Source organism: Garra rufa, chromosome 17, assembly GCF_049309525.1.
Source record: "Garra rufa chromosome 17, GarRuf1.0, whole genome shotgun sequence".
Taxonomy (NCBI): Eukaryota; Metazoa; Chordata; class Actinopteri; order Cypriniformes; family Cyprinidae; genus Garra; species Garra rufa.
The window spans coordinates 11,943,917-12,016,005 of NC_133377.1; the positions used below are offsets into that span (position 1 = coordinate 11,943,917).

Here is a 72,089-nt window from a genome sequence, read left to right on the forward strand (position 1 = left end):
TATTGATCAGGGCTTTTCATAAGTCATGGTGCAAGCACTAAACTCAGAGTCAACCTACTCAGAGTAGATTAAACTAACTTAGTTCAGCTGTTCTGAAACCAAAAACTCAGAGTTTCCCATCTCAGGGTAAGTCAATTCAGAGTTCAAGTTGAAACTCAGAGTTGGTTGAACCTCCTTATTGAAACAGGCCCCAGTAGGCATAACAACAACAACAATAATACTAATAATAATAATAAAGAAAAATCTGTTATAAATCATCATTGAATCCAACCCAAATCTCATAAAATGTATGAATTTTGTTGTTGTTGTTGGATTTCAACGCCTATTAAAATCATTATGTGTGGCTGTTTCAAATTAGTTGTAACATGTGCTATTAATTGCATGGAATTTTAATACGCTTGCCAATATAGCGCTTTTTGTCACTTTGCATACATATTATTGAGTAACGACAGATGAGGGAGCGCCCAGTGTTGTGTTGTTGAATTTCCGTGTGTTCACCACACGAGGGCGCTTCATGAGTTCTGAGCTCGGGTTACTTCATCTCTGGGTTTCAGCCACAGCCCAGTTCTAGCATAGTAGGCCTTGTAATCCTATTAGATTTTCCAATGTTCCCTGCTTTTGTGATTTTTACATTTGTGAGAACAACCTTTATACTGTTTGAACACAGTTTGTCTCTGGAGTAAGAATTTTAATTTATTTTGAAATAGAATAATGAAACATGGCTTAACTGTACTTCTACTTTAATCACAATAGCAACAATCTGGTTAAAAGGTCATAGGTTAAATTGTTACAGTGAAATATTATAGTAAATCTGTTTGCTTATATTTCATAATATATAAATGTATTTATTTTATTACTGGCCCTGCTAATGTCTAAAAGCATGTTTGTCCTTATCATTATTTGTGACCCTGGACCACAAAACCAGTCTTAAGTAGCACGGGTATATTTGTAGCAATAGTCAAAAACACATTGTTGGGTCAAAATGATACATTTTTCTTTTATGCCAAAAATCATTAGAATATTAAGTAAAGATCAGGTTCCATCAAGATATTTTGTAAATTTCTTACCATGAATATATTAAAACATATTTTTTGATTAGTAATATATGCATCGCTAAGAACTTCATTTGGACAACTTTAAAGGTGATTTTCTTAATATTTAGTTTTTTTTGTTTTGTTTTTTGCAACCTCAAATTCCAGATTTTCAAATAGCTGTATCTCGGACAAATATTGTTCTATCCTGATAAACGTATTTATTCAGATAATGTATAAATCTCAATTTAAAAAAAAAAAAGACCTTTATGACTGGTTTTGTGGTCCAGGGTCACATATGTGATTGATATAACATTTTTTTAATTGTCACTTATTCACTTTCTGCCTTTTTCATACTGGACAAACCTACATCAAAAGATTATATACACCTTGCAGAATCAGCAAAAAGTTAACCTGAATAAGATTTTTCACATAAAACATGTTTAAATATAGTCCACAAGAGAAAATAATAGTGGAATTTATAAATATGACCCTGTTCAAAAGTTTACATACACTTGATTCTTTATACTGTGTTGTTACCTTACTGTCCGCTGTTCTTCAGAAACGTCCTTCAGGTCCAACAAATTCTTTGGTTTTTCAGCATTTACAGAACTTTGAAATGCTCTCTGATGCTTCAGAACGGAAGAAAATATGCATTAGCCAGGGGTGTAAACTTTTGAACAGAATGAGGATGTGTACATTTTTCTTATTTTGCCTAAATATATATATTTTTTCATTTAGTACTGCCCTTTAGAAGCTACAGAAGATGCGTGCATGTTTCCAAAAAGGTAAAATAAATTCCAAAGATGAAGTTAAATTCCAAAAGTTTTCACCCCCATCTTCTAATGCATGTTTTTCTCCTTCTGGAGCATCAGTGAGCTTTTGAACCTTCTGTAATAGTTGCATAAGCGTCCCTCAGTTGTCCTCGGTGTGGAAAGGTAGACCTCAAAATCATCGTCATTGTTGGAAGTTCAAATACACAAAAAAAAAAACTGAGAATTTGTGTGACCTAAAGGATTTTTCTGAAGAAAAGCAGGCAGTTTAACTGTTCAGGACACACAAAGGACACACAAAGGATGATATCCCAAAAAAACTTTTCACTTTATTATTATTATTATTATTATTATTATTATTATTAATTTATTTTCTCTTGTGGACTAAACATCTTCTATGTGAAATATCTTAAGCAGGTCAGTACTAAATAAAAAATAACATGCATTTTGTATGATCCCTATTACATATATGCATATACTTACGAAAATACGACTTTACATTTATTTGGCACTAATCAACTTTTTTTAATTTTGTTTAAGCTCATAGGATTTACAAGATTTACAAACGTCCTCCTAAAATTAACAATGTCGTTAAAAAGAGTAGAGCAGTGGCAATTGCAAAAATTCGAGTTACTCTGACGAGAGGATAACAAGTGTCCTGGATATCTGAAGAAAAGAATAAAAAAAATATATATAGTGAGAAAATAACCAAAATCATTTCGTCTAAAAAATGGACAAAACATCCAAATTTAAGAATTTAGGAAAACCAACTGATAATGAAATATTCGATTTGCTATCTTGATGAGGATATATTATGAAAAAGTTGTTTACCATAATAATGCAGAGTTTTGTTGATCATCCATCCACCGAGATTCACAACGCAGGTGCACGCTCCTCCTGTCCTCCACTCCTCAGCCGATACTGTTATATAATTATGAGTTTTCACAGACTTTTCATCACCTTCTAACCAAACAAACAAAGTTTGTCCATTTTTCTTTCTGCTCCCTATGAGCCAGTGCACATAGACATGTGATGGAGCATATCCAAATGTACACTGAAGAGTGACTGTAGAGTCATGGTTATTGCTGCTGGCAAATGCCATGATATCAACAGACGGCATCACAGTGCTGTCAGCTGCAAGAAAAAAGACAAACACAATTTTAATTAATGCTAATACTAATTATAAAATAAAACATGAGCTTTCTTATCAACAAAAACCTTGAGAATCATCATGTTAGTAGTTTCAGAAACTGTTTATGATGCAGTACCTTGTACAATGATAGCTGTGCCATTCCCGAGGTACATATGCTCACGGTCTGTAGCGATGCAGTAATACGTCCCAGAATCCTGTTCCGTTGCATTGTAAATAGAAGTCTGACACACTGTGTTTTCCTCCTGATCTTTAATCTGTCCAGGGATTTTTGAGTCCTGCAGAATGTCTATCATTCCACTCACGGGATGCACTCTCACCCAGGCCATGGTGTGACAGAATGAGTGCACTTCTTTCAGCTGGCAGTGCATGGTCACTTTTTCACCCGATCTCACCTTCACTGACACAGGAAACTGATAAACTGTACCCGCCATTGCTGCAAAAAGGTCAATAATTAAACAGTCTCCTATATCTTACTTTGTTAGTCTTAGCAATTACACTGTAGCCTACTCTTAAAAATAAAGGTGCTTCACAATGCCCTAGAAGACCTTTTTTTGTCTAAATGGTTCCGTAAAGAACCTCCGTTTCACAAAAGGTTCTTTGTGGTGAAGGAAAGTTCTTCAGATTATAAAAAGGTAAGAAAGGGATGGTTCTTTAAAGAACCTTTGACAAAATGATTCTTTGTGGAACCAAAAATGATTCTATGGCGTCGCTGTGAAGAACCTATTAAAGCACCTTTATTTTTAAGTGTGTAGCTTTAGGTACAAACTTTGAATACGCATAAACAAAGTAAAATACTGGTAGCTTACCTTTTGGCAAAATTAACCAGAGCAAGACAAGAAAAAGGAGGTCGTACATGGTGTCTGAAGACTTTACAGGTCAAAGATACTGAGAGAAATGTGCTGACTTTGACTAATCACACACCTTTTCCTGCCTGTTCTTGGTCGTTTCTTCTGCTTTTTATTAAATCTGCTAGGCTCAATTACATTCTAAGCTTAGAAACGTCTCATTTTGTGTTTAGCTTTATTCCTGACATATTATATAACTCATAACCCCTTACAAAATTGCAGATTGAACCACAATCCCATTACTACAGTTATTGTTATTAAGGCAGCACAATATAACTTAAATTAAAATGTAAAATTTACAGTAAAAACAAAAAACAAAAACATCAGCAGTGGTTGCCAACTTTTATCATAAAAAATGGTACAGCAACATTTTAAGTTTTACAGAATTAATTTAATTTTACAGTTATCATTAATTGAAATAATGTTAATTACTATGTTTTACCTTCATAATATACCTGACATACTGTATAGAAGGTGCATGGCATTCATGCAAATACAGTACAAAACACCATCAAGGTAACAGAAATTACGCTAAAATAATGCAATAAACATTATTTAACAAAATAAGATGACCTAAAACCCTAATGTTAACAGTTACTAACTGTATATAATAATAATATAATTATACAGGATTTACAGTCAAGCCCGATATTATCCATACCCCTGGCAAATTCTGACTTGAAGTTACTTTTATTCAACCAGCAAGTTTTTTTTTGACTGGAAATGACACAGGCTTCTCCCAAAAGATAATAAGACGATGTACAAGAGGCATCATTGTGGAAAAAAAAATATTTCTCAGCTTTTTTTTTTTTTTTTTTTTACATTTGAACAAAAAGTGGCATGTCCAAAATGATTCCTACCCTTTGCAAACTGTCACAGTCTGTGGGAAAATCCAAAGTTCTATACCATTCCAAATAGTCCAAGCTGTTCTAAAGCATCCTAATTACCCTGATTCATTGGGAACAGCTGTTTTAATCAACTCAACCGGTGAAAAACAGAAGCTCTCTGCTGTTGGTTTGTGGACAGTCATGGCTAAGACAAAGGAGCTCACTGAGGACCTGCAGCTGTGCATTGTGGCTGCTCACAAGTCAGGAAAGGGCTATAAGACCATATCTAAATGTTTTGAAGTTCCAGTGGCTACGGTGCAAAGTATTATTAAAAAATACAAGACGTTCCGCACTGTGAAAAATCTCAGAGGACGTGGTCGGAAACCAAAAGTGACACCTGTGCTGGCCAGGAGGATCACCACCAAGGCCATCCTGATGAATCTGGGCTCTGCTGGTGGCAACATCTAAAGGCAGACAGTCCAACAGACATTGAACACCGCTGGGTTCCACGGACGCAGACCAAGGAGGACACAACTTTTCCAGATAAGGCACACAAAAGCCCGCTTGGCCTTTGCAAATGCGCATCTGGACAAAGAAGAAGACTTCAGGTATTCTGTTTTATGGTCAGATGAAACAAAAATTGAATTATTTGGCTACAATGATGTAGCCTTCATTTGGCGTAAAAAAAAAAGGAGAAACCTGAAAGAGTTGGAGCTCATCGCTAAAGATGAATGGGCAAAAATACCAGTGGAGACATGCAAAAAGCTGGTCAGCAATTACAGGAAGTGTTTGATTGCTGTAATAGCCAATAAAGGCTTTTCTATTGATTATTGAGAAGGGTATGTATAATTTTGGACATGTCACTTTTTGTTCAAATGTAAATAAAAGATGAGTAATAATTTTTTCCACAATGATGCCTCTTGTACATCGTCTTATTATCTTCTGGGAGATGTCTGTGTCATTTCTAATCAAAATAAAACTTGCTGGTTGAATAAAAGTAACTTTAAGTCAGAATTTGCCAGGAGGATGAATAATTTCAGGCTTGACTGTATACAGTCAAAACAAAATGTATTCAAACACCAGATATAATTTCTTATATTTTTTACTAGTGGGTGCAGGTCATTTTAGTTCATTCAATAATAGCAAAATGAAGTAAACTATGACATATTATACCCAAAATTTTCCATACAGTGGACTACCAGTAAAATTGATATAAATTTGGGACCAAAATTTTGATTTGACACTTGATTTGACCATGTTTTTTCAAATTCCTTTCTATCAAATGTATCAGACATTATCAAGATGAATTTGTTCTGACACAGTTTAACTTTTAAGTTCTTGTCATATTTTATTACTATTTTCTAAACTATAGCGAATAAACTGTGATAATGTGAGAAATGTTAAAGGCATCTGAATACATTTTGGTTTGACTGTATATATGACAAATCAAATTTGTGTATATAATTTTATTTTATTTACAGGAGTGCTGATATACTGTCGAATTTGTATCACTACACTTTTCTGTTTTTGCATGTTCAGACAGTTTGTGTATTAGCAGTGGATTTTTTTTTTCTGTGACTCTTTCTGAACGTTATATTGTTAAGCCAGGAGGTGTAAACTAAAGGATGTCCTAAGTGTGAGTCACTGAATCATCCATTCAACCAATTAATTTCCATCAATTTAAACGTTGATTCATTCACAAAAGAAACAGGTGGAAGACTTTCTGAGTGAGTCATTGAATCATTCACTCATCTGATTAGTTCAAAACAGATTCATTTGCTGTGTGTTGCTCACACAACAACTGCACTGGCTTTTAATAACGGTTTTTGTTGGTGGAGCAAAAACAGACAGATAAACGGGCATTACTGTTTATAAAATGTGCATTACTCTTAATTAATTAGTCTATTTAACTACTGCATAAAAACAAAATCACACATGGCCATGTTAGTCTGAATATCAGCACTGCTGTGAATTTGTGGCTTTGTGCTTTCAATCTGGAACGATAGCACTTTTGATCATGTGATATTGCTAAAATAAAAAATGTAATAAGTATAACTGTTGTATTTATTACATTTCACATAAATGGGGTACCATGGCTTTTCAAGGTGGACTTAAACTTGAAAGAAATCTCTTTTGCACTCTTGATGTATAACACCAAAACTGTTATCTATTTAACACAATAAGATAACGATTGCTAAACACATTAATATGATCTAAGACTCAGTAATGTGGCACATGGTTGTGTCCTAGTTTATATGAGCAAAATCAGCAAATCTGCTCTTCCATCTAAGACTTTGGGGTTGGAATTATGCATCTTTGAGGTTTCACCGCGGTGCTTTTGAGACTGAAGTTTTTCTGCTGACAAAGTGTGGACATTAAACGATATGAGGTGAAGTCCACATCACTGTTTTGCTTGCGTGATGCATGCAACCACACGATAAAGAGGACACAGAGAAACAACAATGCTGAGAAAAAGAAAAAAAATCACTTCCAGGCCCTGCCACACATAACAAAAGCCACATACACTCTTAAAAATAAAGGTGCTTCACGATGCCATAGAAGAATCTTTTTTGTCTAAATGGTTCCATTAAGAATATTAAACATCTGAAGAACCTTTCTGTTTCACAAAAGGTTCTTTGTGCTGAAAGAATGTTCTTCAGATTATAAAAAAGTAAGAAAGAGATGATTCTTTAAAGAACATTTAACTGAATGGTTCTTTGTAAAACCAAAAATGGTTCTTCTATGGCATCGCTTGAAGAACCTTTTAAATCACCTTCATTTTTAAGAGTTTAAGGCACAATATCTCTTAATTGACGGTTCTTTGTTTCTTACAATTATTACACTGACACTTTTATGTAATACCATAATATATGAAAATTAAATGTATTTATTATTTTATTTTCTCTTTTTTAAGATTATTGGTGCAAATGTAAGATTTTAAAGCTTAAGAAAAAAATGTGTGTTAAACAGTACCTTAATTTTATTCAGTGATAAGTAGAAAAATTATGGAAAAAGACTAAAAGAAACACTACAATATATTTGTTAAAAAAAATACACTGAGGAATAAACAAAGTTCAACACAGATTGGGTGAAAGTCAAAATTTTTGCTTTCAGATTACTTTGAAATTTGAAAATTTTACAAAACAATGAGCATACAATTTTTGTAACTATATAAAAAAAGAACAAAAACATCAATTGTTCATGCTTACTGCAATCAGATGTCAAAATAATCAGCAACCCAAATACTAAAATAATTTTGACAAATAAAGATGTGTCAGAGCAAATTAATACAGTTTATATAAACTGAAAACTCCCTTGAAACTATATGCTTTAAAAAGGTTTTCGTCTCAGCCTATAAATAATCACTGTTATCAGAAGCAGGAGACCACAAATTAAGCCAACAGACAGATACATGTATTTTACAGCATAACACACACCCGGTGCATCTGTGGAGACAGAAAATATGAGAAAGTACAGTTAGAAAAATAAAACATAGACTATTTAATACAAAGATGCTCATTAAAAAACAATACATAAAGAAAAAATACAGTAAAAGGTTGGGGTCAGTAGGATTTTATAATGTTTTTGAAAGGAATCTCTTATGCTCATCAAAGCAAGCCTCATTTATTTGATCAAAACTATAGAAAAAACAGTAATATTGTGAAATATGTTTAGACTTTAAATTTTGAAATATAATTTATTCCTGAGGCAAAGCTGAATTTTCAGCATCATTACTTCAATTCTCAGTGTCACATGATCATTCAGAAATTATTCTAATATGCTATGTTAGATGTATTGTTATACTGTACCAAGTGGCTGAAGGGTCTTGGTATAAAGCTGTCCTCCAAACTCTACTACACACACACACTGCACCATCCTTTCCCACTCCTTAGCAGTAATCAGGATTTGATTTCTGGCAATCTGGATGTCACCATCATTCCCATGTGACAAAACTGGCTGTCCTTTCTCTTTTCTCCCATCCACAGTCCAGAACATCTGTACTCGAGAAGCCTCAACCCCATTCACAACACACTGAATAGGAACCAAAAGACCGTTCGTGATCAGTGGTGTAAGAATATCAATAACAGGAAGCACAGTGCGTTCTGGAAAGAGAATAGGGGAAATATTTGGTTACAATGGAAAGAAATACTAAACATCATAAAGCCTTTTAACTGTTTGTGGCAGTCATTATGCTGCTGTTCAATGGGTTTACTCTAAATTAGCAGTGAGGCAGATACACTCTTAAAACTAAATGTTGTTTATTAGCATTGATGATTTTGTGAACAAACTTTCCATTCCACAAAAGGTTCTTTAGATTATTAAAATGTTCTTCACACTACAGGCCCATGCACTCCACACAGATAATGCCAACTAACAAGCTGGCTGTTGGATGGAGAATTTTATGAAAAACAACCCACAATCTCTCGTGTTCATACTGCCCAAACAGACAGAGAAAGAAAGAGAGAGAAAAAAAGAGTTAAAGGTTCATTGGGGAACCAAAGATGGTTCTTCAACTGCATTGCTATGAAAACACACTTTTCAAACTTTATTTGTTAAAGTGTATAAAGGGAGCTGTAGATAATTCAGCATCTAAAAAGACACTTTTCACACCAAGGATGATAACGATAAAGATATAGTTCTAAAAATCATCCTCAGTATTAAAGGGGGCATAACACACACACTTTCACCCAATCTCGTGTTAATTTTAAGTACTGCAACCTTTATATATATCCAAAAAGTCTTTAGTTTTATCACATTTACAAAAGAAAGATACAGCTTTACGATTCTCTCCGAAAACAGCCAACTCCTGGAGGCATCCAGCGTCGAAATGGACCTTGTTTATAAAACGTTCGTCAACAAACACACTTGTAAAACTCTATTTTTGGCCCGGAAAAACAAACTGCATCTGCTGTTCATGTAATGCTGGGTCCTTCGGGAAGCTGAGCAAGGTTAATTTTGTCTTACAACCAAAACCACACTTCTTTGGAGACATTCTTCGCGAATAAGTCCCGTGCAGCAGTGCAGCCGAAATGAAGCACGTTGATGGGCGCACTCTTGCACTCACTCTGGTTGATGTTAGTGCGGGCACGCTTTTCTGGGAGAAATGCCCATGCATGGAGTTCCACCCTTCAGGATGTCATGAAAAACCAATAAAACTTTTCGAAACTTTTAAGAAACCCGGAAGTGTGTATTTGGCACATTATACTTCCAAATCATTTTTTTTTTTTTTTTTTTTTAACTTTGGCCATGTTTAGCATGGAAATACAACTCTTTAACAGTGTAAATAACTTGACATGCATGAAACAGCATTGGACCCCCCCCCCCTTTTTTTGAAGAATAGCAGAGACCACACCACAGCTATAACGATAAAGACACAGAGAAGCCATATCATTGGAATTACTTCCAGAACCATTTTTTTCCCAGCTGATGAACGATAAAAAACAATCAGAATTGATCCTGCTATAATGAGAATTTAAATCAGCAGAGAGTGTGGGCTTAGAATAACAGACAATATTAGGTGCGTTTCCATTACAGATTTGCGCAAAAGTTTTGCAATGTTTTGTACAGTAAAAGTCATTGCACATTGAGTCAGAAATTTTAGTATGCCTTTTTTTTCCATATTTGTCATCCTTGCCTATCAAATTGCTACAGATGCGAAAACACAGAAAATTGAACCTGATCCATTTTTTTTTTAAATAACGGATGAAAGTTTCGGAGGCAGTGTGTAATAAAGCAATAAGCCCCAAGAAGCCATGCTTTACAGGGAAGCAGTGTGCCTAAAAGTAAGCCTGGCTCACACTATAGGAGTTTTTGCCCAATTTAGCCCTCCCGAGAATTGGAGCAAAAATCTTGTCGAGCACCTCGATTGGTCCCGATGTAATAAGTACATTGCATAATGTATTCATACCCTTAACTCAATACATAGTTGAAGCACCTTTACAGCCTCGAGTCTTTTTGGGTATGATGTGACAAGCTTTGCACATCTGCATTTGTCAATTATCTGCCATTCTTTGCCTCACCTTTTCAGCTCTCAAGCTCTGTCAGCTTGGATGGGGGCTGGCAGACATTTTCTAGAGTCCTAGTTGTTCCAATCATCTTCCATTATGGATAATGCTTCTGTGAACCTTCAATGCAGCAGATTTTTTTTCTGAAATCTTTCCTAGATTATTGCCTTAACACAAGTCTGTCACTGAGCTCTACAGGCAGTTATCTTGACCTCAGGACCTCAGTTTTTGCTCTGATATGCATTTTCAGCTGCTAGACCTTTTTTGAGAGGTGTGTGCCTTTCTAAATCATACTCATTCAAATGAATTTGCTACAGTTTAACTCCACTCGAAATGTAGTAACATCTAGAAGCAAAATGAATGCTCCTGAGCTAAATTTCGAGTGTCCCAGAAAAGGGTATGAATACTTATGCAATGGGATCTTTTCAGTTTTTTATTTCTAATAAATTTGCAAAGTTGTTACAAACCTGTTTTGTGCTTTGTCATTATGGTGTATAAGATGTAGATTGATGTGGGGGAAAAAAGTAATTTAAAGCAGTTTAACATAATGCTGCAACAAAACAAAATGTGAAAAAAATGAAGGGGTATGAATACTTTTGCAAGGCACTGTATATGATTACATTAGTACTTTCACGACAGCCAATGCACGACCGCAAAACAGTTGCTGTACGGTCTGTTGGATAGTGGAGATGGAGGAAACTGCCTTGACTTTTTGTATAGTAACACTAGACAAAAAAAAAAAAAAGCACTGTGATGAAATCGTCTCAATTTTGAACACACCTGAGCTAGCATGTGTAAACATTAATTGCTGAAACATCAATGAAAATCTGCTTTATGTGTGCGCTGCAACCAGATTTCATAATCGGTGAGGATTTTAAAAACGACGGCAAACGCATTTGTCTTGTTTTGTCTGATCAGTGTGTTATCCCTTTCGACATCTGTTGGTGCCAGCATTTGAATAGGCGTTTGATAGTCTTGGAACATCTGAGAAGTGACGTACTGTACTCGAACAGCTGTTGGCATTGGTCTGCGTCTGTCTGTGCAGTGTGAATTGGTCTAAATTAAATAATAGCAATAAAAATGGGCAAATATTTTTCAGCTCAGGTCATAAACCCAGGGTACCAGTTACTAATTTATTTTTATTGTGGAAATGAAAAGAAATATGCAATACATGTGGCTATTTTTTGTAAAGAAAACACTTCTGAAAGTTATTTGTGGTGTTTTGCACTTCCATTTTGGGCAGTGCATTGTCTAATTCTTCAAAAAGTCCTAAATTGACCTTCCGGGGTGCCTGCAATGACATTTTTGTTGTGCAACTTCTATTTACGTATAATAATACATTAATTCATAATAAAGAGATTATAATTTTTTAATAAATCATATCTTACCTTTCACAATAACTCTGGATCCATTACCAATGTGAGCAAAGCGGCTGTGCACTGCTGCGCAGTAGTACGTACTGGAGTCAAGCACCGTTGAATTGGCGATAACACCAGTACAAATACTGCTCGACTTCTTGGACGAGTGATGAGGATCGATCTGAAGTCTGTCGGTGAGGGTGATCGTCGCATTCTCAGGAATGACTCTCAGCCAAGCCACTGTTGAACACGGGGAGTACAGCTCTGCTATGTTGCACTTTAAAACAACATCCTCTCCAGCCATCACTTCAGCCACTGTTGGCCACTGTGTCACAATGAACGGCTTTGTCGCTAGATGAAAAGATTGTAATGTTTGTTACTGTGTTAACTCTTTTCTGTTGTGGCCCTTACAACTCAATTTCGAACGACATAAAGAAGCATTTCATTTTTGTTATTACAAAATTTTAGTCCATCAATGTGTCTATGCCATCCATTAAGCATGTTAAATGTTTGCTAAAGTGAAAAAACCTACAAACTTACACTTACAAACACAAATATACAAACAAATAAATATATCTCACATATTAATGCACATTAGTACCTTTAAATACACATTTCTCAAGCAATTTAGTGGAACATAAAAACTGTTTAAATAACATATGGCTTTATTACAAAATGAATAAAAACTGTTTACCTGTTCCCACAGTGTGAGACAGCCAGATCATCATCAGCCAGACGCTCATCTTTAAAGTCTGATGATCACAACAGAATCTAGCCTTCATTTGACTAGCTCAGCAAAAACCTGGTCTTCCTTTCAGTCACCTGACAGGGTCTTTTTTTCGCAGTAGTTAGTGACTACAGAAAACACAGGATACTCCAAACTAAATCTATGGTCCTGTAATGTGCTTGTTTTAACATGTGTTGGAGTTTAATGCCTGAACAGTGTTAAATATGAATCTTCTCAATATTTCCTGTGACACATGCCTTTCTTCTGGTTTTTCTTCAATATCAATCACAGTTCTTCTTGCACCACTCAATCAATTAAAATTCTGAGGCTAGATTTGCTCTAGAGAAACTTTTTATAAATTTGAACTTTCATATTTTATATATGTTAAAATAAAAATAAATTAAATAAATACATTTGTACGTTCTGGTAAATAACAAAAATAGCCTTTATCAACAACATTCTTTGAGGCAACTCAGCAGTTACACACTCTCAAAAAGGATGTGTTAATTTTTTACACATTGTTTGTGTTATGTCTATTTTAGCACATTTTGTGTTACTTTGTGTTAAATGTGTGTTAAAAACGAAAAAGAAAAAAGAAAATATCCAACACAGTGTGTCCAACACAATATGTGTTAAATATCAGCCAATCACATTGCTGCTTGCCTCACTTCATGAGCCGTTATTCTACTGGGACAAGCTAATTTCCTCGTGCTGCAAGTTTTCATCGTCAGGACATAACTTCGATGTGTGAAGGTAAGAAATGTTTGTATTTGCCATTATGCGTTTTTAAAATGTCTTTTGTGATCGTTTGGAGACGGTCGAGGGGCATTTGGCACATATACGTGGTAAAATTGCCTCACGAATGCCGATGCGAGCTGCGCCTGCGTCTGCGGCACATCACGACGGTGGGAGCTTATTTTAACAAGCTTTATAGTTTCTTTTGTCGGATTAATTGTGAACAGAATCGCTTTTAATTCATCATTGACACGTTGTAGTGCTAATGAGAAAATGCATTCGTTCGTCGCGTCTTTCTCTTTGAAAATGAACAGCTTCATTGTGACATGTATTGTGCAAATTGCCCTAAGACGCTAACATAATCTCTAATGCTAAAGCTTTTCTTGCCTTTTTAGCTATCGCTATTTTACAATATTCGCTATGTGTAGCCTATAAATAACAAAAGTATCTTTATTTTACTCTTGCAGCTTTGACTGGAAGACACTCCTGAAGTGCTTGTGGCAGTTACTGACATGACAGAGACAAATGAGAGACTTCATCTCACGACCCTCACCATCACTTGTATGCTGATAAAAATATGTAAATAAAACGATTAATGCTTAAGAGGTTGTCAAATACCACATTTTTTTTTTTAAAGTACAAACTTTATAAACCATTAACAACTTTTCACTCAAGGAACAATTATATGTTGAAATGACTGAATTGATTGTTTACCTCTCTTTTTTTAACCTTTTTGAGTTTTTATGTAATTGTTAGTAGCATGTTTAATAAATTGTGTTTAAACTATACATTAGTTTGCAGTGTCTTTATTGCATACAAAAATTTGGTAAAAAAATAACACATAATTGACACAAATTGTGTATTTATAACACAATAGTGTGTAGAAAAAATCAACACATTTTCTGTGTTAGCTGGAATAACACACTAGTTGAGTTAAAACTAACACAAAATGTGTTGTCCTTAACTAGACACAAAGGTGTGTTAAGAAACAACACAGGCTGTGTTGTTTTTAACACATCCTTTTTAAGAGTGCAGTATCTCACAAAAGTGAGTACACCCCTCACATTTCAGCAACCATTTTAGTATATCTTCTCAAGGGAGAATACTATAGAAATGAAACTTAAATTTTTTAATGGTCAATGTGCAGCTTGTATAGATTTAGTCCTCTGTAAATAGCCATTGTCAAAATGGCTGGCAACAAAAGTGAGTACACACTAAGTGATAACAGCATTATGTTGTTTAACCATGCATAACCACATGTCTTATTCATCATGTTTATTTTTTTGTCTGCTTGACAGGACCATACAAAGTTGTGTATCTTGTATTACACTGTGTGCATAATTATTAGGCACGTTGATATTGTGGTCATATTTTTTTTCCAAGCACATTTGACCAATTCCAAACCACATCAATCTTAATAACTACTATTCATTTTGTATTTAATTATTTATAAGTGATATATAATTGTCCATGAAGGCTGGACATGAAAAACTCCTTATATTCAGGTGTGCACAATTATTAGGCACATTTTCTTTTACTGATAAAATGAGCAAAAAAAGAGATTTACCTCAGACTAGTCAAAAACTATTAAATGCCCATGAGAAGGATGCAATACTAATGCAATACTGGAATTTGCAAAGTTAAGGCATGACCACCGGACAGAAAAACGCTCGTTGCGTCTGCATTGTCAGAAAAAACAGATGGAGGAGAAAAGATGCATGTTAATTGCAAAAAAAGTAAGAATTAATGTTAAGAATTAGATATGAAACCATCAGGAACCATTTAGTCTCCAGCGCCACCGTTTTCCAGAACTGCAACCTACCTGGAGTCTCCAGAAGTGCAATGTGTCAGCTTCTCAGAGACTTTGCTTGGGCAAAAAATCCTAAAAAATGACCCTCAATTAATAAGAATAACATTCTGAAGTGTTGTGAAATACATAAAGACTGTTTTTTAAAGTACAGTTCTCTCATACTGACCACTGTATGTTCAACATGGCATCTCATGGCAAAGAACTCTCTGAGGATTTGAGAATTAGAATGGTTGCTCTCCACAAAGATGGCCAAGGCTATTAGAGGTTCAGTAACACCCTGAAACTGACTTATACTACAGTGGTCAGGGTCATACAGAGGCTTTCCAGAATGGGTTCCATTCAGAACAGGCCTCACAATTGTCGATCAATGAAGTTGAGCTCTTGTTCTGTGCGTCAGGTGCAGAACCTGGCTTCAAAAAACAGATGCATGAGTGCTGCCAGCATTGCTTTAAAGGTTGCAGAAGTAGAGGGTCAGCTTGTCAGTGCTCAGACCATACACCGCACACTGAAACAAGTTGGTTTGCATAGGCGTCGTCCCAGAAGAAAGCCTCTCCCGAAGCTGGCTCACAAGAAAGCCTGCAAACAGTTTTCTGAAGACAACCTGTCCAAGAGCACGAATACAACGAGCATACAATGAACTTCTTTGGCTCAGATGGTGTCCAGCATTTGTGGCGATGATGGTACCAAGAAAATTGTCTTGCCTAGAGTCAAGCATGGTGGTGGTAGCATCATGGTCTGGGGCTGCATGAGTGCTGCTTGTACTGAGGAGCTGCAGTTCATTAAGACAAAACTTGGATTCCATTATGTACCGTACATTCTGAAGCAGAACATGATGCCTTCCCTCCAGAAACTAGGACGGACAACAGTTTTCCACATGATAATGACCCCAAACACACCACCAAGCTGACAACTGTCTTGTGGAAGAAGCTGAAGGTAAACAGATAATATGAACAAAAGTGAATATGACGTAAAAAATCGCAAGCATACTGTTTAAGCTTGTTATTTCTCATCTTTCAGCTCTTTCATCGTGAGTCATGTCTTTCATGGGATTTGTACCCAAGGATTCTGCATCCTAAATCCAATTCCGTGTCGGCTGAGCTACCAAGCAAGCTTGGAAAGAGAAACATATGGAGCTGTAATCATAACTGTGTATGAAATAGATTACAAATGCTCGTTGTTTTACCGAAACTGCAGTGACGTACTTATAAAAGTTCTCCCAGGTACATTCATGAGATTAGATAGGAATTAAAATAATTTCAGTTGTTTTGGCTCATTTTAATTCTTATTTTGTCTTATTTTTAATCATTTTGAGGCACTACTGGAAGTTGGCTGAGGCTGTAGTGGGCCCCAGGCCTTTGATTGAGAAATGAAAGATGGTGAAAGAATGAGACTGATGAAAGGATAGAAACGGATACAGGGAGAGTCATGACTCTGCGATGTCAGTAGTTATGAGACATTAAGGCAGGGTAGACGTAGATTCAGTTTAGCACAGGTTTGAACAGGACAGGGTGTTGTGACATCGGGATCAGAATAGGCAGAGTAAATACATATTCTATCAGTCATATTTCAACCCTTGTTACGATGACAGGAAACTAATCCTAATGCGATTAGGTTTCCTGCTTCTCTATGTGAAAAGTAACAAGCTGGAGGGCACACTGATATTATTTCTTAGGACAGTACAACATGCTGTTTGAAAAATGGATGAACCAGTTAGCAGGATTTTACTATAGCTTTTGCTGTAATACTATAATTTAGTGGTTTGCTAAAAATGGAACAATACATTTTTAAAATAACAAACAATATATTTCAATACTCACTCTCTCTGTTTGGTTATCCACAAGAGTGCAATACCTTTGTAAGGTAGATAATGACACACTCATGAGCAAATATTTGACATTGAAACTCTTAAGTATGTGAAGTGTATGCATCACAACCACAAGTGTGAACACGAGTCTGTATATACAAAGCAGACTTGTTCTTTTTGTAACATTTGCAGTTGGCTGCAGGTAAAACAGGCAGTCTGCAAATGGCAGCTTGCCATCAAAAAACTGTGTGGTATGTGAAGAATGTAGACTTGCAGTGAGCTGAAACCAACATCTGCAGTGAGAAATACTGCTGTTTGTGCATACACTTAGAATAAACGTGATATTATGTAGCAAGAAAAAGAAAAATTGTGACCATCTACAGTTAAGATGGGGCTAAACCATGATGATTCCAGCTGACACAGTAACATACAGTAGAGTACCAAACCAGAATCAACATGCACCAAAGAAACTGACAATACCACTTCATAAGCCAGAACACAAAAGGGCCATTGTATTCCCTTGTGAAAAAGTTTGCTCAGTTGTATTAAATGTGCTATTGTAGTGTACTTCAAATCATAAAAGCATACTTTTAAAAAATGTACCTGCACATAATGGAATAAAATGTCACTTAAGTGTACTTAAAGAGAGTTAGCTTTCATGGCTCATGTTTCTTAACACACTTAAGTGCACTTTAAGTGTACTTTTTAATCATGTCAAATGATTAAAAATTCTATTAAGTACATTTTAAGTAGTACAGAATCTGCAAAATGTTAATTATTTCACCAAAATAAGCAGGAACGTACAAAATGCATGTTTATTTAGTACTGACCTGAATAAGCCATTTAACATAAAAGACATTTACATTTTTACATTTAAATAATGTTTGAATTTATAAAATTGACCCTGTTCAAAAATGTACATATACTTCAATGCTTGTGTTGTTAACTGAATATTCCACAGCTGTGTTTTTTTTTTTTTTTTTGTGATAGTTGTTCATGAGTCTCTTGTTTGTCCTGAACAGTTAAACTGTTTCACACTGAGGACAACTGTATTATAGAAGGTTTAAACGCTCACTGATGCTCCAGATAGAAACACAACTGAGCAGGGGGTGAAAACTTTTGAACAGAATGAAGATGTGTACATTTTTCTTATTTCGCTTATTTTCCTTTTTTTTTTTACAGTTAGTACTGCCCTTCAGAAGCTACAGAAGATACTTACATGATTCTCAGAAGACAAAATAATTACAATTTACCCTGAAAAAGTTTTCACCCCCTGGCTCTTAATGCATCATGTTTGCTTCTGGCGCATCAGTGAACATTTGAACCTTCTCTAATATTTGCATATGAGTCCCTCAGTTGTCCTCAGTGTGAAAAGATGGATCTTATAATAATATAGTCATTTTTGGTAAGGGTTCAAATACACAAAAATGCTGAAAAAGATAAGAATTTGTGGGACCTGAAGATTATTTCTGAAGAACAGTAGGCAGTTTAACTGTTCAGGACAAACAAGGGACTCATGAAAAACTAACAATAAAAAAAAAAAAAAAAAAAAAAAAAAAAAAAAAGTACTGGATCATCCAGTTAACAACACAGTATTAAGAATCAAGCATGTGTAAACTTTTGAAAGATTTTTATATATTTTTTATAATAAGAAATATATTATTCAGGTCAGTACTAAAATGTTAATTATTTTACCAAAGTAAGCAGGAACGTACAAAATGCATGGTATTTTTTATTTAGTACTTTCCTGAATAAGCCATTGCACATAAAATACATTTACAAAGTCCACAAAAGAAAATAATAGTTGAATTTATAAAAATGACCCCATTCAAAAGTTTACATACACTTGATTCTTAATACTGTGTTGTTTCCTGAATGATCCACAGCTGTGTTTTATTTGTTTAGTGATAGTTGTTCATGAGTCCCTTCATACTTTGTTTGGCATTTTTTTTCTATTTGGACCCTTTCCAACAATGACTTTTGACAATGATTATTTAGTACAGCCCTTCAGAAGCTACAAAAGATATTTACTTTACTTTTGGTAAAATAATTACATTGGGGTAAACTTTTGACTTCAAATGTATGTGTACATATGGCAAAGTGAAAAAGAAGTCACAAAAAGAAGTCTAAACTTCTGAAATATTCATATGCTTAAAGCGTGCATATGTAATTCTGTTTTTGTAAACGCGTCATACAAAGCCAGCTAGGTATCAATTACCATTTTTAACTTGCACAAGAGGGTGGTGCAACTTTTCGAAGATGAGGACAGACTGACTAATTCAATGCTCAGTTTGTTTATGTGTAAACTGTGTGATTATACACACCAGTGCATTGCTGTCCTATACTATGGTCTTGTGATTCGCTCATGCAATGCTGTCAAAGGTGTGTCACGTCTAGTACTTTCTAGTACATCTAGGGCACCCACCCAAAATGCTAAGCATGCCCTTGCCTGTGCATTACCAGAAGTGTTCAGAAAACAAGCAGAGGAAGACAGCCAAAGTCAGTGAATTTTGATCTGACCAGGGACACGCCTTGCTCAATGGGAATCCCACTATACATTATTTCCAAAGCATTCCTGAAAAGAATATCATGAAAAAGGCGTACAGCCCGGTTAACCAAAACAATGTACTCTGCGTTGAATATTTGGTTGAACTTCTCAGTTCTTCAAAACTAGCCCAGCAAACCCAATCACACATTCTGAACTAGGGGCCTGTTGTTGCGCACAAGAATTTTCATCCTGAGAGCTTCCAGATGTGTTCCCAAAGGAGCAGTAAGGCTGTTTTCCAATAGTTTTATCCATCAACAAAAATGTGTCATACGGAAACCTGGTTTTCCAGAGTTTTTTCCAGGGTGCGAGCCTATGAAACCCGATCGTCTCCGCCCCTTTAGGTTCACTGTCCTAAAGCATCAAATTACAGGAGACATTTTTCCCATAGCAGTCACTGACACGGAAGGTGGGTTTAGTTTTTTTTTCTCCTGAGTGGGAGGATTCAGGATGCCAGCCAAGATGTGACAGAAGCGATGGGACGCTGAGAGTGTAAAGTAACGAGCAGTGCACGACGGGAACAGTAAAGTTTAACTAGAGCCAAGAAAATAAAACAAATCACTTCAAATGGCGACACAGGTATGTGGTTTATGCTCTATTATATATTTGTGAGTGCTCTTTTGCGTTTAAATTCGGTTTCACGCAGTTATGCGTTTATGAGTTTTTATGTAAACTGCGCTTTGTGGGTTTGTTCTCCTGAAACTTTGCGTTTGTCAAACTCGGCAATAACGCACTTGACCGAAACAGTGTCCAGATGCTGTAGTCTGTTTTGTTAAATACAGAACTAGTTTCTATTAAGGTTTTTTGACGAAGCTTTTTGCTTCTGTTTTGCTTTTTTACGAGCAATCTATAAACTACAAGTAGAACCGACGCGTTTGCCTCTGCTGTTTTCTGTTTGTTTTTTATGCGGACGTGCGTTTGACTGATGTCTTTTTTTGACTCTTGTGACGTGTCTCGCTTTTTTAATGTCTTGTTCCATAATAACAGTGTTTTAAATGGAAATTCAACTTTTAGAAATGCGTTTCGATGCCCTGCCTTCGTTCACATTCCGCTGCGCTGAGTCCTGCGTTAATGCTCCCTAACAAAGAAAGACTCGAAATATGTCAAGATAATTCAAGCCATATGAGTCGAGAGCTTCGCTGCAATGAAACGTTCGCAATTCTCTGTATGCAAACGATACAATGGCTGTGTGTCAAACCTTAGTGAGCTGGCTGCGTCCCTGCCCTAACCACCCCCGTCACGCCTGTGATACCCAAAAAATGCTGTCTAAACAGGCAGCTCACTAGGTTTTGACATACAGCCATTGTGTAGAAATGGAAAGCACGGGGAATCAATCAGAGTTTTGCGTTGTTGCTCTCTGGCAGAAGCCTCAAAACGAATGTGGACTCAAAGAAAGACGGAGAAAGTGTGTAGAACGTTTTTGAATGTTCAAAACTGCAATTGGGGTTACATATTAACACATTTTATTACTGTACCCACACGTTTTTATGTATTTAAACAACATGCAGGAAATGTATTTCAGGTCAAAGCAGTGGAAGCCTAACCTTTTGTCTTAAAACAGGAAAATGGTTTCCATCATAAATGCACAGCTTAAGTAAATAATAAGGGCGGGCTGTCATGGCCCGGCATGCAGGTATTTCAGGTACTCTCCTGGATAATTGTCTGAGAGCAACAAGGTTTGAATAGACAGAGTTTACAGAGCCCATTGATAGTGCTTGGAAAGAGCATGGAAAAGCACATTAGATCTTTTAGAGGTGAATGACCAGTATGAAAACAGGTGTATGTGATTGCTCCAGTCTGAATGTTCATTGCTTGATTATAAAAGACAAGACGAGCATGATAGACATTGAGCAGAGAATATGACTATAAACTCTCCATTTCAGTATATTTGTTTCTAGATTCTTTAAAATTCCAATACATGAGTGTTTTTATAAAAAGGATAACAACTTCTTTGTGAAACTTAAACAGGTTCTCTAATGACGCCAATCTATGAAATCTATGTTTTTAAGTGTTTGCTATACTAGTAAAATCCCCCTTCCACTCTTAAAAATAAAGGTGCGTCATGATGCCATAGAAGAACCTTTTTGTCTAAATGGTTCTATAAAGAACCTTTAACATCTGAAGAACCTTTCTGTTTCACAAAATAAAATTGTGGCTGATAAAGTTCTTCAGATTATAAAAAGGTAACCAAGAAATGGTTCTTTGACTGAATGTTTTTTTGTGGAACCTTTTGAAGCACCTTTATTTTTAAGAGTGCATATTATTCACAACATCTGTACTCTCTTAATTCTGCAGTATTCTGACCTTGAGAAGGCCATCAACACCTTGGTCTCAAACTTCCACGCTGCTTCTTCTGATAACCGGCCTACACTGAAGGTAGACGAGTTCAAGAATCTGCTCTCCTCCCAGCTGCCAACTTTAGTCAAGGTAAAACCCATGCTGTTATTCATTCCAACAGATACCAGTGACTCAAAACTCATTACTCATTTCCTGTGACTGTTCTAATGGTAGTTACAGTGTAACAGTCATTAATAATTTTAATGCTACAGTAAGTGACTAACTTACGGTAATGATAATATTGGGACTATAAATGTTTTTGCAATGTTTAAAGGTCTGTGTGCTACTGTAGTGGTGTTTTGTCTTTGTGTAGGAAACACAGAGCACTGTCTTTGTTGTTATTGGCCTCATGTGCTGGAAAGACCAGTTTTGTTGAACTTCTAAGCCAGTGTGTTATCTGTACATATATATAATCCTCTATTGCCTGTATATTGTCACCATATTTATTAAAATTTCTGGCAACCACAGCTGGCAATCTTTTTCTTTTCTAAACCATAAATTAACTTTTTTTTTAGTCTGAGGGATTGGTTGGTTTCACAGAGACTGTTTCCCAGAGTTTGTTGCCTTAGATAGAGGTGTGGTCTGATTACACAGATCAGTTTGAACTCAGGTTGAGCCAGCGAAGGACACTGGGTGTGGCTCCATTGAAGGAGCAAAATGGTGGCTGCCGTTGATCTGAAAGATAAATAATTTCTCCTGCAGTCAAACTGACGCTGCTCTTCAGTTACAGTCGGTATCAGATCATGTTATGGCAGGCCTTTTACAGCTTGAGGGAGAACCTCTGACATAGATTTTGTGTTTCTTTTAGTTGAATGAAGAGCTAATGCTCTGAGGTATATGGTACTGTAACATTTGAGCAATACTTCAGTGATCTTGTACTTCAGTGCTGATGCAGTTGCGCGCACAGTTCATGTTGTGACATGTTTGTAAGAGTAGAGTGAAAAACTATACAGACTGAATAATATCTAAGCATAGAATTAATATCAATCTTGTATTTGATTATATTTAAGTTTGAATATGTTAGCATTTGTTGCACTTACTGCATTTGAAATTGAGTAACTGTTAAAGCTGTTAAAATGCTTAAAAATAATATTTTTTGATGAAGCCTTGCAGACCAACCACATGAGGGCGACAGAGTACCAGTTTTCAAATGCAGAAGTGAAAAATATTTGTGAAATGGATTGACCAAATTCTTTTTTTTTTTTTTCTAGTCGGATACTTTTGGAGAAGTGCTGAAGCAAATTGGTGTGAAAGATGGGGAAGGCATCAGCTTCAAGCACTTCTGGAGCCTGATCCAGAATTTGGCCACAAGCCAGCATGGTCTGCTGAGCCACGAGAAGTTGTCCAAATGCACCTGCCTTTTACTATGAGCCGTGGGCTTCACTGCATCTACCACTACGATCTGGTCCCTCTGCATCTCTGCATTTAACCAGAGCCACTCATCTCCAAGCAAAACACTAACTTTCCTTCCTAAGCATTCCAATAAATAAACACAATTTGTACATCAAGATGTCTTTACATAAGATTTTTTTTAAACAATGCACAAGCAGTACAGCCATCATCTCGCTTCATATCAAGTATCAGGTCAATCTTAATGTACAGACCAGTTAATTACTTCATATACCATAAGTGAACTGGAGTCTAATTCGTTTTCACTTGCAACTGGAGTTACAGTTTCTCAAAAGTGCATTTAACAAGTGTTTCTCAGTTAAAATTATTAATAATAAAAAAACTTTTTTTTGTGATAACACTACATTTAAACTTACTGCCATAATAGTCTAAAGTATGTGTATTGCAAGATATAGATATGTACTGAGTGGTTTTATGCAAACAAAAGCAGTAACATCAATTTTTATTTATATTTTGTAATACTGTTTTTTTTTATGGCCAAAAATCAATAACACCCTGAATTATTGTCTAATAAAATTCATATCAAAACACGTCCGTTGTTGATTTTTTTGTATAATTCTCAATTTTTAAATAAGTGTGTTTTTAATTATTATTTAGAATCAGCTGTTATTGTGCAGTAAAAATGTTACTAAATCTGTAAAGAGTGAAAAGTATAATATCTTAAATCTTAATTATATCTATAACTAAACTGTATTAGTCTTAGGTCTTAAAGGAGAAGTTCACTTCCAGAACAAAAATTTACAGATAATTTACTCACCCCCTTGTCAACTAAGATTTTCATGTCTTTCTTTCTTCGTCGTAAAGAAATTATGTTTTTTGAGTAAACCTTTTTAGGATTTCTCTCCATATAGTGGACTTTTATGCTGCCTGCGATTGAACTTCCAAAATGCAGTTTAAATGCAGCTTCAAAGAGCTCTAAACAATCTCAGCCGAGGAAGAAGGGTCTTATCTAGCGAAACGATCGGTTATTTTCTAAACAAAATTACAATTTATATACTTTTTAACCTCAAATGTTTGTGTTGTCTATAGCTTTGCATGAACTCTGTGTGTATTCCGGTTCAAAACAGTTAGGGTATGTCGAAAAACTCCCATCTCATTTTCTCCTCCAACTTCAAAATTGCTGTTTTACCTTTTTTTTTGTAAAGGGTGTTGATCTTCTTTACATGTTCACTGTGTAAACACTGCAGCAATGTAGGACGATTTTGAAGTTGGAGGAGAAAATGAGATGGGAGTTTTTCCACCTACCCTAAATGTATTGAAAGCGAGCATTTGAGGTTAAAAAGTATATAAATAACCGATCGTTTCGCCAGATAAAACCCTTCTTCCTCGGCTGGGTTTGTTTAGAACCCTTTGAAGCTGCATTTAAACTACATTTTGGAAGTTCAAACTTGCGGGCATCATGGAAGCCCACTATATGGGAATGTTTTCCTCAAAAAACTATTTCTTTATGACTGAAGAAAGAAAGACATGAACATCTTGAAAGACAAGAGGTTTCACGAGAACTTTGCCTTCACCACAATGTCCGGACAACCACACAAACACAATGCATTTCCTATTCTTTTGCATTGTTCCTTTAGGCTTTAAATGCAGTTCTACACTTGGCCATATTAACCTGAAAATTATTTGAATTGGAAGATTCTGTTTTTGCAACTCTTGCAAAGCCAAATCCTAATTTGCATTTAAACATTCAACCAAGAAAGTCACAGACGAACAGACCAACGCTTTCTACTGTGCTAAACAAGTTTGCTGCAAGAAATTTTCACAGCTGGTGTAGGTGCTCATCACAGAGTTCTGTCAAAACAACCACACAGAATTAGCACTTTGATGCGAAAGAGTGTCTTAGACTAGTTTCCTTTTTGAATTAACACCTTTGCATGCATTTTTTCAAATACTTTTTTATCCCTTCAAAACAATGTACAATGAAAATGAGCCATATACGCTCCTAAATATTCTCTTATATTTAAAGCAGTGTGTTTTAAAGGTAAACACCCTACAATTGATATACACTGCACAACAATCATTATTCTGATTAAAAAATAATCATTGAGTTTAGTCAGATATTACAGTAATTATTGCAGGGTTCAAGTGCAATACATGCATTTATTCATAACCTTTAACCTTTAACATGCAGGAAGCTCTACATCCTGATTATGCTCCAGAAACAGGGTTGAAAATGGTACAAATATGTTTTTTTAAAGTGCTGACCCAGTGACAAGCTGTTGAACCTATACAAGTACAATTTTGGCTAAATTATTTGCCATATGGTCTTGGAAAAATTATTAGGCTGAGTTTCTGAGTTTCTTTAGCTCAAACACTGAACCATGGTGCCAATCTCAGAGACTGCATAAACCAATTACATTTTTTAATGCATTAAGGGAATTAAACCTGTGACTGTGTTGTTAACCTTGGGTTAACTATCCTTTTAAGAAACAAATGCTGATGTTAATTGTTAACACACAAATAACTAATATGATGCAGCAAATGTGAGGCTTTTCACAACCAATATGAATATCACAACTTGACAAAGCTGAGGACGATATTAACACCATCAGTTAATGTCACAGGTTTAGTTTGATAAGGCCTTAAAGACATTTATATTCGTACAGGAAATGCTACTGCTATACCACTGATGGTGAGGCTAAAGAAAAAAAAAAAGTAGTGGTTTTGATGACTACTTTGAATTTACTGTTCACGTTGGTGATTATTGATATGTTGTATATATTTATCACTTGTCCTGAACATTGAGCAACAGACCAAACCAAAGTAATATGCCTAAAAATATAATAACAACACAAAAAACAAAGCCAAAAAGTACTTGGTTTAATGCTGCCCAGGCAGGCAGTATGTGGGCTGAGGCCATGCTTATCTACATGGTGAGAATGCCGGCAACAATGATGAGTCAATATCTGTATTTGGTATCTGAGGTGTCTGAGGGTCTGACTCTTGTCAGGAATGCAGTAAGTGTCTTCATGAGAAAATGAATATGTATTTTAAAGGAAAAAAGTTATCAGTTTTAACCAAGTTTCTGTGCTAAGTTAAGTTTGATGCTGACTCTTACTCATTTTGCTATGGCGTTCTGAAGAGTGGAGAACTCCGTCTTCAGTAACTGTCTGTCAACCCAATGAACTTCTAATTTGGCGACTAATCTTCATTTAGCAAACTGGTCTCTCTGTGGGGTTTACAAACAATACAATTGGAATCACTTTTAGAGATAATCAAAACATATTTGGAAGTAAGATAATGACAAATATATTTGAAAAAAAAAAAAAGCATGTCGAATTGCACTGAAGGGGAAGGGGGTGGTATTGCATTATCAGTGCTTGCATTTGAATACTTTATATTTTCAGGGCTTGCATTTTTAGGGCCTGAAAATCAACATGGTTAACACTAACAATATGGACCAATACAAAACTTCATCGTAATAGGTAAAGTTCAAGCTAAGCATACAAACCTGCTATAACAAAAACGTTTATTGGACTAATAAAGTGACTAATACAGTGAAAAATCAAACTCATTATACACCTTATTGATGAAGCATACCATATACAACAAGCAGTCGAGCGCAGAAAATCTGGTTTAATTAATTAATAGACCAACCCCCGGTTTCACAGACATGGCTTAAAGGGGTCATTGGATGCCCATTTTCCACAAGTTGATATGATTCTTTAGGGCAGAGGTCTCAAACTCAGTTCCTGGAGGGCCGCAGCTCTGCAGAGTTTAGCTCCAACCAGCTCCAACTCACACCTGCTTGGAAGTTTCTAGTAATCCTGAAGACCTTGATTAGCTGGATCAGGTGTCTTTGATTAGGGTTGGAGCTAAACTGTGCAGAGCTGTGGCCCTCCAGGAATTGAGTTTGAGACCAGTGCTTTAGGGTCTTTATGAGAAGTCTATTACATACTTTGGTTAATATTTTTCAGTGGTAGTGTAAAAAACACTCTGTCACGAATTGAGTCGTCCTGTCATTAACTCTTGCACTACACATCATGGACTTCATTCCCCACAAGCCACTGCACTAATCACTGCATTCACCTGCTCCCTGTTTCTCTCTGCACTGATCACTGCTCACACCTGCAGCTCATTCACACACACACACACACACACACACACACACACACACACACACACACACACACACACACACACACACACACACACACACACACACACACACACACACCTGCAGCTCATCACACGGACAGCTTATATGCCACTCACACACACAGCTTCTTCGCGAAGTCTTGTATTGCCCCGGCTGCATTTCTGAGCGTTTCTTTCCGTGTTTGATTTCCTGTGTTTTGATTCCTGGACTCCCTCTTGTGTATGATTCTCGCTGCCAGCCCCGACCTTCTGCCTGTGTTTGACCACGATTTCTGCCTGCCCCTTTGTGTTTGTTTGCCTGAATAAAATGCTGCAAATGGATCCGCACGTCTCAGTCCGTCCGTGTGACACACTCCTTTTACCTTGTCAAAATCAGCCCTTTTTAGAGCATGCCATTCTGTTGCATGTTCCTTTAAATGCTAATGAGCTCTACTGGCCTCGACCCTCTCTGTCATAGGGTGAGGAGCCCTAATGTTTAACTTTAGCCGCATTTAGCCGCAAAACTCGCTAACTAGCACATTATTAAGAAAGGCGATTTGCAAAGATGCATAAAAAAAAACCTTATACAGGTATGTGCCAAAAAATTTGAATATCAAGAGAAAGTAAATTTATTTCAATAATTTGTTTCAAATAGTGAAACTTGTATTTTATATTAGTTCACTACACACAAAGTGAAATATTTCAAGCCTTTATTTGTTTCAATTTTGATGATTATGGATTAAAGACAAAAAAAATTCCAGTATTTCACAAAATTTTTATATTTCATGTGACCAATAAAAAAAGGATCTTAAACACATTTTGGCCTTCTGAAAAGTGTGTTAATGTACTGTATTAAGTCCTCAGTACTTTGTTGGGCCTCCTTTTGCACTAATTCCAGCATCAAGGCGGCGTGGCATGGAGGCGATCAGTCTTTGACACAGTTGAGGTGTTATGAAGCCCAAGTTGCATTGATATTGGCCTTAAGCTCATCTGCATTTCGGGGTCTCTGTTCCCTCATCTTCCTTTTGACAATACCCCATGGATTTTCAATGGGGTTTAAGTCAGGCGAGTTTGCCTGCCAATCAAGTACAGTTATTCCATGACTATAAACCAGGTACTGGTAGTTTTGGCTTTGTGGGCAGGTGCCAAATCCTGCTGGAAAATAAAATCATCATCTCCAAAAAGCTTTGGCAGCAGGAGGCATGAAGTGCTCTAAAATTTCCTGGCAGACAGCTGTGTTGACTGTGGACTTGATAAAAGACAATGGACCCACACCAGCAGATGACATGGCTCCCCAAACCATCACTGACTGTGGAAACTTCACACTGAAGGATCTGAGGATCCTCAAATGCAAACTGTGTGTGTTGCTTCATGAGAGCAACCATACATTTGTGTTGTGTTTTACTTTTACTTTGTTTTTCTATATTCTTCATTCATTTATAATCATTTATCATTTAATCATTTAATTATTCCATGTAATCATAATCATTTATAATAATCATTATAGTCATTTATATATCAATTTCATTGATTCATTAATTGATTAGTCATTTATATTATTATTGTTTTTAGTGTTTTTATTGTTTTGGGTATTTTGGGTACCAGACAAGACCTCCTGTTAACAGGGTTTCAGCAGACACTTATTGGCATGTGAAGGTGAAACACTAATATACACTCAGTGTTCTAGAGTTGTTAAGGCATGCCCTAAGTACCCATCCTAGAGAGACAAAAGCAGATTGAGTCTCTGGCCCATAGCAGGCCTTCATTTTGAAATGGGCTGACTGCAATTGAACCCATTTGAGATTTTATCAAAAGTTAGAGAAGTAAAGAACCTTATCCTTTTTTCATCTTACAACTCTTAGCATGGGTAACCACAGAGGCATGAAACACTTAAGGGGAATTTTCAACCACATCACCATCAATAATGGTATTTCATGTCACCACAAAAAGGAAGTACAGGCCACTTTAACACAGCAGCAGAATATAGTTGTATTTGAATCCATAATACTGTTCCGTTCACACACAGTATGGTTATTGACAATTGCATTCTATAAACTCACTCCTGTAATTTTTCAGGACTTCCAATAGAACCGGACTGGACAACTAGTTGTCAAAGCATACAGTGGGAGAGAGCTGCTCTGTGCTGCACAAACGTGTATCAGATACTGTTCTCCAGAAACAAAAGCTGTGGTCGGTTACTGTATATTTGACAGATGAAGTTACAGCTTGAAAGGACTCCTGACGTGTCAAGAAAGTGATAAGACTTTTAAGTTTTACTGATGTCGCCATCTTGGATATTACTTTGGTAAATAATGAAACCCCCTCCATTTCTTACTGAGTACTGAAGATTACCAGTAAATGACTGAATGAATCTGTTGAAGAATACATCATTAAAAATGCCCTCATGAAAATGATGTTCAAGGAGTTGTTGCATGTTCCAATATGGCATCTTCTTTTCTTTACCTATGAAGTGAAATGTGCACCCAGTTTAGAGGCCCACAGTGTAATGAACACAAACCTTTTCCAATGGCTGCCCCTCTGGCTGATAATTTTAGCTCAAAATGATGCTCTAGTTAAAGACATTCCCAAGGCTTGAATTAATAAAACCACCCTCCTCCCCCCATGTATAGACATTTGGGTGGTGAGGGTGAACACCCACACCGACACCAGTTTCTACCAATGATGATTCCCGCCTCAGACAGTGACTGTACTGTATGTCGTGTTAGATCAAGTTCTGTGGGAACCTCTAGAAGGATCTTAAATTGTGTTAGGACTTTATGCAAAGCTTCATAACAATCACATACTTATAGGGCTGTTACAATCTCTTTCCCAAATTGCAACGAAATAAGGGAGTCACCACACACGACAGCCAATTATTAAGTGAATTTATTCTGGTACAAAGCATACCAATATAAAAAGTAGGTATAAACAGTAATCAGCCTATCAGCCGGTAAATGTGTAACAGTTATGACAACAACAGTCCAACCAAACACGGTCTGTGGAACCACCAAAAACGACAGCCCTCCCAAAGAAGACGGGCCCAAAGGTGGCGGTGATCTCCTGTATTCCTCACATCTCGTTAGTTCTCCGGTAGCCTCGAGTAACCCAGCAAACAACGACGAGTCAAGCCCAGCTGATGATTACACGCCTTGCCATCTCTGCCCCAGTCTCTTACAAAGCGCTATGATTGCATTCAGGTGTGTACCCGCTCCCGTCAGCCAATCACCTGCAACTCCGAAATAACCAGTTATTCACTAGAACCATCACAGGCCCTTAATTCAGTCTGCTAGTAATCACACCATTATCTACATGGTGGAGCTGATTGGTTTTTGTTGCATCAGCAGCTAATGTGCTTTCTGCTTAACATTCAGATAGCCAGGGTTTGCTGTAGCAGTTTGAAGCCCACTTTCAGAGAGCAAGTAAATACTCTTTAACTCCATACTGTCAGTATCATGTCTGTGTTCTGTCATGTTTTCCTAGTGTCTTTTCCCCTATGTTTCTAGCTAATATGGTTTAGTCCTTGTCTCCCCCTTTTGGTTATGTTTAGTTAGTTCAGTCATGCCCATATTTGTATTTCCCCCTTGTTATCTTGTTAGTGACCACGCCCCCGTTTCAGTATATTTAAGAGTCTGTGTGTGCACTCCCCATTTGTCCATCAATGATTCTGTTACCTCTGTTTGCTTGTTTACATGTGCTCATCTTATACTCCCGGTTTTTGTTTGTTTGTATTAGTTACAGTGTTTTATTTAATAAACTATTTACGTTTTCATTTACTCCGGTTCTCCTCATCATTCTCCACTCCACAACCCAGCCTGATCATGACACATACCACTGTGCATATTGTGTGGTCTGCTTATTTAATCCTAAACGAGCAATTATAACAAGTTTAACTAAGCTTAATGTTTAACAGTCTTGCATTTAATGCAGGAGTGAATTACTAAGCATATAGGCAATATGCAATTTCCCACCTGGGAGAGAACTCTGCGGACCACCACAGAGTCAGAATTACATCTTAATTACTAACTGTATATTTATATAAATTTCCCTTTTGACCTAATTTGCTCAATCAAAAGTGCAAAAAATGGGTAGCTGTGGGTTGCAGGTAAAATTGGCGAGCCAGCCAGGAGTTTAAAAAGACTTATTGTTAACAGATTTAAATATGCACTAAATAAGCAGCTAAATTAATAGACATGGTAATAGTGAAATGTGAAAATATCAAGATTTTGAATTCTACTATTGTCAGTGGTACAGAACTCAGTGGTCAGTTTGCCTATGAATCTGCAATGAGTAATCTGGAGCCCTCACTGCCTAGGGTTATCCAAAGCACTCACGATGCTAGTGTTGTCTTTCATGCTTGCAGCCTAGGGAGTGTGCATGCCTCAGCAGTCAGCAGCAGTGCTACGAAAGGGTACCTGGAGAGCTTGCAGACCATTGCCCAAGCTACTGGGAAGCCTCTGCAAGATGTTCTTTAAACTAAGCTGCAAAAGATCTCTGCTTTCAATGTAATGAATTGCCTAGACCTGGTAATCATAAAAAATGTATCCAAGAACCTGTAAACCCCACCAAGAAGAGCACACCGGTGAAGTCAATGTTCCTGAACTTGCCTATAAGTTCTCTGAATCCTCTATGGTCCAGCGTGTTGTAGTGAACCATGTAGTGAAATCCAGAGATCCCATGTCTTCTTCCATGCTTCCAAGACCAAACAATGAACCTTACTTTAAAACTTAGAGGACCAGCATTGATTTTCTACTTAATGACAAGTCTCTTCCTGACCCAATGAATTCTTGACAGTCTGCTGCCCCCAGCTGCAGATGTTGTCAGGAATGTTGGTCTGTATGTTTTGCCAGCACAGTGCCTTGAACTTTTGGAATTGGTGTATGGTTCAGTAGAAGATAGAGTTGAGCTGCTAGTGAAGTTCAAGTGCTCTGCAGAACCAGGGAGACAAAATAGAACAATATTTAAAATATACGAAATATACAACCTCTCCCAGCAAAATTAGGGACAGAGAAAGAGTAGTCCAATAAATAAATAAATAAATAAATAAAATAAAGGAATAGATGCAAAAATACATTGTACAGGTATCTGCTCTAATTCAGGGAAACCTCTCAGACTGAAAGCACTTTTTTCTTTTTTTTGCGTGCACAAAAAAAGATAAGACAAAGATTTGTCATAGCCACGTCATGGCATATTATTTTTTTACCACAAACCTTTGACACCCACATTCACACATCCATCATATGGAATGACACGTTAGAGAGGCAGCATATTTTATGTGTCATTTTTGATCACCACACCTGTAAATTAAATGGTAAGGAACTACAACCATCAGATAATTTATACTATAATTTGAAACACTTTTTAAAATGTCATTTGTTTGAAAATAATATTGTGGCCATTGTCAATTTTATAAGGAAGTTATTCTTAAAATATCAGGTTTTTGTTAATGTAATGTAAAATTTGACATAAAGATGATTGACATGAAAAAATATTTAATGTAACTGTACCTATTTCTCTACAGATCATGGGGCAGGTGTGGGTTTACCTTCTTGTATTCTGGCCAAGGCTTTTCATGAAAATTTCTGGAGAGGATGACATAGGTCCTTCAGAAGAGTGTGAGGATGTTCCCTTTGTTCCAGGATACAATCTTGCTGGAGAAGGATTTGATGTTGTGACCATGGAAAAGGTTCATACTTGATCAACATGGAAAAATGGGATTTAGGGAATGGCACTTGTAAATTGGCAAAAAATTATTACTTCAGTGGAATAAAACAGAAGCTACCAGCAGCATTTGTAAACTGGAGGACCTTGCCAAAGTGTTCGATGAAAGTCTCCAGTCAGATCTTTGAATCAAGTGAAGCACTGGTCAATGATTCATCCTCAGCAATCTCAGTCAACTGAGAAGTTGGTTTAGATGTGAAGGTTGCTGAAGCTTTAGTTGGGAGCACTCATTCCAGGAAAGCTGAATTTGCAATGAAAAAATCAAAAGAAGACAAATATAGTTTCACCAAACATAACCTTACATGTGACTTTTACAGGTGAGAGAGCTTGGTTGTTTTTCCTCGCTCATACTGTTAAAATGATCATGACTATAAAAAAGTGAAAACTTTCTACCGTAAATTGCTCACTCTTTGAGCACACTGAATTCAAATACCTTTATTTTTTCTTTATAGATATCGTGTAGTGGAAAAGCCTCCTCTTCATGAAGAGTTTATTCAAGTAATCAAATCACTCCCTGCATCCTACTATCCAGGCGCCTACCGCAACCTGATCACCACGTATGGCACTCACTTTACCACAAGTGTCACATTAGGAGGGCAAATGAAAGCCATAACAGCCATCAAAACTGTCAGGCAGCAGTGAATGGACTTACAGACACTGCAGTGAAAGACTGTTTGGATGTAGAAGCTTCTGGTTCATACACTACAGCAACTGTGAAGGCAGAGGCACATTTTTGTCAAGAACTGATGAAGAAGATGGGCACAAATGAAACGTTCTGCTCCATGTTCAATAAACGTCAGACAGAGATTATAGGAGGAAACATAAATGGAGAAGATCTACTTTTTTCTCGTTCATCACACCCAAATTCCCTGACAAAATGGCTTGAGACCTTGAAGAGTCTCCCTGAAGTTGTGCATTACTCTCTGAAACCCCTCCATGTCTTACTGAGTACTAAACACCCTGCAAAGAAAGGACTGAAGAAAGCTGTTGAAGAATACATCATTTAAAATGCCCTCATGAAGGTTTGCTCTGAGCCTTGCAATATTGGCAAGAACTGCAGCCCAAGAGACCGATGTGTTTGTGAAAGTAGTCAAATTATAAAGTCTAACTGCTGTCCATCTGAAAAAGGACTTGCCACCCTGAAAGTCTACAATCTCAGAGCCAAAAGTCTGTATGGAGATAAAACTACAGAAACAGATGGCTGTGTATTAGTTAAATATGATAAAAACAACTAGGCGCACTGACACCATTGATAATAATGACAATCCACATTGGCCAGAAGCATTTGAGTTTGGTCCTATTAAGATCAGTATGGCCAATAAACTAACTTTTGAAGTATATGATGCAGACAGCTTGTGGAACAGCGATCTCCTTGGTTCATGCTCTTTTGATCTTAGAAGTGGAGTTGTGACTGATGTTTGTGTTTTTACACATGGTACCTTCTTTTTTACCTATGAAGTGAAATGTGCACCCAGTCTGCAGGGCCCACAGTGTAATGAATACAAACCTTCTCCAATGGCTGCCCCTCTGGCTGATATGTTCAGCTCAAGAAATGGTGTTCTGGTTAAAGACATACCAAGACTTTGATTAGCTCACAATAACTTGGATAAATTTAAGACCACTTATGTACAGCAAATACACCAATAAGATTTCAGTAGATCTCAGATCCTTTATGTATTAAAAAAGGCACAATCTTGCAAAGCTATATATAAAAAAAGTTATAAAAAATTGTATCTGTTCCTTTATTTCCAATGCTTATTCTCAAATGTTACCTGCTTGGCAGGAAATTTACTTCGCAAACTGATCATCGAGCCCTAATATGGCTCAACCGCATGAAGGACACTAACGCTAGGATTACACATGGTTTCTGTCTTTGCAGCCTTTTGAGTTTGAAGTTGTGTACTGTTGAGGACAATAGAACTGTACAGTGGATTTCCTTTCCAGGACACCACATGGTTGTCCAAGGGAAGGGGGAGGAAATTTCACAGAGTGATCCTGTGACTGTGAGGCTATGAACATATCCACACCTCATGAGTATACATACAGCATATCACTACATGGTCTAAATGCCGGCACTGATAACATCTTAAGTGGATGTGGTAAGGTGTTTATGTTAGTTTGTATCAGAGCTTTGTGTGGCTATTGTTTATGGTTTAAGTATAGTGTTGTGTGTTTTTTGTGTTTTGTTTATGTTGTAGATGTGTTATGTTTTATGTATTCGTAGAGCATAAAAATGCTTTAAATTATAGATCTCTGTGATCCAGGAAGGGGAGGGGCCATAACTATAAGATGGCTGCCAGAGCTCAATAGAGGGCAGGTGGTGTGTAGGTGCTACGTGTGGCTTCTGCCTTTTTAATGCCCTCACAGTTGCAGTGAGAGGTGTTGCCACATAGTGCAGTTTTGTGTTTTATTTACAGTTTCAGTTTTGTTTTCCGTTTTATTGGATCATAATTGGATCAACCACTCGGCGATCCCTAACAGTAAGCTTTACATTTGGAAACTCCAGACAATTTCTGTATCAGTAAATGCTGCAAAAGATTCCAGTTGAGTAACAGCTTTCACTGTACTTTATTTTATTTTATTTAGGACCAATTCCTCAGTATTTGGGTCACTTTTTCAACACTTTATAATAACATTCAGTTGTAAGTCATTTATAAATAATTAGTTAATGATAAAATAATGATTTACAAAATATTCATAAATGTTTAAATAGTGATATGCTAACAATTTGTGTATGTTTTGTTAATTCATTTACAAGTCATTTACAAGTGATTAGTTAATGATGGACTAATCATTTACAAAACATAACTATGCATTTATAAATGATATGTTAGTATTTTATCTATGTTTTGTAGATTAAGTAATAAATCATTTAGAAGTGATTAGATAATGATGAACTAATAATTTACAAAACATGATTATATGTTTACAAATGATTATTAAGTAATATGCTAACGATTTACGGATCTGTCATAAGACAGATCTTAAAAAAAGCATATCATGAAATAATCAAACAGATCCTTAATAAGTTACTAGTTAATATATTATTTGTCACTTAAAAATAATTAAAATAGCAATCATTTAAATTTTTATCCTTCACTGAAGATCGCATCATGAATACATCATTTACAAATCTTTCTGCATCCCCTAATCTAAAGTGTAAACAATTCATCAGTTGTAAATGTTTTCTCATTATTCAAAAGATCTTTTCCCCAGTGTGTATACCCACCTGACACCCACACAACCTGTAACTGGCAGGCTACTGATGAGTACACTTTACACTTTAGATTAGGGGACACAGAAAGTGTTGTAAATGCCTTTGATACACCAGATCATTTGCAAGAAAGATCTACAAATGATGTGTAGCACATTTACAAGTGATGAATTGTTTACACTTTAGATTAGGGGATGCAGAAAGATTTGTAAAAGATTTATTAATGCGTTTACACAACAGCTTTTAAATACTTTGAAGTGTGTACTGCAATGTAAGAGCTGACTGGTGAGGGTAAAAATGTCTTCTCTGGCAAACATGAGCTGCGCCCCAAATGACGCACTATACACTCTGCACTTATTCACTATGTACTTATGCACTATGCACCATGTAGTGTATAGTGTCATTTATAAACAGTTTGATAGGCCCTCCCCCTTCACTACGTAATTAAAGCTGTGCCATGCATGAAGTGTTATTTAGTTGCATCATCAGCTTACAACTAATGAAGCATCTGTAAATTACATACAGATCTTTTACTATTTTATTTGATCATAATTTTTTTATGATTAACAAATGTTTATTGAGATAATAGTACAATGTTGACATTTCAATGATGAATAAGTAATGATGAATAAGTTATTAATATATGAACTAGTATTTTTTTTAACCATTTACTAAGGATCTGTTTGATTATTTCATTAGTTCATCATTAACTAACTACTTGTAAATTAACTTGTAATTGACTTGAATTAAATGAATTGTTGGCATATCACTTATTAATCATTTGTGAATGTTTAGAATTAACTAATCACTTATATAAGACTTACAACTGAACGTTATTATAAAGTGTTACCAAACATTTGTGAATAAAGCACTGTTACCATCCAGTGAGTTAAAGAGAACAAACTTGTCACTTCCTGATTAACTTGCGCTAAAGATCATTAAGAAAAATTACTTGCAGTACGAAAAGGTACTGTAGGCTATATCCTACAGTATATGGTCATTCTTGTATACAATAAATTTAGTGGTGGGCCGTTATCGGCGTTAACGTGCTGCGTTAACGTGAGACTCTTATCGGGCGATAAAAAAAATATCGCCGTTAATCTATTCTCAAAGTTGGGTTGGGAGCTGGGTCTAAACTACGTAAGCTATGATGACTTTCACCTTGATATTTTAGCGCGGATGACGTATACCTAGTCGAATTGCACTGTAGGGGGCGAGAACGAGTCTTCAACTTCTGTGAAATTACCACATTAAACGAGACGTGCAAACATGGATGCAGCTATGAAGCCGCTTCAGGGCAGGTGCGTTGCTGGACCCTTTTTACTGGGGCACGTGCCCCAGTAAAATCTCAAGTTTGAGTTATAATTTACTTTGATAATCCCGAAATAAATACATTAAACTATATGCAACAACTGAATTGACGCTTCTAAAAGCAACGCAGTTTAATGGAAGACTATGCACGCAGAAATCCATGTCCGTGCGAGACTGTGTATTTAACGGCAACGCGCACGTCGTGCAGCCTTTTGCGCAGAAGTACTTGGTTACACAAGTTTGTATAGGTAATTATGTTTTAAATGCAATTGTCAAGCAGTTTGTGATGCGTTTTGGAAACAGGAGATGAGCGCCTGATCTAATGCGCCACCTGGCCCGTTCTCGAAGACTTACTTTTAGTCATTATTTGGGTAGCACACATATTCTGAATGCCTTCAGCAGAATTCAAATTAGCCATTTTAATCTAGATTAATCTAGATTAATTCCAATCTAATTAATCTATGCCCACCCCTAAATAAATTACAAGCTTCAGAGCGCGCAGACAAAACGCAGTCTTATGTTATTTTTAGAGTCTGCTGTTTAGAAAAAAAAAATCTTGGAGTTAATTATAACAAAGCACTTTGAGACTTTCCTCAAGCATTTTAACCCTTTATTTGATATCTCTACCGCACAGTTGAGCTAACTTTGATAGAGAAAAAAATCTATCAAAAGAAAGAGATGAGAGAGCAATCTTTCCACAGCTATACTACCCTATCTCTGTGTCTGCTGTTTCCATGAAGGGATGAGAATTTCCAGTTTTCAAGGGACAGTAGCAGTTTACAACTGCTCCCCAATGCCCCCCTTGGTGATGGGCTTGTGCTGTTCATCATTGATTGGATGAGAACCGTTCAATATTACAGGCTGTGGAAATCAATGGATGTGACTCATACTATAAGCAAAGCACCATAAGTGACGCATGCTTTGCGCAACCAGAACAGCGTTTTTTACGCCGTCAAATGGCAATTTGAACGACGTAAAAAGCAGCGCTTTTCTTGCACACTAAAACGCCGTCAGACACGGTGTCATTTAAGTATTTTTCGTGCAATTTTTACGCCGTTTGTAATCATCAATCGGACGTAACTCGAACACTTCTAACCGGCATGCATCTTGCGTTGATCACCGGTGATCGATTCTGCACAGATTTTGCTCATCTCAAACAAGCCTACTGAGACCAGGCTGTATAAAAGGATATGGCATCTTCCATTTCAGTTTCATTTTCAGATGAATTCAAAGTCTCCTACCATCACTGAGCCAGTTGAGACCTCAGATTTTCTGTTCAGCCAAGGACCGTGGTCATGATGTCTGAAGCTAAGACTAGGTTCTGAGGTTCTGAGGTAGTTACAATTTTGTTCATAATAATGTTATTGTTACAATTCTGTGTCATTGTTTGTTGCACATTTTTGGTTAATGATTAAACTTTTGTTTTTAATTTTAAAACCAGTAATAATTTGTTCTCAAATTAGTATCCAAAATGTTATCTTACTACAGATCATGGGGCACTTGTGGGTTTATTTTGTTATTTTCTGGGCACTGCTTCTAATGACCATTTCTAAAGAGGATGACATAGGCACATCAAAAGAGTGTTTGGATGCTCCATTCGTTCCAGGATACAATCTTGCTGGAGAAGGATTTGATGTTGTGACCATGGAGCGAAAAGGTTCTTATGTGATCAACACAGAAAAATGGGATTTAGGAAACGGCACTTGTAAACTGCGAAAAAAACGAGTACATGAACGGAATAAAACAGAAGCTACCAGCAGCAGTTGTAAACTGGAGGACCTTGCCAAAGTGTTCGATGAAAGTCTCCAGTCAGATCTTTGAATCAAGTGAAGCAGTGGTCAATGATTCATCCTCAGCAATCTCAGCCAGCTGAAAAGTTGGTATAGATGTGAAGGTTGTTGGAGCTGAATTACAAAATGCCCCGTCTTTGATCTCACTGAATTTAAACATGTTTTCTTACAGATATCATATAGCTGAAAATCCTCCTCTTCATGCCGAGTTTCTTGAAGCAATCAAATCACTCCCTGCATCCTACGATCGAGACGCCTACCGCAACCTGATCACCACATATGGCACTCACTATACCACAAGTGTCATGTTAGGAGGGCAAATGAAAGCAGTAACAGCCATCAAAAGCTGTCAGGCAGCAGTGAGTGGACTTACAGACACTGCAGTGAAAGACTGTTTGGATGTAGAAACTTCTGGTTCATACAGTGTAGCAACTTTAAAGGCAGAGGAACATTTTTGTAAAGAACTGAAGAAGGAGATGGGCACAAATAAAAAGTTCAGCTACATGTTCAATGAGCGTCAGACAGAGATTATCGGAGGAAACGTAAATGGAGAAGATCTACTTTTTTCTGGTTCATCACACCCAAATTTCCTTAAAAACTGGCTTGCGTCATTGAAGAGCCTACCTGACGTTGTGCATTACTCTCTGAAACCCCTCCATTTCTTATTGAGTACTAAACACCCTGCAAGGAAAGGACTGAAGAAAGCTGTTGAAGAATACATCATTCAAAATGCCCTCATGAAGGTTTGCTCGGAGCCTTGTAAGATTGGCAGAAAAATCAGTACAAAAGACAGATGTGTTTGTGTTTGTGAAATTAGTCAAATTATGAAGTCTAACTGCTGTCCAACTGCAAAAGGACTTGCTACCCTGAAAGTCTCAGAGCAAAGGTTTGTATGGAGATGTATATACTGAAACAGATGCCACTGTAATTGTTGCATATGGCACACAAATGAAGCGCACTGAGACCATTAATGATAATGACAATCCAGTTTAGCCAGAAACATTTGAGTTTGGTCCTATTAAGGTCAGTGTGGCCAATAAACTAACTTTTGAAGTATATGATGCAGGCAGCTCCTGGAACAGCGAGCTCTTTGGTTCATGCTCTTTTAATCTAAGAAGTGGATTCTTGACTAATGTTTGTGTTTTTACACATGGTACTCTCTTTTTTACTTATGAAGTGAAATGTGCTCCCAGTCTGCAGGGCCCACAGTGTAATGAATACAAACCTTTTCCAGTGGCTGATATTTTCAGCTCAAGAAATAGTCTTTCTTCTTCTTTCTTTCTTTCTTTTATTTATATAGCACTATATAAATACAACACAGTTGCCCAAAGTGCTTTACAAGGTAAAGATAGAAAATGACACATCCACAGTTGCCCAAAGTGCTTTACAAGGTAAAGATAGAAAATGACACATCCACATAATAAAACACAAATAGTAAAATTAAAACAATCCTAAGACATCAACCATTTAAAATGATATAGAAAATAGGTGAAGTTTTAATTTGTATCTGAAGGTAGCCAAAGTCGGTGCCTTTCTAATAGCTATTGGCAACTTATTCCAAAGATTTGGTCCGATCACCGCAAAGGCACGATCGCCCTTAAACTTAGATCTGGTTCTGGGCACTGTTAAGAGTGACTGATCATTGGATCTGAGTGATCTAGAGGGAGCATGTTTTACAAAGAGGTCTGCAAGATAGGATGGGGCGAGGTTGTTTATCGATTTAAAGACCAAAACCAAAATTTTAAACTCAATTTTATATTTTACAGGTAGCCAATTAAGCGAGACAAGAATGGGGGTGATATGTTCGTATTTACGTGTCCGCGTCAAGAGTCTGGCGGCAGCGTTCTGGACTAGTTGCAACCGATCCAGGGTAGACTTGTTAATGCCACAATAGAGTGCGTTGCAGTAGTCTAGGCGGGAAAATATCAATGAATGAATGATTTTCTGCGTATCCAAAAAATTTAAAAACGGCTTAAGTTTTACGATTTGGCGTAGATAAAAGAAACAGGACCGAACCACAGAGTTAACTTGTGCATCCATTTTAAGCTCATTATCAATTTGAAAGCCCAGATTTTTGACACATGATCTCATATTTGGTTCCAAATTTTTTAAATTCGATTTAAGAGCTGCCGTAGCAGGAGCTGAGCCGAATAGAATAATTTCCGTCTTGGATTCATTAAGATGCAGAAAATTTTGGGATATCCATTTTGACAGGTCTTGCAGACAGGATGTCAATGTTTCTAAAGCCTGTACATTTCCTTTTTTAATCGGCAGATATATTTGCGTGTCATCGGCATAGAAATGAAACGAAATCCCATGCTTCTCAATAATATCACACAACGGGAGCATATATAAAGAGAATAAGATCGGAGCTAAAATGGATCCCTGCGGAACTCCGCAAGACAGATGCGCAGCGGAGGAAGTAAAATTTGCAATATTAACTGAGAAAGATCTGTTGGTCAGATAAGATACAAACCTTTTTAAAACATTTCCCTGCAGACCAATACAATGTTCTAAACGGGAGATAAGAATAGAGTGATTAATAGTATCAAACGCTGCTGTTAGGTCGAGAAGTACCAGGACCACAGAGTCGCCAGAGTCAACCGATAGATAGATGTCATTAAGAACTTTTAGAAGAACTGTTTCGGTTCTATGCCGGACTCTAAAGCCTGACTGGAATGTATTGAGAATATAATTTGTGGTCAAAAAATCATGCAATTGTGTAAGGACCACTTTTTCTAAAATTTTTGCAATAAAAGGTAAATTTGAAATAGGTCTAATATGAGATAATATAGCTGGATCTAGGTTCACTTTTTTCAGTTGTGGTCTGACTGTTGCGTGTTTTAACTGATCTGGTACAGCTCCAGTGCTGAGACATTTATTGATAAGAGATAACAGACTAGGTCCCAGCGTGTTTACAATCTGTTTAAAGAAGTGTGGAGGCATTGTGTCATCTGGGGAAGCAGAGGGCTTAAGGTGTTCTATAGTATCGTAAAGTGAGCATAGATTGATGGGCTCAAACTCGCTCCAGGTAGCTCGGCAGGTACGTGGCTCAATATCGGTGCAAATCGAAAGTGAGATAGAGTTCGATAGGTCAGCTATTTTAGTGACAAAGTAGCCAAGAAATTTTTCACATAGGTCTGAGGAAATATCTGTAAAGATCTGGTTTGGAGGGTTAAGAAAGTCATTGATAGTGGCAAAGAGAACAGCAGGTTTATGCTGGCCTTTGGCAATGACATTTAAAAAATATTTATGCCTGGCTGCTCTTGCCGCTTTCTGATAATTAGTGAATGAATCTTTTAAGAGCTCATAAGAAATCTGAAGCTTATCCTTTTTCCATTTTCTTTCAGCCCTCCTACAGATCTGCCGAAGAGCGTGAACGTTGCTATCATTAATCCATGGCTGAGCATTTGGTTTTATAAGTCTCGATACCAATGGAGCAACTGTGTCCATAGCATTTGAACAAATATTATTAAATATTGTTAAATGTTCATCAGAGTTCAACAGATGTAAAGGTGAATCAAATGATGCTTTAGTACTTGCATCCTCAAAAGCTGTAATAAAATTGTCCTGAGCCATAGAATCTAGCCTACGACATTTGCGTGTTATTGGCAGTGAAGTACAAATTGCAGTAGAAACAGAGACATTAAAAAAAACAGGTTTGTGATCAGAGAAAGTATTGTCATGTATCACAACATCATTTACAGAGAATCCATAACACAAAACCAAATCTAAAGTATGGCCATTAGCATGAGTAGGGACAGTAACTACTTGTTTAAAATCAAAAGAATGCACAAGATTTAAGAAGTCCTTGGATAGCGGGTTTGACTCACAACACACATGGATATTAAAGTCCCCGAGTAACAGAAGCCTGTCGTACTTTGGAACAATTGACCCCAAAAAGTCAGCAAATTCATCCATAAAGTTCTTATTAAATTTTGGCGGGCGGTATATTAGAGCCACTGCCAATGGATTTGCAGAATTCATAAGAAACACTTGCAGTTCGAAACTATTATAAACATCAGATAGCAGAGTAGAAATGTTAAGCTTGTTATTGAATATAGTCAGCAGTCCTCCCCCTCGGCCAGTGAGTCGGGGGGTGTTGATAAATCTGCAGTCATTCGGAGTTAGTTCTGAGAGGACATTAATATTACACTCATTTAGCCAGGTCTCAGTCACACATAATATATCTGTCACGTTACGATAGATGAGATCTGGGTCCAAGTGCAGGTGAGTATTTTAATGACAATAAACACAAATAAACAAATAAACAAAAGGCCAACACGGCACAAACACGACTAGATCAAGGCAGGGATACAAACACCGAAGAAGACAGGTTACAGGAAACATGAAAACAATGCAGACTCACAGAGTGGGGAACGAGTGGAGATTATAAGGACAAATCATAAGTGTGATCAGCTGGGGAAGACGGGTGACATAATCAAGACAGGTGATACAATCAGGAAAGTGCAGTGCAGGGAAGGGAAAACAGCGACCTCCGGTGGAGGAGGAAAAAGGCACAGCTCAGAGTCATGACAGTACCCCTCCCCCACGGAACGGCTTCCAGACGTTCCCCAAGGCCGACACAAGTCTGGAGGGAGGTGGAACGGGGGATTGGTGAACCAGGGGGAGGGATGGTGGGCCAGGCCCGTGCAACGGAGGAACGTGAGCTGGCATCGCCGCCAGAGGAACGTCAGCGGACGCCGCCGCTCCGGGAACAGAGATAGCGGTCGCCGCCGAGCCAGGAACAGAGATAGCAGTCGCCGCCGCATCGGGACCAGAGACAGCGGTCACCGCCGCATCAGGAACGGAGATGGCATTTACTGCCGCGTCAGGAACAGAGAGCGCGGTCACCGCCGCGTCCGGAACAGAGAGCGCGGTCACGGCCGCGTCAGGAACAGAGAGGGCGGTCACCGCCGCGTCCGGAACAGAGAGCGCGGTCATGGCCGCGTCAGGAACAGGGAGCGCGATCACCGCCGCGTCAGGAACAGAGAGCGCGGTCACCGCTGCGTCAGGAACCGAGATAGCGGACGCTGCCGCCTCCGCCGCCCAACGAGCGCAAATGGCCGCCATCCACTCGGGCACAGTCACCGCCTCCGCGAAAAAAAAAACTCCCCGCTGGACCCATAGTAGGAGTCTGCATTCTGTCACGTTACGATAGAGGAGATCTGGGTCCAAGTGCAGGTGAGTATTTTAATGACAATAAACACAAATAAACAAAAGGCCAACACGGCACAAACACGACTAGATCAAGGCAGGGATACAAACACCGAAGAAGACAGGTTACAGGAAACATGAAAACAATGCAGACTCACAGAGTGGGGAACGAGTGGAGATTATAAGGACAAATCATAAGTGTGATCAGCTGGGGAAGACGGGTGACATAATCAAGAAAGGTGATACAATCAGGGAAGTGCAGTGCAGGGAAGGGAAAACAGCGACCTCCGGTGGAGGAGGGAAAAGGCACAGCCCAGAGTCATGACAATATCGAGTTTGTGTGAGACAAAAAAGTCATTCATAATAAAGGTCTTATTCACCAGAGATCTGGCGTTAATCAACGCCAAATGAGTCGACGGTACCTCATTTATCCGGAGTGGTTCGCGGCATAGAGAGCGCAGATTGTGGAGGTTTACGCCTCTGGTATGAGACTTGGATGGAACAGTAGCAAATAAGTCGCGTAGAGTTGCATCGATGGTCGGATAGCAGAACACCTCAGCGAGACGAGCAGGATCTGAATGGCTGTATCCTCCTGCCAGTTGGCGCAAGCAAGGCTGTCGCACGCGAACAGCTTTCCAGAGGAGTTTGCGTTTGACGACAAGGCCACCTCGCCTACCGCGTTTCCTGCGCCGTTTCCTCTTCGCGGTATCTCCATGCCACCGACGCAGGTAGGCCGGTATATCCAACAGAACAGGTGGGGGAGAGTGGACACATGGGCTCTGTAGAGCAGTAGCAGTCCACTCTTTAGTTAGATTTTTAAAACTGAGGAGCGTCAGACGATCGTAGACTATTGTAGGTGAGCTGCCTTGGATTAAAAAGTATAAAATAAGGACTAACACAACCAAGTCCCGTGGGACGTGAAGACGGCAAGCCGCACACAGAGGTGCCATCTTTTATTATATTCCATTAAAGTATGGATTATTATATAATAATGTTCTAGTCAAAGACATGCCAAGACTTGATTTAGCTCACAATAACTCAGATAAGTTCACTTTCAAGAGTATGATGGAAAGCTGATAAAGCTGTGCACTGTCTTGAATCCATTGTTTATGCATGTAAAATAGCCCAATATAACCTTACAGCACTTTCATTTGGTGGAAAAAACCTATAATTACTTTTGGTAATGCTTTAGATTACAACCCGCAAAGAACTACGTAAGTAAACTGATTTTACGGTGTATGTTTCTGTAATAATAGTGTACCTATAAAGAAAGTACATGTTGATTTAAGGAAATGATATGTTAAATTTGAGTAGTAAGGGGGTAACAAACCAGATATGCAACCTGCAAAGAACTATATAAGTATACTCAATCTTGTACGGTGTACATTTCTGTAATTTTAGTGTACCTCTTAAAGTACGTATGTGTAGTGTGACGGGGGAAGAACCACTCGACAAGGCAGGCTTTAGTAAACAAGGCCCTGGAGGATGGATTTATTTATAATAATATAAACCAAGTGAAAGACGGTGAGCCGGTGAGTAGTGCTTGGTGTGGTCGGTGCTTCCAGTGCTCAAATGCTCTATCCAGGTGAGAAGTGGGTTTCCAAATCGTGCTCCAAAGTGTGGGCTGATCGGTCACTCACTGCTTTCTATAGGAGAACAAGAGAGAAGGGTTAGACCAACGCTGCATTCGGCTCGAGACCGGAGTCTGTCTGTCTGCTTCAGCATATGCTGCTTAAATGTGCTGGGGCTGATGAGGTGCAGCTGTGACCGATGAGCCGGCGGTGAATGCGTGCAGGTGCACGTGGTTGGTTGCCAGGGCGACGCTGATTCCTCCGTGGAAGCTCTTCACAGTAGGTATAAGAGAACAATAGGCTATGTTACGATTTGGTAATTCAGGGGTTACAACCAGATATGCAACCTGCAAAGAACTGCGTAAGTAAACTAAAGTTACAGTGTATGTTTCGTATTTATATTGTACCTACGTGCAAGTATAATGGAACAATATGTTACGTTTGAGTAATAACGGGGTAGCAATCAGATATACAAATAATTTATAATGGAATTACTTAAAAACTTAACAGGTACCTATTCTATTAAATTGTAAATTTGGTGTATCTATACGTAAGCTTTTTAATTTTATTTAATTTTAATAATATTACTGGGAAAATATACTCTTGTCCCATGTAGATACAGGGTAAGTGCGACATCTGCAGGTTGTAAATTAAAGTGGTGATTGTTACCCCCTTGTTCAACGAAGTTACAGGGTAGGTACAATACATATACACACAATCTGATATCCTTGATTCTGAAACCTTTATTTAAGAAACAACCTATTTCAAAATACATTTGCAATACATATAAAAAATATAAAAATATTTTTTATAGTCGCTAATCCCACCTCTAAACCTAACGTTAACTATCTCTGTACAGTAATAAAAATATGAAAGACAGGAAAGTGCAATCGCAATCATTTATTTATTGTAAAAATGTCAACAGCCATACAAAAAAGTAATCCAAATAACGATGCGTTTGCAGCTGCAGTCCTCTCTGGCGGAATACAGTAGGTTTGAGGTGCAGTAGGATGAGAGCAGAATTTAAATTGTTAATCGCTGAAAATATTATCCAGATTATTGTCTTGATCCACTCATCGAAGGCGCCTTTTTTCGACCCCTGCCAAATTATCACCCCCTCTCGTTGAAAGCGCTAACTGATTGCCTAATCCTAACCCCACCCCTACTGCTAACCCCTCCCCCACACCTAACCCTAAACCTACCAATACTAAGGGGGGGGGGGGGGGGTAGTAATCTGGCGGGGGTCAGAATTCGGCACAACACCATTATCCATGTAAAGGAGACCCGATTCCGGGGCGGACTCAATTTCTCACCACACCGGAAAAAGGCTTGAATTTGGGTGTGGTCCTCGCAAATCGTATGGATTCTGAAGATCTGGATTACAGCACACAAATAAAATTGTTTCATTTTGTAATTATGATGCCTGTTCGATGTATTTTATGGTTCTAAGTTAATATGAATGGTTAAACGATTGCAGAAATGTTATTTATTTTATAGGGTTTAAAGTGTAGTCTTGATAACATTATGTAGACCTATTCTTGGAAACGAGCTGGCAACAGAAATGACACAGAACAGAATGTAATGTTATCATTTCATATTAAGTAAACATTAAGGCCCGGTTTCGCAGACAAGGCTTAAGCCTAGTCCTAGACTAAAATGTAAGTCTGAGTTGTTTCAACTGAAATAAAATTGCACTGATTGATTTTAAAATATATCAGTGCCTTTGTTTTGTCTCAAGATGCACACCAGTAATGTTTTTTTCTAAGCATGTTTATAAAAATTACTTAAATGTCCTAATTGAACTATGGTCTAATACTGGTTTAGTCTAAGCCCTGTCTGGGAAACCGGGCCTACATGTTTAGATGATGTAAATATGTCAGTATTGTATGTTTAAGTGTCTGTAAAAACGTAAATAAGTGTACGTTTTGTAGAACCACGTTTTACGTATAATACATACAAATTATTATTAGGTCACGTTGCAATATGTATTGTACCTACCCTGTAACTTTGTTGAACAAGAGGGTAACATTCACCCCTTTAATTTACAGCCCGCAGATTACATGGAACAAGAGTAGACTATATTTTCCGAGTAATTTAAAAAATCTTAAGTATTGATACAGCAAACGTACTAATCACAGTAATAGAATAGATACCTGTTAACACCGTATCTTAAGTTTGCTCACGCAATTCTTTGCAGCTCGCATATCTGGTCGCATATCTGGTTGCCCAATTATCAAAACGTAACATGTTCTCTTATACCTACAAGTAAGTACTTTAAAAAGTACATTATAATTACAGAAATGTTGATCCATCAAAATAGCAAGATCAAACTTTTTTTTCTGTAAGCATTTGTGAATTTGTGGTTGTGAATACAGTATTTCACAGTATGAAAGAAAATAAATACACTATCAATCAAAAGTTTTTGAACAGTAAGATTTTTATTGTTTTTTTAAAGTTTCTTTTGCTCACCAAGCCTGCATTTATTTGATCCAACGTACAGCAAAAACAGTAACATTTTGAAATAATATATCACCATATTACGGCTCTTGCTGTTTGGTAAGCAGAATAATGTTTTTTTTTTCAAAAAACATTAAAAGTCTTACTGTTCAAAAAATGTTGATTGGTAGTGCATATCAACCAAATGCAGTTGGACAGAAACTGAGAAACTGAGACATGACACACAAACCCTCAAACACACACACTACAACATAGTTTTACACACTGATGAGATAAATTCAAAACAATACTACAGACCTCCTCCTTCTGCTCCACCTCTTCCTCTTTCACCTCCTACTCATCCTCTTCAAAATTACACATTACTGTGTGTGGGATATTGATTGAAAAAGATTGGATAGGATTCACAGTTACACTTCTACTAGTGGTCTGACAAAAAAAAAAAAAAAAAAAACACATTACAACGTCATTGTGAAATAGAAAAGAAAAAAAATGTGGGCACCAAGGCGAAAATACATATTTGAAAGTCCACTGTCAGAATTTGTAACTCTTGTAACTGATCGACGTCTACCTATAGGAATATGACGCCAATCATAATTCCCTTTATAAGGTCCTTTCAATCATTATTCAGCAACTATGTTACGAAGCTAATCACCTACCTCCATCCCCAGCTCCTCCTCTTGTCCAGTAAGGACTTTTTCTTGTAAGGAATCAGTTTATTTCTTGTTGAGTCAGACCACTGAATTTTGTTACATAAAATAATCACTTAAAACATTAATGATACTTCCTGCCCAGAACAGAACCATACCCCCAACCTAAAATGTATGTTTATCGGCTCTTTTATCTCCACTGAAGTTTCTGATTGGTGTGTGCTAAATTTTGACTCATAGTGTTTTCACTTGGGCAATTGTGTGCTTAAACTTTAAAGACTTGAGTGAACAATTTTAAATGCTAGTGCTTTTTAACCACATGGTGTAAGCAATGAGAAATGTAGGGATTTGTGGGTTCAACAGTTCAACAAATCTGATTCATGTGTTGAAGCAGGGGAATAGTGTTTATAGTTTAGGGAAATTGTTGTGCTTTTTAAAAAATTATGTTATGGTTTTGAAATTTTTGTTCAAAAGCCTGGATATAGTATTTTTCTCAATTGAGAATTGAGAAAAACTGTAATTAACCCATGAACTCTGTAGAAGGGATAACTACATATAATTTATAATTTAGCTCAAAGGGAATCGAATATGATTCAATAGGGAATTTGAACAGAATCGCTGTTTTACGGCTGTTCCAGAGTTGACCCGCGATTCATTCACAAGCCGTGTAACAGAAACTCTGCAATGGATATTACTATCCAGAATATAGTGAAAACACTATATATTAGCACAGTAGCAAAATCAGCAGTTTAAGACATTAACTTGTAAGCACAAAACACAAGATACTTATCTTTTCTAATAAAAATATGATTTTATTGGATAAACCTAACACATACAAACTAATCTAACATAAACACACGCATTCACACAGGTTGCAGAAAGAGAAAGTGAGGAAAGAATGAGTTTAAAGGAATGAAAATATGAAGTCCCAAGTTAGCAATATGTGCAATTGCTTAGACCTGAACAACCATCAACCACTTAATTAACCCTCGTATTGAGTCTCTCAAAGAGGTTATTAAACTTTATATCAAAATGCACCAGTTCAGTAAAATTCTGGAGGTTACTTGCACGTTGCCTTTGGGAATTCCTTTGGTTGCGTCGCTTCAGAAAGGGGCCTTCCCGAGGTTGCTGATTGGTTGGTTCTGTGGTCCTTTGTGAAGACTTGGGCGTTGGCTGGATATGAGAGCGGAGCGCTGTTAAAGTTCAGGTCCGCGAAGACGTTTGGGTCAGTCGCGGCTTGCACAAACTTAACTAGAAACGAAACTCTCAACGGAAAGAAATAAAAAGAATTAAAGTAAAAGACAGAAGTGTAATGATCTCCTCATGTTTCCTTTAGAGGAGCGTCTGGCATGCAGGCCAGGCGGCGCGAAGCGCAAAGATTAAGACAGAGGGTTGTAAGGGGTGAGAGAGATAAGAGAGAGATTTTAGGGTGTCCTGGGTTTTTAAACTCAGCTTTTGGACACATCCCAAAATGATGTCTTGACCAATTAGAACAATGTCTGAACTCCGGTGGACTGCTGGTTCCACCTCCCAACCTTGAATCACAATGTCATCTGATCCGTCCCGTGATCCCAAATTCCCGCTCTTTGCAGAGATAAATTTGGATATGATTTCTATAACAAGACTATAATACATTTTGCAAAGAATTGAATTACAGGAACATTTCGAGAATGCGATTTCAAACTCAGGCATATCAAACACAAATATAAACCATCAAACTATTCAATAGTTATCAAAAAGGACATACACAATAAGTGATTAAAACATAATAGGCAAATGTGTGGGTAACATAAATGAATAGGAAATTATGCATATTGCTCATGAGTCCTTTTTAGCATAATTTTGGGTGTATATATATCTATATATATATCAATAGGCAGTTTCTTGTGCCATACTGTGAGGGTCTGTTCTCTAAGCTGGGAGGTCAAAAGTTTAGGGAAGGAAGCTCAGTCTTTTGTCCTTGTGTGGGGGAGACCATTAACCAAACTCAAATGACTCAACTCGTGATGTTCATGATGTGCATTTCTTTGACAATTAATCTTGGTTACTTGCTCCAAATTTGACAATCTCCTTCTTTGCGATTATGAACAAGTGTCTTTTGTGTTAATGTTGCGAGTTCTTAGTTAGTTAGGTTTGCTTCAGGCTGGCGGTCTGGCGCCAGGCTATCAAACGTCAGATTTATGACGGGGCCTCTTGTGGAATTTGTGGAGTTTGAGGCTGTAGAAGTGTTTTTACTTCTAATCGACTCTCCTAAATTGTCTGATTCGCGCTGAAATCCTACAACTCATTCTCTCAGATAGCCTGGGTATGTGGAGCATTAAGAGCTTATATGGACAGGACGCCACTGCTATTCAAGTGTTTGTGCGGAGTGTGAAAGCTGAATAGTAGCACTCACGGGATGACAGTTGGAGGCGCTCATGCGGTCCTTGCTTATGTCATTTTTGGTTATTCAGATAAGAGTAATACATCTTTCGAATCTGTAAAGACTCTACATTTATTCATGTGCACTCACAATAACAACAAAATGTTGGACTTTGGCGAAATACTTAAAGCAAACAGGATGATTTCTGCCGTCCTTGTCTCTGTGAACTTGAGTGCGAAACTTTGAAACGCTGTGTATACCTGCCTTACAGACATGAAAAAAAAATATCTATTGTGGGTAAAATGTCTACTTTTAAAAGAATCAATTCAAATGGAAGAAAAATATTCTCAGATTATGCAATCAGTTTGAACCATGCATAAAGGTGCATCACTAATGCAGATATGAGTCAGTGTCCCCAACTTAATCTCTTAAACCGAAAAAACAAAGAAAGCACTACTTTATTAAAACATTTTTAAAACCTTAATGCAGTCTCCTTGCTGTTTTTCCCTGACACATTCATAATTATATTTGCTGGTTCACTGTGGCAAGCCTTTTTTGTGCACTTGAGTGCTTATTAGGCTATGTAGGCAAAATAAAAGGCTCATTATTATGATTTATATTGTTTATTATAATAAATGTGCAACTAATAGTCGAATAATGCCTAAAATGAATGACTACTAGTCAACCAGACAAAATCTTTAGTCAAGGGCAGCCCTAATTAAAACTAACGCATGACAAAGAAGAGTGCAACAAATAACAATCTTTAATCCAAAAGGTCAATTCTAATGATCCCACACAACATAAACACTGACGACACCATCCCACCATACTGACACAGAACTGAACTTTAATACACGATAATGAGACTGTCAGGGAACAGTCACCTCCATCACCACAGTCACCTACCCTGACACACACCAGATCCCAATCACCAGAATTCTGATCACCTACATTTCCTACCATTCATCCAGCCTCCTATATCTCTGGGGAGAAGCTTTGGCTAAGGAGAAGCTTTGGCTTTGTTATTCGTATCGCTACCTTCCTGCACGCACCTAAGTGTGAAGTAACACCCATTTTCGTTTCGATTTGAAGCATTCAGTCCCTGTGTTCAGCCTCCTTGTGTGAAGACTTACAAGGGTAAAGACCTGCAACTTTTTCCTGCGCGACTCTAACTGAGCAACGACATTGACAACGCACGTAAGTATTCCTTTTACTGTCCCTTTATACACTCTCCTTTCTGTCCTTTCTTTCCACCTCTATCATGTGTTTCCAATACATTCCGGTGGTCTCTAAACTTCGCTCTAACATCACACGCAGACGGCAATGCAATCTTGCTAACCTGCGCCCTACCCCCACTTCTTCCATCGAACCTTTCTCTTTCATGGTTGGTCTCTGAAACTATTATTCAGCTAGGCACCCTCCTAGAGGAGCTGGATGGGTTGCTGTCCTCATTCCCTGAGGATGGCAGTCCACTTTTAGTCTTTTTAGTCATTCATCTGGACAAGATTATGCTGCAGACTTCCATTCACTCCTAGCTTCATTTGATTTCAAACGCCTTGTCACTACAAGCACTCACAAATCAGTGCCTAATCAAAACCTAATTTATAGACACAATTGTCTTATCCTCTCACAACTTCTCCAAGCAATTTCTTCTACACTCTTACCAGCACTCACACACATCATTAACACATTCACTTTCACCACTGCATTCAAGCAGACTTGAGTAACCCCACTGCTAAAAAAAAACCTACATTAAACACTTATAGATAACTACAGACCTGTCTCTCTCCTTCCATTCATAGCAAAAAAAAAAAAAAAAAATCATAGTCGTTTTCAACCAGGTATCATTATTTCTCGCACAGAACAACCAACTAGATGCTAACCAGTGAGGTTTCATGAGTGGCCATTCAACTGAGACTGCACTACTGTCAGTCACTGAAGTCTTGCAGATTGCAAAAGCTGATTCCAAATAATCAGTATTTATTTTGCTGGATCTATCTGCCACTTTTGACACGGTGAAACATCAGATCCTCCTGTCCACCCTCTCATCACTGGGCATCACAGGGATTCCACTTCACTGGTTTAAATCCTATCTCACAGGTAGGTCAGGGTGGCCTGAAGAGGGGAGGTATCCCAAGCACATCAACTGGTCACTGGGCTTCAGGGATCAGTTCTCGGACCTCTCCTCTTCTCCATATACACAACATTTCTGGGTCCCATCATGCAGTCAATGGCTTCTCCTACCATTGCTATGTGGGTAACAAACAGCTCTATCTTTCGTTTCAACCAGATGATCCAGTGGTAGCTGCACAGATCTCAGGCTGCCTGGTGGACATCTTGGCATGAATGAAAGAACATCACAAAACATCTGGCAAAGACTGAGCTCCCTGTCTTTCCTGCCACTCCAACTCTACAACGTGACTTTACCATCATGTTAGGTTCATCAACAATTACCCCATCAAGCTCAGCCAGAAATCTTGGTGTAATCTTTGATGACCAACTGACTTTCAAAGACCACATAGCTAAAACTGCTCGGTCTTGCAGGTTTGCATTGCACAACATCACAAAGATCAGGACCTTCCCAATGGAGCATGCCGCGCAACTTCTTGTCCAGGCCCTAGTCATTTCTAATATGGACTTCTGCAATGCTCTTTTAGCTGGGTCTTCCATCATGTACAATCAAATCTCTACAATTGATTCAGAATACAGCTGCATGACTGGTCTTCAATGAGCCCAAAAGGGCCCATGTCAAACCTCACCTCATCTCCCTGCACTGGCTGTCAGTTGCGGCTTGCATCAAGTTCAAAACACTGATGCTTGCATGTAGAACAGCCACAGGCTCAGCATCCGCCTACCTCCACTCACTATTACAAATCTACACTCCCTCCAGAAGTCTGAGATTAGACGGCTCATTGTACCATCACAAAGAGGCACAAAATTACTTTCCAGAACAATTTTGTTCACTGTTCCTACCTGGTGGTTCAAGCAACTGCTGAAAACTCATCTCTTTCGACACTATTTGACTTTGTTCTACTCTTTTCTTATGCTTAACTTTGTAGCTTGTTAAGCATAAATTCGTCGTCATCAGTTAGGAACCTAGGCGTCCTATTCGATAGCAATCTCTCCTTTGAAAGCCACATTTCTAGCATCTGCAAAACCGCATTTTTCCATCTTAAAAATATATCGAAATTACGACCTATGCTATCAATGTCAAATGCTGAAACATTAATTCATGCGTTCATGACCTCAAGGATAGATTATTGTAATGCTTTATTGGGTGGTTGTTCTGCACGCTTAATGGTCCAAAATGCAGCAGCTAGAGTTCTTACTAGAACCAGAAGTATGACCATATTAGCCCGGACCATATTAGTCAGCACTGCATTGGCTCCCTATAAAACATCGTATAGATTTTAAAATCTTGCTAATTACTTATAAAGCCCTCAATGGTTTAGCTCCTCAGTACTTGAACGAGCTCCTATCGTATTATAGTCCTTCACGTCCGCTGCGTTCTCAAAATTCTGGCAATTTGATAATACCTAGAATATCAAAATCAACTGCGGGCGGCAGATTATTTTCTTATCTAGCGCCTAAACTCTGGAACAATCTACCTAACACTGTTCGGGAGGCAGACACACTCTGTCAGTTTAAATCTAGATTAAAGACACATCTCTTTAACCTGGCTTACACATAAAATCATTAACACATTTCTATAATTCAAATCCGTTAAAGGATTGTTAGGCTGCATTAATTAGGTCAACCGGAACCGAAAACACTCCCCATAACACATGATGCACTCGTTGCATCGTAAAAAGAATGGCATCTACGCTAATATTAGTCTGTTTCATTCTTATTCCGAGGTCACCGTAGCCTCCAGACCCAGCCTGTATCCAGATCAGATGGTCACTCCAGTCCCCCAGATCCAGTCCGTACCCAGCTTAGATCATGGATCACCACCTAGAGATGACTTCAATAGCCGTGGATGTCAACCAGATGAGCTCCAAGGCGGATCATCAATAAAGACCTCGCCAACCTTGACGGCCATCGGCGCTACACCACAGGATCCTGATGAGTTCTCTACAATCAGACATTGGTACAAACTGTTGTTTGGTCTGGCCAGAGGAGAACTGGTCCCCCGACTGAGCCTGGTTTCTCCCAAGGTTTTTTTCTCCATCTCTGTCACCTGTGGAGTTTTGGTTCCTTGCCGCTGTCGCCTCTGGCTTGCTTAGTTGGGGACATTTTCCAGCGATATCGTATCCTATTTGAACTGAACTGACGATGATATCACTGAATTCATTGATGAACTGCCTTTAACTGAAAATTGATTGTTACAATAATGCGTTACTTACACACTATTGTGCTGTTTAAATACTGTGCAGTTGCTTTGACACAATCTGTATTGTAAAAGGCGCTATATAAATAAATAAAGGTAGCTTGTACTTATCTAAACAATCTGTTATATGATGTAATGAGCACTTCCTTTGTCATTCTGCCTCTTTAGGATGAATTGCTTGTTCCTGGCCATCACGCTCTAAGTGAAACAATAAAGCCCACAGGCCATAGGGTGAAGCATCGCAAACCAATGCTAGGGATTTCTTTTCATCATAATGAGCCAATACCTTATCCATTTGCAGCAACTGTTTCGCCTGAGCATACGCCATCTCATGCTTTGCTTTCCACTGCTTAGGAGCAGACTGGTCAAGAAGATGATGCAGAGGCCCCAGGACGGTGGCCTTGTTAGGGAGAAACAGCAGTAAAAGTTAAGAAGTGGATACGGAGCCTTTTGGAGAGCGTCCACTTTTTCACAGGTTAGTTTAATGCCGACCATATCCACATGAAATGCCAAGAATTCCACTTGGTTAGCTGCGAAGATACTTTTCTCTTTTTTAGTCACAACCCCGCTTCCGCAAAACACTTCAAAACGGCCCTTAGCCATGCATTGTGTTCCTCCATGGTCTTGCCTGAAATTAGGATGTCATCCAGGTAGGGTTCGACACCTGGGATGCCTGCGATCAAGGTATACATTAATCTTTGAAAAACTGTTGACACTCCAAACTGTAAAAGCATATTCAGTCCCAGTGCCCTGGCCCCTGATAACAAACAAAGGCAGGGAGTTGTGTGTCCCTTTGTATAGCTACAGATATTTTCCCTTTTACTTCCAAAGTTGCTTGCGACCACTGCTTTAAAACTCCGCTGTCTGCATGCATTTCAGGGGGTTGAGAGGGCCACAGTGAGCAATAAGTATGTTCACTAATCAAGGAGCATGCTGCTCCTGAATCCACTTCCATTATGTGTGTTTGTTTCTTCAGTATCATAGTGGCAAAATAGGGCTTCTGCCTCCCTTTTTATGACTTGGCAGTTGTGCTGAAAACAATTTTGCTGGTCAAGAGTTACAGTGTTTGTAGCATAGCATGTAACTGATCCCCAAAAGAGCGGAGCAGAGACGTCAAAGTTCAGCGATGTAGTTAGAAATGCTTTGATGAAATGCTTTCAATACACAAACATAACGGTACTCAGCAACTACTATTAAACTATAATAGTTTAGCTAAAGCAGGGGTAACAAATCCTATTCTCGGAAATCTACCTTCCAACCTGATTAAACACAACTGAAGAAACTAATTAGGATCTAAAGAAGCATTTGATAATTACAGACAGATGCGGTTGATCAGGGATTATAGCTCAACTCTGCAGGTAGGAAGATCTTCAGGAAAATGAATGGGCACCCCTGAGCTATTTCCAAGCATTCCAATAGCAGGGATTACAGCCCAGGGGTGTGTTTCCCAAAAGCGTTGTTCGCTAAATACGGTCGTCAATTCCATTGAACTCTATTGGTAATAACGAAACTTGCGACCATGGTTGCTTTTGGGAAACACACCCCAGCCAGCTCAGTGGTTTAATGGTGTACTGTACATGTCTTTAACCATGCTTCTGGAGACACTGTCCTGCAAAGTTTCCTATTTCAACATATGTATGATTTTCAAGGGATCCTGAAGACATTAATTAACTAATTCATGTGTGTTTAATTAGGGTTAGAGCTAAAATCTTGTGGACAGCGGGTATTCAGGAGCATATGCACATGAACATCAACAAACATACAGTCGAAAGAAATAACAAATGCACAAATACATTGCATCTGCTCTCATTCTGTGAAACCTCTCAGACTTTAACCAGTGCATCTTTCAACATAGTCTGCAACTCCTGAACATAAGTTGAAAATAACATGCTTTGCAACACTACCATCCATTTGCAGAAGTTAATGCCATCTAAGAACTTCTGCTTTGGTCACCAAACCTCAAAATGTGTCACTAATATTACAAAATTTGTCATAGCTGCGTCATGTATATCATTTGTACCAGAAACCCTTTCATACATTCAGACATTCACAAACACATCCATTACGTGAAATGAAATGGTTAGAGAAGCAACAAATTTCATGATTCAAATTTTATCATCTCAGCTGTAAATTCAATGGTAAGAAACAAAAATCATCAAGTCAAATAATATTATGAAAGTAATCATTAGTGTTTTACATACTGGTACTTTTTAATATGTTTGTCATTTGTTTAAAAATAAGATTGTTGCTATTGTCAAATTTATGAGGAAGTTATTGTTACAATACCATGTCATTGTTCTAATAATGTAAAAATTAATACAAATAAGATTTGACAAACTGAAAATTGAAATTTTCTTCTCTCACCACAGATCATGGGGCAGTTGAAGGTTTATCTTATTGCTTTCAGGGCTTTGCTTCTAATGACCATTTCTGGAGAGGATAAGATAGGTACATCAAAAGAGTGTGAAGATGCTGCTTTTGTTTCAGGATGCAATCTTGCTGGGGAAGGATTTGATGTTGTGACCATGGAGCGAAAAGGTTCTTATGTGATCGACATGGGATTTAGGAAATGGCACTTGTAAATTGGTAAAAAATGATTACTTCAATGAAATAAAACAGAAGCTACCAACTGCAGTTGTAGACTGGAGAACCTTGCCAAAGTGTTCGATGAAAGTGTCTAGTCAGATTTTTGAATCAAGTGAAGCAGTAGTCAATGATTCATCTTCAGCATTCTCGGCTTACTGGAAAGTTGGTCTAGATTTGAAGGTTGCTGGAGCTGCAGTTGGAAGCACTCATTCCAGGGAAGCAAAATTTGCAATGAGAAAATCAAAAGAAGACAAATACAGTTTCACCAAACATGACATTACATGCAACTTTTACATGTGAGAGAGCTGGGATGTTTTTTCTTTACTCATACTGTTAAAATGATCATGACCTTGAAAAAGTGAAAACTTTATTGTAAATTGCTCACTCTTTGATCACACTGAATTCAAATACCTTTACCTTTTCTTTACAGATATCGTGTAGCTGAAAAGCCTCCTCTTCATGCAGAGTTTCTTCAAGCAATCAAATCACTCCCTGCATCCTACGATCCAAACGCCTACCGTAACCTGATCACCACATATGGCACTCACTATACCACAAGAGTCATGTTAGAAGGGCAAATGAAAGCCATAACAGCCATCAAAACCTGTCAGGCAGCAGTGAGTGGACTTACAAACACTGCAGTGAAAGACTGTTTGGATGTAGAAGCCTCTGGTTCATACACCACAGCAATTGTGAAGGCAGAGGCACATTTTTGTCAAGAACTGAAGAAGAAGATGGGCACAAATGAAAAGTTCAGCTCAATGTTCAATGAACGTCAGACAGAGATTATAGGAGGAAACATAAATGGAGAAGATCTACTTTTTTTCTGGTTCATCACACCCAAATTCTCTTAATAACTGGCTTGAGCCTTTGAAGAGTCTCCCTGGCATTGTGCATTACTCTCTGAAACCCCTCCACGTCTTAATGATGTTTCTTAAAGCAAAGTTCGGGAGGAGCACGTCAGATACTTAGCCTAATTAACACAGCTGGAACTCACTCAAGCCAATCTACATCATGCATAAATACAGCCGACTCACCTCTACCCATTTGACGGATTATCAGCATTCGGTTTGCACCTTTTGCCATGACATCACAGATCTTTCCCAGGATTTACAGGCTTCATCGCGGTCTCTGCTTGACCAGCCACACACGCTCTCACCAAAGCCCTTAAAACGTAATCTCGCCCCCACCGGCGTCACTTCCAAACTTCTTCCCCGGCATCCTCTTGTCATCCGGCCGGGCCAACAATTCCTCCGATCGGAAAGTGGATCGTTTTTAATGCCCGAGGCAAACGCTGATCAATTCCGACGCACCGTCCTCGCGGAGGATAAACAAAGTGAATCCGTACGATCTTAGTTATTCGTTTCCCTTCAATCAGCAAACCTCACTCTTAAATCCACTCCAGCAGGGCAGCCAATATTTCCAGCAAACTCGCAAAGCCCCGTACTCCCCTTGTTCGATACCACCATCGCCCCGCATTAGACCCGGCTCGTGCACTGGGTCTCACCGGCAGGCCTTCAACGAGCCTGGGCCGCGCCCCAGATCTCATCGCACCAGAGCCACTCACTGCCCGCTTCGGCTCAACCATTTAACGTGGCTCTCCCGGCCACAGCATCGAATGCAGCTCTCGTAGCAGACACTATAGCCTGAAGACGTCTCCGCTAGAGACACAGGTCATGTTGCAAATAAATTTTAGAAACAGTTGCAAAGGTAGGTCATTTTTGCTAAAGGCTTTAAACGATGTTGTGACATAAAATGATGTCAATGTAATTTTTGTACCTAGGATTGAAGAAACTCCGTAAAACACAACAAATTACTCAGTTTCTGAATTAATATTATTTTTAATTTTAAATTACACATTTCACTCATAATCTGACAAAAGATCGATTTTCGAGAAATAAGTGTTTGCCTAAATGACTATAAATAAATAAATATTAAAATAAAAATAAATAAACAGAGCAAGTGCAACTAAGCACTCGTGATGTGCATATTGCAAGCACCTCTCTCCAAGTCTCTAGCGGATGTGCCACTAGGCTAGCTTTTCAACACTTATTACTTTGCATGGTTAAGAGGAAAATGTCTTTTTAGCATCTTATTTTCAAAGCATGCCTGAAGTTGCTAAAATTTTTACATTTGTAGGATATTTCACTAAATATTAGGGCTGGGTATTGTCACCAATTTGGCGATTCGATTCTTATTTTTATGGTTTCGTTTTGATATCAATATTTCATTTAAAATGTTAGTTTTGCAGACATATGATCCATATTTTGATATAAATGTTGGTAACTGAAACTCTCCTACTTAAGTTTATTACTGAAATACACATCTACATTAATAATAGGGTGCACACAGTTGTTATTTTAAACAACTTTTATTTTAAATGAACACTGTAACAAGAAGTCATAAATATGTGCATCCATTGTACACCATGTAAACAAACTGCAAAATGCACATTACTGTAAAAAAAAAAAAAAAAAAAAAAAAGACTGTAAATGTGCAACAGTGAAATCTATTAAGAACTTCAAACATGTTTAAGAAATAAAACTTTTTTTCTAAATTCAAAACAGGCCCATCATAAAGCCTTTGTCTGCTTATACAAAACATTCTAACTGTCCATAAAACTAACAGTTCTTAACTACAGCCTAATCATTTTTCTGCAAAAGAAGCAGCTGATCAACATGTTCTGATCTGATCTAAGGCAGCTCCTTGCGCTGTGATTAGATCACCAGCGGTTGAGAAAACTCTCTCAGCAGGAACACTAGTGACACCTTCAGGACGAGAGGTGAATATTCATATCCTCTTACGTGAAGCACGTGCATTAAGAATAGATTCGGGGATTTCCCGAATGGATATAGTTGCATTCAACTGAAGATCGATTAAAATCGGAGAATCAATATTTTTTACCCAGCCCTACTAAATATGTTGCTATGTGCTTTGGAAAAGACGTCGCTAAGGTAATCTGAGAAGTTGCAAAATCTGGTAACAATTTGTCCAATTGGTAACACTACCATACTGCAACATAAAATCTACCCGCCCCACCTTCCCACAGCACCGCGGTTTTAAATGTGTTTTTATTCTAATTTCACAAAGCTTGAACTTAAGAATGCAGCAATTTCTCGTGCAAGATCGTGCTTCCAGTCTTATCCATTCACATATGAATGTAAGTCTATGGAATGAAGTGGCCTCCAGCTCCTGTAGCAAACAGTACCGTGATGCTGCCTCTGCTAGCAGTGCAGGCTACACGGGTTCTTCCAGACTCCCACCCCGTGGTCCACAGATCAAGCCAGCGTGAGGCTGCCTCTGCTTGCAACACAGGCCCACAAATCTCAGCCTTTTTCCTGCAACTACTAATAACCCCTTTTTCTTTTCAGTGGCCTCCAACTCCTGTAGCAGACCGTAGAGCACCAATGAGCTGACGATTGTTTTTTACATGTCACCATGCAATTTCATTTTCGTTTGACTAAATCACATTCAGTTGAAATTACCACTTAATCTTTAATATTTGGCCATTTCTTTTCAACAGACATGTTGGAATTGCAAATCCTTGGATGCGGACATCAAAGCTGGCACTCTTCCGAATATATCATTACATTCAGTCATTTCACAAAATAACCTTCCAACATTTCCCCCCGTAGGTGGCATGAATTAAATGAGGGTTTCACATTAGCCAATCGAAGTGGCTACTAGCATAATTCTTGGGTACGAAATGCCCTCTAGTCTATCTGTCAGCTCCGCATAACTCCCTGTTTCCAAGCATTGTCGCCTAAAAAAAAATTCTCTCACGAATTCTCTCACAATAGTAGGACATTGATCGTGCAACCAATTTGTTAAATCATGGGTCTTCACACTGGCAAAAGTCGACATCACCTCAGCTTTTAAAGCTATGCCATCCATCCAGAACCATGGCACTTATTTAGGGTACGTTACCACAAGAAGCCTATGTCATGCACCTAACTTTCAGATGCAAGCAGCACCAAGATTTTCTGACGTTATCAGAAGCGGCTTTTTGGATTTGGCAAACATTTTACATAAAGTAATCCTCAAAGCATTTACCCCTTTTTAGACAACTCAAATTGAGTATCGAACTCCCTGTCAGATGCTGCTAGAGCATCCCGGTGGTGCAAATGTTTCTCTTTCGACTCTCAACTACCGGCGAAACGTACCTGTCTGAAGCCGCGACTATTAAACTCACGTCAGACCCTGCGAGAGCCTTTCCGCTCGTAAATGTTTTCCTTCAACTACAAAAAAAAAACAAAAAAAAAAAAAAAAACCTTTTGGATTTTCCCATCCCTAACCTTTTCCCTCCTACGGTCGGCGAGGCATTCCAGTCTGATACCGTGAGCCTTGGTCTCCTGTCAGACACCCCAAGAACCTCCCGACCACACAACTTTACCATTCTGTCGCAGGTTCGGCGGGGCCCACCCGTTCGATACGCAGGGGCCCCCTGGCCAGACAATCTTACCTCTTCGACACCACAGTTGGTGGGGCCTACCCGTTCGATGCCGTGAGCATTGGTCTCCCGTCGGATGCTGCAGGGGCCCCCCGGCCAGTCATCCTTACTTTTCCACCCTACAGTCGGCAAGGCCTACCCGTCCGATCAAGAGCCTTGGTCTCCCATTGGATGCCGCGAGAGCATAACCGAACTTGCAAATTTTTTCCGTTCCGTCTACGCTGTGATTATTAAACTCCTGTCAAACGCTACAACAGCCTTCCTGTCAAGCAAATCTTGGCCACTCAGTTCCGTATACCAGTTCCGTCTACCCATCTAATGCCTTGAGTATTGAACTCTCGTCGATTGCTGCAAAAAAAAAAAAAAAAAAAAAAAAAACTTTCCATCCCTGACCTTTTCCTCACTACGGTCGCCGAGGTATTCCCGTCTGATGCCGTGAGCCTTGGCCTCCCGTCAGACACCCCAGGAGCCCCCGACCCCAACTTACCTTTCCGTCTCACGTCCTGTGGGGCCCACCCGTCCGATGCCGTGAGCATTGGTCTCCCGTCGGATGCGCAGGGGCCCCCAGGTCAGACACCTAACCTTTTCGACACCACAGTCGGCGGGGCATACCCGTCCGATGCCGTGAGCATTGGTCTCCCGTCGGACGCCGCAGGGGCCCCCGCCCGGTCAACTGCACTTTTCTTCCCTACAGTCGGCAAGGCCTACCCGTCCGATCACGAGCCTTGGTCTCCTATCGGACGCTGCGAGAGCCAAACCGACCATGCAATTTTTTCCGTTCCGTCCGACGGTCGGCGAGACTCAACCGTTCGACTCCACAAGTCTCCGCCTCCCGCCGGACACTATCTGAGCCCCTTCAGGCCAATTTCACATCTTTTTCCCCCCACCTGGCGAGGCTTACCCATTCGAGGTTCTGAGTCCTGATCTCCCCTCGTATGCCTGGCGAGAGCCCTCCCAGTCGGGTTTTCCTTTCTGCCTCCCCGGCCGGCGAGGCTTACCCGTTCGATGCCGCGAGCCTTGGTCTCCCATCGGACGCCGGCGAGAGTTCTCCCGGTCGGGTTACTTACTTGGCGCCTGCAAGCGAGACTTATCCATGCGATGCCGTTTGCCTTGGTCTCCCATCGTATGTCGCGAGAGTCGCCCGCACCAGGCGTCCCAAAACCTTTTTACCTGCCAAACCGAGAGGACCCACTCGTCTGACGTTCTGAGTCTTGATCTCCCGTCGGAGGCTTCATGGGTCCTCTCGGTCAGCACCAATAGGGGCCGATCGACCAGCAGAGCCCTCATGCCAACATCGTAAGCTGCTCCGGCCAAGGCAACCCGGGTTCTCCTGGTCGGGCCCCAACCACGCTGCTCCTCCTTCGGCCGGTAGGGCTCACCCGTTCCAACGCCGTGTGCTCCCGTTGAGTATCGGTTGAGCTCTCCCGACCGGACGCCCTAAATCCCGTAATCCATACAAGCAGCCGGTAGAGCCTTTCGACCTGATACAAAAACCTCTCCCATCAGAGTACGAAAGGCTCCCCCGGCCAGCTAACCAAACATCTTCTCCCAAACAACGGCCCCCGCCAGATCTCAGCGCTTTGGGGGGTCCTCTTGCTGGCGGCTGTCCTACACTCCATTGCTTATTGGGGGGTACTCTAGGTTCGGGCCATTCCCGAGCTCGGAGCCCTTCCCCGGACAGCACGCCAAACATGCTTACATACTCCAGCTAATTATATGTAAGTGGGAACTCGTGAAATGATGTTTCTTAAAGCAAAGTTCGGGAGGAGCACGTCAGATACTTAGCCTAATTAACACAGCTGGAACTCACTCAAGCCAATCTACATCATGCATAAATACAGCCGACTCACCTCTACCCATTTGACGGATTATCAGCATCCCTCCACCACCCCATCTCCTCACTCCGAGTTCCTTCTACACATATACATAGGGGGGGGGGGTACTCTAGGTTCGGGCCATTCCCGAGCTCGGAGCCCTTCCCCGGACAGCACGCCAAACATGCTTACATACTCCAGCTAATTATATGTAAGTGGGAACTCGTGAACTGAGTACTAAACACCCTGCAAGGAAAGGACTGAAGAAAGCTGTTGAAGAATACATCATTCAAAATGCCCTCATGAAGGTTTGCTCTGAGCCTTGCAAAATTGGCAGAAAAAGCATTGCAAAGGACCGATGTGCTTGTGTTTGTGAAAGTAGTTCAATTATAAAGTCTAACTGCTGTCCAACTGCAAACAGACTTGCCACCCTGAAAGTCTACAATCTCAGAGCCAAAGATTTGTATGGAGATAGATTTGAATATACAGATGGCTCTGTATTAGTTAAATATGACACACAAAACAAGTGCACTCAGATCATCAATAATAATGACAATCCACGCTGGCCAGAAATATTTGAGTTTGGTCCTGTCGAGATCAGAATGGCTAGCAAACTAACCTTTGAAGTATTTGATGCAGACAGCTGACCTCCTTGGTTCATGCTCTTTTGATCTTAGAAGTGGAGTTGTGACTGATACTTGTGTTTTTACACATGGTACCTTCTTTTTTGCTTATGAAGTGAAATGTGCTCCCAGTCTGGAGGGCTACAATGTAATGAATACAAACCTTCTCCAATGGCTGCCCCTCTGGCTGATATGTTCAGCTCAAGAAATGGTGTTCTAGGTAAAGACCTGCCGAAGTTTAAATAAGCTTATAGTAAATTCAAGCGTGATTATGCACAGCAAATATAGCAATAATTTTTCTGTAGATCTCAGATCCTTTATGCATTAAAATAGCCATAACCTTGCTAAGCTTTATAATGATAGGATGCTTAAAAAACATAAGCTACAAACTTTTAGCAGTTCATTTAACTCCAATTCTTTTTTTCCCTGTATTTTGTTTCTTAAATAAAGCATTCACAAAATTAAACCTGTGTGATTACTTTTTGGGATTTAACAACTTCAGAATTTGACAATTCCCCAGCAAAAAAAATAAAAATAAATAAATATTCCAAAGTCACACTTTGCAAGATTTAAAGAGGTCATGATAAAAAAAACCAAGTTGCTTTGATCTTTTAACATATAAGAAGTCTTTTTTACAATTAAAACATCCTGCTAGTTTTTTTTTTTTTTAAACTCTAAACATTTTCTTCATTATAAACAAGGCATTTATTTAATCAAGCTTGTTTGGATATTGTATGGTTTGTGATGTCACATTGACAAATACAGCTGAACATGACTGCTTCCAGAGCAAAACATCAATTACTTTAATATATTTTTAAGTATCCTGTGTATGTGTATTTGTGTAAGTGCATTTTTGGAGAAATACTTTGAAAAGGAAAGGAATAAAAACATTTATAACCTCTCACACAGAAATCCATCTTTTAGATAAGAGATCCATCAGGAAAAGCCACTTGTTTCCTTATGCTACATGTTAATGCAGGGCTTATCTTTTTTTGTGTGTGCAGAAGCCCTTTACCCAAGATAACATAAATTGTTTGTGTGTGCAGAAGCCCTTTACCCAAGATAACATAAATTGCAGAAAACACTATTGAATCCATAATTAGGCTATCGATTTAATTTTTATTGAGCTATGATGCTTATTTTTCCAATCCACTAGTCACAATTGAAACCGAACTCCAGGGTGCCTGAACTTGGTCCTGGAGGGCCAGTGTTTAGCTTCAATTTGCCTCAATATACCTACCAGGAAGTTTCTAGGATGCCTAGTAGGGGAGAGCGGGGCACAACCTAACACTTTTTGAATTTTGCGGTTTATGTAAATCCACTTGGGGTTCAGAGTACAACATTTATCCACATTATTTTCACATTTGTCTAGTACAAATATATCGCTTTGTTTCACATTTACAGTGTATACGTTTTTCGTTATTTACCTCAAAAGAAAGGAAGTGAAACGTGACAACATGCCCCCTAGGTGGGGTACATTGTAACATCTGAGGGGCACGTTGTAACACGACCATATGACAGCTTAAAATGTTATCTGATCGAATGAAATAAATATACACAACAAACTAAAATATTTTGTCAGTAAAATACATGTGTTAACTTTTTCAAATGAAGTAATGACGTTTAAAAAAAAAAAAAAAATCGAATTTTGGAGTTTGAAAATGAACACATCGCAACAATGCTTTGAACGGCTTTGATCGCAACACACAGCTGTACAGTAGTTCAAAACAATGTGGACAGATAGATGAAACACATTTAGACATTCAGAAGAACACTCCACTCCTCCACACACAGCTCTCATAGAACACAACACACATAAATGAGCCAAAATGCTTTACATTACTTGAAATAATAACTTCTGAACATTAAACATTGATTGTCAGCCTTTATTCACCTGTTTCTTGAGGTATCTTATCAAAATCCTTAGAAGTAAATCGTGTAAACTGCACCGCTAATGTCACAGAATAACATAGTTTAATAACAGCGGGGAATATTGTAACACAGTGTTACATCTTTCCCCATCTGCGCGACTGGAGTTTAAAACAGGTTAGTGTCTTCTGCTGGTTTGCGAAGCATTAATAAACCATCTAAACTGATAAATAACAAATTGGAGATTAAAATAATAGCAGATTTGTCTAATTTTAAATGAATATTAAAAACTGAAATGAAAAGTTTACTTCAGCCAGAAATGTACTTTTACTATGGTAAAATAAATATTCAGCGATATCTTCAAAAGGCTTTTGAATTCTGGCGCTCTTTTTTTCTCTGCATAGTGTTGCTATGGCAACTAGTAAACACCGTAAATTTGGTTATGCTAGCATGTGTGGAAATATTTAAACCACGCGTGTTACAATTAACCCCGCATTAGGTTGTGCCCCGCTCACCCCTAAGAGCTTGATTAGCTAGTTCAGGTGTGTCTAATTGAGGTTGGAGCTAAACTCAGCAGGACATCGGCCCTCCAGGACCAAGTTTGGTCACTCCTGGCCGAACTCAAATAGCATTCAGGCAGGCAATACTTTAAAGCAGTGCTGTGCATTTCACAACTAAGCCATTAGTGGCATCGTACATGAATTAATCCACCTCTTAATACCATCATAATAATGCCACAGCTATAGAAAACATAATAAATATTATTCAGAAATGCAGAATAATTGGACATTGCATCACAGACAAGTATGTCATATAGCGAGAATGAATGTTATTACAAAAGCAAGAAACCCAACACACAATTCAGCAAGTTGCCACAGCTGTGCAACGCACATCATCTGAAGCATTAAGGACACATATACTTCCACCCAATGTTCTTACAGTCATTTATTAATTCAAACATATGTATACCTTACAGATAACATAGAGTGTATGGCAATAATAGATTAAATTAATTTCTAGTAACTTATTTAAAATGAGTTCTGCTTAACCTAATTAGCTTTTGAGAGTTGAAAAAAACTTTTAAAGATTTTTGAGTTAAATGAACTCATTTAATTTAGCAAATTTCATTGTTAGGTTTTACAGTGTATAGAACATATAGTAGGCGATTACATGTGTTTTAAAGTCGACCTAACAATTTGACGTGCTCTTACTGCTTTTCGTCTTCACGAGTCTCCCCGTCCATCTGTCAGCGTGCTGCAGGAGGAAAATACTAGTTAGCACAGCTTTACCGGGAAAGTGAGCATGCAACAGTAAAATAATTCATACAAGATGCTAAAGAAAAGTGTATACGTGTGTTTTAACATATGCCTGCCAATTTAATGTATACCCGTATGACTCTCATCTTCACACTGAGTCTCCCGCCGGTCTGCCTCTGCCAGTGGTGCTGCGGCTGGGAGGAAAAGATCTGTTAATACAGCTTGACTTGGGAAACGTCTAGGTTACGTAGGTAACCCTCATTCCCTGAAGGAGGGAACGGAGACGTTACATGGGAATTCGCTTAGAATCCAATCATATCTGAGCCTTATACAAAAGGCCAATGAAAATTGGCGAGTGGCATTTGCATGATGCGCCACGCCCCGTACATACGGGTATAAATAGCGACGTCATGCGCCAGTCAGACAGGTTCTTCGCTGAGGAGCCGGGTTGAGCCGGCGTCAGCGCGACGACAGGGACGTGGCAGGGGATGTAACGTCTCCGTTCCCTCCTTCAGGGAACGAGGGTTACCTACGTAACCTAGACGTTCCCCTTCAGTCGAATCACTTCGACGTTACATGGGAACTGACCCTATGGAACAAGCCACGTCCCTGCGCCGCGTTACGCAACGACCACGTGCCGGCAGGCGGACGTGTCAACAGGCGGACGTTAACGTAACCTTCCCAACGCCCTGGGGCCCGAGAAGGGGGGTCCCCAGGGATGCCAGAAACTGAAGCAGGGGTTGGGGGGGCGGAGACATGAATTCTGTCCATGTGAAAATAAGAAATTCAATATATCCATAAGGGGGTTTTAGGGATATACGAGGGAAACAGAGGCCTTCTGGTTGACCCCTGGAAAAATATAGAGAAAAATAGCCACAACCTGCGGGGCGAAGGAGACCCGGCAGGAGCACAGTCAAGAGCTACTCCGCGTCTAGCCCGGACTGAGGGGCATGGAGGACCCAGGTTCGCCGGAGGGAACAGACTGGGAGATAGCGCACGGATCCACGTGGGAATGGCGCAGCAAGCCGACACTAGCCGTCCTCCCGGTCACCTGTCAGAACTCGGGAGGACACGGCCTCTAAGCGAAGGTTGTAAAACCTGGCAAAGGTATTTGGTGTCGCCCAGCCGGCAGCTCTGCAGATGTCCGCTAATGAGGCGCCATGTGCCAACGCGTAGGAAGATGCAACACTCCGTGTGGAGTGGGCATGCAAGCCTAAGGGGCAAGGCTCTCCCTGATACAAGTAAGACAGGGAGATGGCTTCTACCACCCAATGCGCCAACCTCTGTTTGGAGACAGCATTCCCTTTCTGCTGACCTCCGAAGCAGACAAAGAGCTGCTCAGTGCGTCTGAAGTGCCGAGTGCGGTCTACGTAAGTGCGCAGAGCACGGACTGGACACAACGATGCTATAGCTGGGTCTGCCTCCTCCAAGGGCAGAGCTTGCAGGTTCACCACCTGATCGCGGAAAGGCGTGGTGGGAACCTTGGGCACATAGCCGGGCCGGGGTCTCAGGATGACGTGAGAATCGCCGGGCCCGAACTCCAGGCACGCTTCGTCGACAGAGAAAGCTTGCAGATCCCCCACCCTCTTGATGGAGGCCAACGCAGTCAGGAGCGCTGTCTTCAATGACAGAAACTTAAGCTCAACTGAGGCGAGGGGCTCGAAGGGAGGTCCCCGCAGGCCCTGGAGGGCGACGGAGAGGTCCCAAGAGGGTACGAGGCGCGGTCTGGGAGGATTGATCCTCCTAGCGCCTCTGAGGAATCTCACGACCAGAGGGTGCTTACCTAGGGATGATCCATCCACTGCATCGTGATGTGCGGCAATAGCGGCAACATACACTTTGAGAGTCGAAGGGGACAGCCTGCGCTCCAGCTTCTCTTGCAGGAAGGAAAGCACTACTGCAATCGTGCATCTCTGTGGGTCCTGTTCTCGTGAGGAACACCAGTCGACGAATAGACCCCACCTCAGTGCGTACGCCTGCCTTGTAGAGGGGGCTCGGGACTGAGTGATGGTTTCTACCACGGCCTGTGGAAGGCCGGCGAGGTCTGAAGCGTCCCGTCCAGGAGCCAGACGTGCAAGTTCCATAGATCGGGACGTGGGTGCCAAATAGTGCCCATCCCCTGAGAAAGAAGGTCCTTCCTCAAGGGGATTTTCCAGGGAGGGGCTGCCGCGAGGGAAATGAGTTCTGGGAACCAGGTCCTGGCAGGCCAGTATGGGGCGACCAGGAGAACCTGCTCCTCGTCCTCCCTGATCTTGCACAGGGTCTGTGCAAGGAGGCTCACTGGGGGAAAGGCGTACTTGGGCCCCGGAGGCCAGCTGTGGGCCAGAGCGTCCCTGCCGAGGGATACCTCGTTGAGGGAGAAGAACTGCTGGCAGTGGGAGGATTCGGGGGAGGCAAACAGATCTATCTGGGCCTCCCCGAAATGCCTCCAAATCAGCTGGACTGTCTCGGGGTGGAGTCGCCATTCTCCAGGGAGGGTGGACTGCCGTGAGAGCTGATCGGCTGCACGGTTGAGTTCCCCCGGAATGTGAATGGCACGTAGCGATTTTAGCCACGTTTGACTCCAGAGGAGCAGACGGCGGGCGAGTTGTGACATGCGACGGGAGCGGAGGCCGCCCTGGCGGTTGATATAAGCCACAGTCGCAGTGCTGTCGGTACGCACAAGTACGTGCTTCTGACGCAACGTCGGTCGGAAGCGACGAAGGGCCAGAAGCACAGCCAACAACTCGAGGCAATTGATGTGCCACTGCAGTCGAGGTCCTGTCCAGGAGCCCGAAGCTGCTTGCCCGTTGCACACAGCACCCCAACCCGTGGTGGAGGCATCCGTGTAAACCACGATGTGCCTGGACACCTGCCCCAGGGGTACTCCGGCCTGGAGAAAGGCAGGGTCTGACCACGGGCTGAACAGGCGGCGACACTGCGGGGAAACGCCAATCCGGAGTGTGCCACGGTGCCATGCCCGTCTCGGGACTCGGTCGTGTAGCCAGTGCTGAAGCGGTCTCATATGAAGCAAGCCCAGCGGCGTTACCGCGGCCGCAGCTGCCATATGCCCCAGGAGCCTCTGAAAAGTTTTTAGAGGAACCGCTGTCTTGTGCCTGAATAAATCTAGACATCTCAGCACCGACTGAGCGCGCTCGTTGGTGAGACGGGCTGTCATGGAGACCGAGTCCAGCTCCACGCCGAGAAAAGAGATCCTCTGCACTGGGGAGAGTTTGCTCTTTTCTCGGTTGACCTGAAGGCCCAGGCGGCTGAGGTGCTGAAGCACCAGGTCCCTCTGGTCGCAAAGCGCCTCTCGAGAGTGGGCTATCAGAAGCCAGTCGTCGAGATAGTTGAGGATGCGGAAACCTGACAGCCAAAGAGGGGCCAGGGCCGCTTCCGCAACCTTGGTGAAAACGCGAGGAGAGAGGGACAGGCCGAATGGGAGAACTTTGTACTGGTATGCTCGACCCTCGAACGCAAACCGAAGAAAGGGCCTGTGGCGAGGAAGAATCGAGACA

General features: G+C 39.4%; 3 protein-coding genes and 2 pseudogenes across 3 annotated transcripts; 3 read left to right on the forward strand and 2 right to left on the reverse strand.

Annotated features, from left to right (window-relative positions):
• Window positions 1-2,363: 2,363 nt before the first annotated feature.
• On the reverse strand, window positions 2,364-3,812 carry LOC141290250 (uncharacterized). Its single transcript, XM_073822446.1, has 4 exons — window positions 3,764-3,812; window positions 3,073-3,390; window positions 2,636-2,938; window positions 2,364-2,470 (listed from the first exon to the last, which is right to left on the reverse strand). Exons 1-4 carry the CDS (start codon window positions 3,810-3,812, stop codon window positions 2,364-2,366), a joined length of 777 nt encoding a protein of 258 aa, XP_073678547.1.
• Window positions 3,813-7,591: 3,779 nt separating this feature from the next.
• On the reverse strand, window positions 7,592-12,337 carry LOC141289207 (uncharacterized). Its single transcript, XM_073821302.1, has 3 exons — window positions 12,023-12,337; window positions 8,439-8,732; window positions 7,592-8,075 (listed from the first exon to the last, which is right to left on the reverse strand). The coding sequence occupies exons 1-3, from the start codon at window positions 12,294-12,296 to the stop codon at window positions 7,960-7,962; spliced, it is 684 nt and encodes a 227-aa protein (XP_073677403.1). The 5' UTR covers window positions 12,297-12,337; the 3' UTR covers window positions 7,592-7,959.
• A 7,696-nt stretch (window positions 12,338-20,033) lies between these two features.
• Window positions 20,034-23,890, forward strand: s100v2 (S100 calcium binding protein V2). The gene is made up of 3 exons (XM_073821770.1): window positions 20,034-20,192; window positions 21,909-22,040; window positions 23,162-23,890. Exons 1-3 carry the CDS (start codon window positions 20,181-20,183, stop codon window positions 23,318-23,320), a joined length of 303 nt encoding a protein of 100 aa, XP_073677871.1. The 5' UTR covers window positions 20,034-20,180; the 3' UTR covers window positions 23,321-23,890.
• A 9,068-nt stretch (window positions 23,891-32,958) lies between these two features.
• LOC141290251 (perforin-1-like) lies at window positions 32,959-34,802 on the forward strand (annotated as a pseudogene).
• A 4,369-nt stretch (window positions 34,803-39,171) lies between these two features.
• LOC141290252 (perforin-1-like) lies at window positions 39,172-54,010 on the forward strand (annotated as a pseudogene).
• The last annotated feature ends 18,079 nt before the right edge of the window (window positions 54,011-72,089 follow it).

Excerpts from the sequence above, each read along its gene's own strand:
- LOC141290250 (XM_073822446.1), bottom strand. The coding sequence starts at position 3,812 with ATGTACGACCTCCTTTTTCTTGTCTTGCTCTGGTTAATTTTGCCAAAA. Across the intron at positions 2,939-3,072 it reads CACAGCTATCATTGTACAAG|CTGACAGCACTGTGATGCCG; the intron begins GTACTGCATCAT and ends TTTTTCTTGCAG. Across the intron at positions 2,471-2,635 it reads CAAAACTCTGCATTATTATG|ATATCCAGGACACTTGTTAT; the intron begins GTAAACAACTTT and ends TCTTTTCTTCAG.
- LOC141289207 (XM_073821302.1), bottom strand. The coding sequence starts at position 12,296 with ATGGCTGGAGAGGATGTTGTTTTAAAGTGCAACATAGCAGAGCTGTAC. Across the intron at positions 8,733-12,022 it reads ATCCAGAGTTATTGTGAAAG|AACGCACTGTGCTTCCTGTT; the intron begins GTAAGATATGAT and ends TTCTCTTTCCAG. Across the intron at positions 8,076-8,438 it reads CAAGACCCTTCAGCCACTTG|ATGCACCGGGTGTGTGTTAT; the intron begins GTACAGTATAAC and ends CTGTCTCCACAG.
- s100v2 (XM_073821770.1), top strand. Across the intron at positions 22,041-23,161 it reads AGCTGCCAACTTTAGTCAAG|TCGGATACTTTTGGAGAAGT; the intron begins GTAAAACCCATG and ends TTTTTTTTCTAG.